This window comes from Dipteris shenzhenensis, chromosome 10 (assembly GCF_047967505.1).
Source record: "Dipteris shenzhenensis isolate YYH24624 ecotype China chromosome 10, Dip_SZ_1.0, whole genome shotgun sequence".
Lineage (NCBI taxonomy): Eukaryota > Viridiplantae > Streptophyta > Polypodiopsida > Gleicheniales > Dipteridaceae > Dipteris > Dipteris shenzhenensis.
Genome location: NC_141605.1, coordinates 49741444 through 49813532, shown reverse-complemented (window position 1 = coordinate 49813532; position 72089 = coordinate 49741444). Strand labels below are relative to the sequence as shown.

Sequence of the window (72089 nt, the reverse complement as noted above, 5' to 3'; positions counted from 1 at the left end):
AATTAAAGTAATTAGTCAACTACGAAACTAAACTAGCTACTTTCTTCCTTACATATATGGTCGACTAAGTAAAATTCCTAAAAGACTAGAATATCCTATTATATCACATCATAACATATTGTATCATATCACATAATAACATATCATATCATATTATAGAGTCATAGCACATGAACATAACATAACATTTCCATAGCATAACATTTTTAGTTTTAGTGAAGGGAACTAAACAAAGGGCGGTTTTTGAAGCCGAGTACGCGGAATAGCTCAATATGCCACCCTTGACAATGGAACAACTCCCTTCCTATTTGCATAGTTGCTACAACTAGTTGAACAATTTCTTGGCAATTCCATTGGCACTACTCTCACAAAGGCCTCTACTATGCATAGGCATATTGAAACCATGTGTCATCCTTCTTATAAGAAATGGATGGTGCCCCCCCCCATTGTGGTCTATGGGTACATTGCTTATTTTGAGAAATAGGAGTTGGGCTTGCCCAAAAGTTGGCCAAGATATAAGATATTGGATTGATACATAGCATAGATATCCTTTGGCCAAGCCAATGGACATCCGTGGCCTCTACCCCTAGCCACCTGAGTGCCCAACCATACAGTGGGAGGAAGAATGGCAAATCCCAGGACTCTCACCATGGGCAACTAGAGCAACCACTAGTTGATGATAGATAGTCGCCTCCACGCTAGGCGCCCACAACATTTGCTGCTCAGAGAGCTTGAGCCACAAGGAAAAGCCATGCTGGTTAGCACCTTGAAAGCCTTGTGTAGGTCACGTACACCAACCCTCAATAGACAAGCTCCTATGCCTGTGCAGCAATAACAGAGCTGCCTTGCAAGTGTTGAAAGTATAGCTTTGGCCAACGCAGACGGCGTTCCACCAGTGGTCCTCATTTGATCAAAGGCTGGAATGACTTCAAAGAGAGTTGTGAAGGCACAACATAAACAAAGCTGAGATGAGTGTTAACGTCTGTTTAACGGGTGACTTGAGTCTGGTCACCACGACTTCGGTTATGATAGCTTAAATCGAGACTACGTAGGCGAGTGGTGAAGGAATTTGGCCATCACCAATGGTGGAGTGGTGCACTTCCAACTTCAAGGGAAGACGAAAGGTTTAGTTGCCTTAGTCTGAGTCCAGCATCATTAGGTATATAGAGATTGAATATAAGTTGTAACGGGCTCTTTTTGTGGTAGATCTAGTCTTGTTGTGATAGGCTAGTTGGATTGAGTTATAGTTGTTGTTGCTCATAGAGTCTTGCATCTTGAGCCAAGATGAGCAAGATAGGTGTAGGAGTTTGAGTACTAGTTCTGCAGCCATGAGCCATTGTAATATAGACAAATAGACATTTCAATTAATATAAGGGTGTAACAGCTTGTTATATTTGAGTTGTCTCCTCCTGCATTCTGTGCACTACTCGTGTTCCACTCGAGTGAGTATTCCAAGACAAGGGCGTCTCCTCCAATAGCATTCAAGAGCTGGTCGAAAGGGACCTCACACATGTCCACGGATGAGTGGGATTCAATGCCGCCTAAAGTTACCGCCTTAGGGCGGCCAATGAACATGCGAGCTTGCCGCAAAAAGCCGCAAGCGTTGAGATTCGAAGTCCATACCTTTTAATTCAAGAATAGAGTAAATACCACCATGTAGCTTTGATTGGTGACATAATATGCTAGCATTAGTGCTATAATATAAAAGCATCGACCACTTAGGCTCCCACTTTGACTTCAAAAAGGGGGTTAAGGGCTTCACCTTCTTGTGGACAGTTGTGAATGCCTCCTTAGGTCAGATTCGAATATGTCCGGACAAGGGTGCATTAAATGTCCTTGGCAAAAATTGTTGGATGAAATTGATGTTCGTGTATTTGTTTTCGTGGGGCTTTGCCCAAGGTGTGCACAACCCAAAAAAGTGAAAGCTTGAGGGCTGCTGATCCATTTAAATGGGTCATGTCAGAACACCATTTCTAAGCTGAGACGGCCAAGACATGTGTGAATCGTGCCTGAAGCCTTAGATACACCCTGTTTATGCACGTATGTGTATATGTGGTGGCATATATACACATAATACACTGCCAACCCAAACATCTCAATTCGGACAACAAGTTCGAAAGATTCAGCAAGCGGTCTTGCACATGCTGTTGCTTAGCTTACACAGGCAGCCACTTAGTCGAAGGATATATCTAATTTCACCAAGTGCCGTAAGCTCTCCAAGCGTGGACATTAACAGTTCCAGTGGCAATACCTTGAGTAGAGTGCGACCCTCTGGACCAAGCGGCTCTGTAAACCTTCATGCTCAAGAGGCATGGCAAGAGCTTCTGGAACGACCAGATCGACCTCGTATGCAAATGAATTCCGCTACCTTTGCCGATCTCTTGTGGCGCTGTGGCAATGCTAAAGCCTTATCGGATGGCAACTGTATACATTATCAGATTGTTCAACGTGGGCTTGAGCGAGATGTGTTTGTGGGGGGCCTCCTTGTTCAGATGTATGGCAAATGTGGAGCTTTGGAAGATGCACTGGCGTTGTTTGTGAATATACCTCATCGCCATCTGTTTTTATGGAGCTTTATGATAAGAGCGTTTGCCAAGCATGGGGACAGCCAGGTGGCTCTCGGACTCTTTGATCATATGCAGCAGGAAGGAGTGCTGCCTGACAAGGTCACTTTTGCTTGTATTATTTCTGCATTTGCTACTGAGGCAGCATTGGCAAAGGGTAAATGGATACACGGTTGCATTGTTTATAGTAGATTTGAGTCAGAAATTGCTGTAGGCAATGCCCTTGTGAATATGTATAGCAAGTGTGGCAGTCTTGATGATGCCCGCAGGGCGTTTGACAAGATGCTAGAGCGGGACGTAGTTTCATGGACTGCCATGATCGCAGGCTATGTTCAGCAGGGGCAGGGTAAGGATGCCCTGAAGCTGTTTGATCAAATGTTGTTGGAAGGAGTGATCCCAAACAAGGTCACCTTTATCAGCATCCTTTCTGCTTGCGTTGGGCAGGAGGCCGTAGCTAAAGGCAGTCACATGCACGCACAAACGGTGAACTCTGGATTTGAGTCAGATATCAACTTGGGAAACGCTCTTATCAATATGTATGGCAAGTGTGGTAAAGTGGAGGAGGCACGAATGACTTTTGACCTAATGACTGAGCAAGATGTGGTTTCATGGAATGCTTTGATCGCAGTATATACCGTGCATGGAAAGCACATTGACGCCTTCCAACTCTTTGACCAAATGAACCAGAAAGGATTGAGGCCAAATAAAATAACCTTTGTCAGCATTCTTTCTGCATGTACCAGCCTAAATCAGGGGATGCATGTGCATACTTGCATCATTGATAATGGCCTTGATTCCAATGTCGTCGTGGCTACAGCCATTGTGAGCATGTATGGCAAACACAGCAGCGTGGAGAATGCAAAATCAAGTTTCTACAGAATGCCCGAACGGAGTGTGATATCATGGAATGCCATGATTGCAGTATATGCCCAGCATCGGCAAGGCAAGGAGGCAATGCAAGTCTTCGATCAGATGCACCAGCAAGGAATAATGCCAAACAAGGTCACCTTTGTCAGCATCCTTGATGTATGTGCAAGCCAAGCTGGGCGAGCAGAGGTTGAACGGGTTCATGCTCGCATCTTGGACAGTGGGTTCAAGTCAGATGTTGCCATTGGGAATGCTCTTATAAATGTGTATGGCAAGTGCGGTAATATAGAGGGTGCTAGGAGAGAGTTTGATGAACTTCTCATCCGGGATGTCGTTTCATGGACTGCCATGATTACAGTCCATGCACAGCATGGGCAAGGCAATGAGGCCCTGCAACTCTTTGAGGAGATGCAGCAAGAACGAATACAACCAGACAAAGTCACCTATGTCAGTGTAGTTGATGCATGTGCCAGCCAGGCAGCGCTGACTGAAGGTAAACACATTCATTCCCGCCTGACAAAGCGAGGATTTGAGAAAGACATTGCTATTGGGACTGCTCTTATTAACATGTATGGAAAGTGTGGCAAACTGGATGTTGCACAGAGAGTCTTTGATAAAATGCCGGATCGGAATGTTGTTTCATGGACTGCTCTGATTGCTGCATATGCACATCATGGGCAGGGTAAAGGGGCTCTCCAGCTCTTTGACCGCATGAAGCGGGAAGGAGTTGTACCAGACAAGATCACCTTTCTCAGTATTCTCGCTGCTTGTAGTCATGCTGGTCTCATTGAGGAAGGCCATCAGTTTTTGACTTCCATGAATGAAATATGTGAGGTGTCGCCTATTGCTGATCATTATGGCTGCATAATTGATCTACTTGGGAGGGCTGGCCGGTTAGATGAGGCAGAGGACTTGATTAATGACATGCCATTTGAACCTAGTCCTGTGCCATATATGGCACTACTTGGCGCCTGCAGATACCAGGCTGACATAGAGCGAGCAGAGCGTACTGCAACGCATGTATTTGAAATGGATCCAGAAAACCCCTCACCATATGTGATGTTATCAAACATCTACATTGCTGCTGACAGGTTGGATGATGCAGCAGAGTTGCTAAGAAGGATGAAGGAGAAGGGCATACAAGGGTCTGAGGGAGCCCAAATGCAGTTGTGATGTGAATCATTAATCGCTCTCAAAGAGGAGTATATTCTGCACATGCCTTACTGGAACATTGATTTGCCACCCTTTAAAAGACTCCCCAAAGTGAGCCTAACAATCAAAACTGACATTTTGATAAGTGGTGGAAGTCCTCTTCTTGTCTTGAAGACTTTGATTATAGCTCCGCCATCAAGGTCGAATTTCAGGCAATCCATTGGATGATTGCATAGTGCTTCTGTTCAAGGAGGATGGAGTGTGCGTGGGCATGCTCACGTTATGTTGAGTAGAGCATTCTCAAGTTCTCCTGGTGGGGTTGACTCCATAATTAGGTAAAAATTGCCGAGGAACCTGTCAGGTTTTGTCATGGTTCACGAATGCTCAAAAGTTTCGATGGTGCACCTGATGAAGTACCTTACTTTTGGCATGACTACTTCAATAATCTAGCAGAGTATCATTCTTGGTCATTTCATAAAATGTTGACCATCTTTGCTGAGAGTTGGCTGCTCCTTGTTTTCACCTATGAGTTCGACTGGAAGCAGCAGCTAATGTGCTTTGCAATACTGATCCATTGAAAGATATTGTAACCGGTGTGCAAGATGTTGACTGGAACAGGCCTACAGCTGGAGTGAGGGTCACACATCTTTTAAATGGCATCGATCCAAATGTGCTTATGCACTTAAAACTCTGTAATCACATGAGAATTAGGGGTGCTTCTTATAGTATAAGAGTCGCATTACTGAGAAGCAATGGAGAGAGACCAACTCAGATGATCGAGGTTGACAACAATTGAACTATATAATCAAAGACATAATGTTGGGGTTGAGGCCCCGAATCAAAAGGCAGCATCTCTCTATTACTATTTTCCCACAAGGCAGATAGTACCTTTGTTTGAATGGAGGATGGATGTTTGATTTTGGAAAGAAAATTCTAAATCAACTTGGATTGCACAAAATTCTAGTTACAAACTATTTTAAAGTTGGAGGGAGTAGCATTTTGGAGTTCATCCGTACGTTGGTGGCTTTCAAGTGGTAGCTCTGCTAAGCGCAGTATTAGCATCTTCCAGGTAGGCAGGAAAGGGGCTGCTGCATATTGTATGCCTCAGAGAATTAAGTTCGGTCAATAAGTTCTGAGCTTTTGGTAGTTTAAGATTATGTATTGGGTAGGTAATATGTGCACGAAGCCCTTGAGTCGGAGGAAGAATCCACTACAAATGACGAACCTCTCATTAGAATAATAATCCGAACATAATCAAAGATCAGAATACTGTTCCCGCTCCCATTGTCCGTATGGAAAACGGATCTTTCCGTCTATCGTCTCAATTTTTAGTAGCATGATCTGGAAAATGGATCATTTGGTCAATTTGTTGTTTCACATGACTCCTATCGATCTTCTTGCACATGATCTGTTTTCTTTTCAGCAAACAAAACGAGTCTTTGCTCCCAAAATAAAAAAACATTCGCCTAACGTGGCAAGGTATGGTACGAGTCCATTTAAATACTCCGTATTATAACGAGTGAGTACAAGTACTCGTGAGCACTGCCTTCAATTGGTTCTGTCAAAGGAAAACAGTTGTTAAGATGAATGAATGATTAATTTGCAACACCTGTGATGGAAGCCCGTGTATAGGAAAGTTTGAATGATTTGCAAACCGAGAGAGAGAGAGACAGAGAGTGTTCTCAAAAAAAGAAGTGTGTGTGAGTGAGTGTGTGAGTGAGAGAGAAAGAACCAAAATAGAAGGGGGCCACGAGGTGAAAAATGGTGTGGGACACTTTTTTAAGAAAAGTGTAACGATAGTGTTGCTTGGAAGGCAATGCTAAAAATGGCCACTATGTGAGAATCCTCTAAATCACTAAGTAGGACCTTTTTCCACCGAGAGTTATGTTATGTTCAGGTCATCAGGGCACACTGCTTGTTGCCTACGTTGCGAAGTAGCCCAAATGACTTACCCTATAGATGGTAACATACATCACAAAGGCTTTGACTCTTCATTGGCTCCTTGCTCTGAACAATCTTAGTAGCATCCAACAAGTTTCTCTTCAAAGAAGCAAATACTAAACTACCAGTCCTCGAAACGGACATCCTCATTAAAAGCCAGTCTTTTGCTTATGCTCTGGATTGCCAGGCACCCACCATTTCTTAGATATGGCTAGATTGGCAACAACAATAGAGGTGAACCCCTGTGGATCCCCACTAAGAATTGATCTCCAATTAAACTTACGTGGGAATGATAAAAGTCTTCCAATCGCCTCCAAATAGCTCTTGCAAACAAACACTCCCAGGAAAGATAGCTTAAACCCTCAATAGAACACCTACATAAAGGAAGAGCACAGAAACATTTAGAAAGCCACTACAACAATGTTACTACTTCAGTTACATTGAAGTTAAGTTCAACCACATGATTCCATTTCTATTGGTAGCCATTATGCATAAAGGTTCATTCTCTAACCTTCCAATTGCAATGGCTGCTTCACTTAAGAACTTTCAAACAAGTACCCTTGTTGTATAGTTTTGATTTAGTGTTGACCCTCAAAATCCTTAACAAAAGTCTTAACTATAGTTGGCATTTTCCACAGTTCAGTAAAACTCTTATTTTCTTATGTTTCTACATGTATCTCTTCACAAAAAGTCCTTAAAGTACCTTTCTTGGGGGTAAAATTTCAAGCATGTTTAACATGCCGTCAAGAGATTTAACATAGTTGGACCCACTTGAATCCCAATAGAAAATGCAACCTTGCATAAAGATCTTAACTAGTCCTAAATTGGTAGTGGGAATAGGCCTTTATCTCAACAATACCCCTAATCTAGAATGCTCTTAAAATTCAACATTGACTCAAAAGCTAGTCTAATCATATGCAATGATTGGTATCAAGATGATCTATAGAATGGAAATTCTAAATTACAAACGAAGATCTTATATAGTAGTGAGAGGGTTTTAATATTTCATATTTTCTCACAGAAGATGGTAGTGGTTGTGTAAGTAAAAGCTTAACTACTATAACAAAGTTAGTGAATGACTTCACCCGATAAAGCCCTTCGTTGTCCTCTTGCTATAGGGGAGCCTATGCAACTTCATGTATGCTTTTGTGCTAATTTCCTCCTTAAGGCTTCCTTAGTTGGCCTCCCTACCTAAATTAAAATGTAAGCCGGTGAGGTGAAGGACGTTGTTCCCACTACCCTTTTATACACACAAATATAAGTTTTCAATGACATTTTAAGCCAATCCAAACAATTTTCAAGCATTCTTCATCAAATGGAAGACTCAAAAGCACTATTTCCCATAATGTTTTTTCGAGCTCTATTCACCATGTTCATTCAACATTGTGATTCATACTCTTTTAAATTCATAAATCTCTTCAACATCAATTCAAATTGCCAATTAATTTTCCTAATTGAAACAATCAACTAGATTGCAAATTCACTACAACTTCAAGCTCACAACATAAGACTTGTCTCACTCTCCAATATAATTCTCTATTCCTTACAAAAGGAAGGATTGAGGATCAACATTGACTCTGGTCAATCTTGATGCCATTCAACTCCACTAGCCACAAAGAATGAGTCATTTTTTAATAAAAATCATGCAAATCACAAATAGGCTATAGTAATGCCATCAGCTTGAATCAACATTGACAAAACGAAACTGAAGTTCAATCATGTCACTTACTCATGATGCAAATGATGCAATTCTAGACATTGTGTCTTCAATGTTCCCATTTATAAGGAATATAGAGAATAAAGGGCAACAATGGATGGAGAATATAGAGCAATTATGGATGATCAAACAAGGTGTGGACACTAGGTTAATGCAAATAATCAATGTAAAGCAATTTTTTTCAAACAATAATGTTTGAAGTTTGGAGACAATTTTGAGATATCCGAAATTGGAAAATGTGAGCAAAGTGAAACCTTGTATGGGTGTGTAACACAAGGCTAGTGTTGGCTTTTCAATGCAGCTATAATAGTGTACATACTAGGTCAATGCAAATAATCAAAGTATAACAATGTTTCTCAAAAAATGTTGTTTGAAATTTGGAAACTATCTAATGATTTTGAGACTATCTAAATTCAAAAATTAGATCTTCTAATAGAATTGTGTAACATAGGTGTAGAGTTGCTTTTTTATGTTGTTGGAATGATATAGAGGAAGGAAAGCCATAATGCTTCCTTTATTGCACTGTTTTATTGCCCTCAACTCCCTTCTTGTGCTTGGATGTGCATTGTATTTTGGTGCTTGAATATGTCCTAAATTGATGCCTTTCTTAGTCTCTTCTAGTGTTCACTCCTAAAGGGATGAGATGTTGCTCTTTGTGACTCCACATGGCATAGGGATCTTGGAGGAATGCCGATAGAGACTCCACTTCTATGTCCCTCCTTGTGAGAGCTTTGCAAGGATGAGCCCAACACTTTTGTCACTCAAGTATCTATCAGATTATGTCAATGTGATTCCACGAGAGTGAAGAAGGAAGGAGAAGAGAAGGTAGGAGAGGGGAGGGGGTGTGGAAGAGAAGGGAAGAGTAAAGGGAGGGGAATGGCAATCACAAGACAACACACAATTGGAAAGCAATAAGTCTCACTCAATAAGAGAATAGAGAGAATGAGAGAGCTTATATTCCAAACATTGCAAGTACACAATGAAGACCAAAGTCAAAGTTTTGGTCATTTATACATTCTACCTTTTGAAGTGAGGGCTAACTTTGTACTCTCTTTCACCTCTCTCCTCTCTTTTTACAAGCACTGGGGCCCATACGGCTCCAAGGTGGATATCATATAGCCTTCCTTACATCCTCTCCTAATTCTTCGCTCAATCTTTGAAATCAATTGCCACTTGCATGAATTGTTAACTGTGGTGGTTAACATGTCCCCTCTATGCTCTCAATCCATCCCTAGATTGTGTCCGATGCGTGATCTAATTTGAGGTTGATGAAATGCCCATCAAATAATCTGTGGGAGATTTTGCAGAATGGATGGAGAGACTTCCAAAAGTGTGTCTCGAAGAACATGTCTTCGAAGGTCTAGATGTGGTGACCATGAATATCGGACATGGATGTAGAGCCTCGTTACTTGGGAAAATTAGGGCTTGGTGTTGAGGCCGAAGACAATTTTGGAATGGAGCCTTTGATAATTTTCTTCTGCCGTGGGCTCGTGAGTGGGAATGTCCCTTAATAAAATGATAAGCAGTTGGAAAAAATGCATCGTGGCCACAATTGCTAGATTCGAGATTGAGGCAAGAGTAATAGAGGGAATATTGTATTCCTTTTGCGCCGTTAGGGCATAAGAGGATCCCACTTTCAAAAAGTCGAGCTTAGGAAACTTGTATGTGATATTCAGATATGAGGCTCGCATCTTTTCAAAATCGGGCCAAGACCATCTTTGGTGCAGCGGCATGTACGTAGGATCGACACCACAGTCGATGTGCTAATCGAGCAATATGTTCTCCAAAAAGCTGCATGCTTCAAAAAATGGAATTCTCCATTGAAGTGTTGCTATATCTATAGTGGGCAACTGAGTAGGGTCTTGCCTCTTGTAGTTGCCTCTTGTAGATCTAAGATTATCCCTCAACCACTCCTCTTTATCATCTCTATCAATGGCTACACTTCCATAATGTCCTTAAGTAAGGTGGAATCTTTGGAGCTTACCCTTCCATTGATTTACATCTGCAACATCATCAACGACGCACAATGTGAGATGGCCTCGTACCAAGTCTCATGGTCAGGTGTGAGCTCTTGAGGTTGCTCCTCCTCTTCATGTGGGTGTTCACTGACTTGATCCTGTTCCTAATCCTCATAGGGACCTTTGACATATGAGAAGAGCATGGGTTTTAGAATTTTATACCAAGTGTTGGTACCCATGTCTTATAGACCCTCCAGTCCGAGTGACTACTGTTGCATGTCGGTGGTAGGTGGTGCTATGGTGTGCTATGAGGTGGATGGTTATGAGGGGTTAGTAGCGCCAGTGATGGTAGAAGTGGGGTCTAGATTAGGTGTGGTGTCAAGATTAGAAGGTGGGGGTTGTGGGTGAGCGGAGTTAAATAGAGCCCATGTTGTATCGGCATCTACTTTACGTAGATCCGTTGGGTATGCTATGTGTGAATCATCAAACTGGTTAATGCTAGTTTGAATCGCGTTCTGAATAGCTTCAAGGATATTATTGTACACATGAATATTATGCTAGTAGGGGGATAATGCAGCCAAATTGAAGATAAATTCGGCATCCCCTCGGCCATACACTTGCAGCCACTTGAGGCTTCTGGGTTGCAAGGTAGGTCCTATAGGTCATTAGGCTTGATCAATTCTAGCATAGGGATCTCTTGAAGAAAATGGAGGAGTCTTGGATAACTCACACCCATGCCATAAAATTATATACAATGGGGTGGTATGCGAGTGTTAGAAAATTGTAGAAGACGATATCCTCATGAAAATATGCCGTAGCTATGATAGGAGGGGCCATTATGTTATTTGTGTCTTGGTCATTGGCGGAGAGTGGGTGCTCAAAATGATATCATGCTATATCGAAGTAGCGGAGATGGTGTGGAGGAAATAGTCTTCAACTATGCATATAGTGAAGCGGCTAGTGAAGAGGCATGTGTAGGTTGTTAGGGTCTTGCTAGTAGATGCTCGAACAGTTTGGAGATCTTCTTGGAGGTGTTGTCGGCTGTCTTGGATAAGTGCTTGGAGCCGCTCTCTCTATTGGGCCTCCTGAGCCACTCTAGCTTCCAGAGCAAGATATCCTTCCCGCGCCCTTGCGTATTGTTGCTGATCCATAGTGGCTTGCCTTTGGAGAGCATCATAATCGGCCTACAACATATCAGTTTGGGAGAGTTCAGTGGCAAAGTCCTCCTCCGTCAGTTGAAGCGTTATCTCAATCTATTGTCCAATCTCAAGTGCTTTTTCACTACTGGCCTCTACATCCTGTCAGTCGTTTCCTTCTGAAGTGATGCCTCTATCATCTAGGGTCGTCGCCTAGCATTGTTCACAGCAATAGTCTGCTGGGTTGAAAATCCATGTTTCCTTATGAACAAGTTATGTGTGATCATCGCTGCCAAATACGTCAGAGACCCCATGAAGAGTGCCTCCTTTTGTGGCACCAGTTTGCCTTCGTAGATGTGTCTGGCATAGTTCTCTGTAGAGTTATACGTGTCGGATGTACAATGCTCAATTACTTGAAAAGAGGTTGAGCAGCAAGGCTGTTGTGGTGGCTGTTGTTGGCCCATGGTTGAATTCTTGCGTAGCACCTGTAGGACTTTGCAGAGGGGTTTTCCCACCTGGCTCTTGAGTAACATCAATAAATGTTTTTCCCTACGGCATCAACTTCTTGAGGGCGCGTTCTTGTTTAAGCTTTTCAGCAGCTTCGGCCTGTTTCTTGCTGTTCTCTTCATCTTGCTGCCACTTGAGTTCTGCCTGCTTCTGTTGGACTGCCTGCTTCTCTTGTTTCCTTTTGGCCTCAGCCCCTGCTTCTGCTTTCTTTCTGCTCTATTCTTCCTTTCTCTTTTTGGGGGAGGGCTTTTTTGGGCGTGGTCCGTGGAGTAGAAGATGACTGTAGTCTGCTATCTTTTGCGGTGTCATTATAATCTTCAGGGACCGGATTGTCTGACAAAAAATGTATAATCGGTGACACAACAGGTCAGCGTTAGACTTAATGCAATGACTGGTGTAATTAGCGCAACGACTAGCATTATCAGCATTATTATCACAACAGGACGCGTTATTAGTGAAGTGAGTCAGTGTCAATCTTAAAGTAGAGTCCTCACGTTAGGAATTCATCATGTTAGCATTAAAGCAGTGGTGGCTAGCGTTATATAGCAATGGGTCAGTGTCATTAGTGTAGCGCGTCTAGAGTCTCTACGCTAGGATTATCGTAGCGACGGGTGAGTGTCATTAGCGTAGCAGGTCTAGATTCACTACGTTAGGCTTATCGTAGTGACCACAACATTAGCAATCGTAGCTGCATTAGCCTTAAAGCAGCAGTTTGACTTTTGTGACCTGTCTTGGAAGTCGACTGACATTCATATCTTTCTAGACTTCACCTAGGTGCCTGGGAGTCAATGGGGTATTGTGCTAACTCTTCGATTGTAGTGTGTTGGAAGAACAATTGTGTTGACTTTAGTGCCCTTGGGACCTAGGGACCCTATAGATAGGACTTGTGCAAACTAGATGACCCAGACTTGTGCTAAATTAACCTCATTAGTGCCGGTTACAACTTAAAGGAAGGTTGCTATTTTCACCTAATCACATGCTGGACATGGAGACTCCCTATTTTCACCTAGGTTGCAAACTGCATATTCTAACCTAGACTCAATGTATGAACACTAAAATCAACATTACTCGACATGGCTTCTTTCTAAGCCATGTACCTAATGAGTGCACTTGTGAAGAGGTTGGAGGGTTGCACCTTGAAATTGTAGATGAACTATGTTATCAGATCATTAGTGTTGAATTGCGTAGGTTGGGCACCCGCATCATCAATTGGGAGTAGTATAGCTTGAAGGTATGCATAAGCTTGTGGAACTACTTGGATCTCTTTGGCACTTGTGGGAATGTTGGTGCCTGAAGTTGGTACCTACAACGTACACTACTACACACACGGATCCTATTGCGATGTTTACGTACCGACGTTTAGCGCTCGCTTAGCGCTAATAGTTGGTATAAAAAGCGGGTTTCATAAATAGTCGCTATATAGCGACTTTTTCTATAAAAGTCGCTATATAGCGACACTGAGACAAAATATTATAGCGACGTTTTTACAGAGGTTTTTTTTTTTTTTATAGGCCTTAAAAGTTAGTTTTTTCTAATGACAAATTTTTTTAAATTTTCATACATGTTTGAACTCATAGAGAATAAAAAAATAAGAGCATGTACATCAAGCCTTTGAAGCTCATATATTCATGTCCAAATTTGAGATGAGAAAAATCAAATAAGAGCATTTACATCAACTGTTTCATCTTGAGCTAAGTCTAAGGCGCCAAGCAAGTCTATCTCCAACTCTATACCGAGTTGATCTCCTATATCATCATCGTACTCTAGCATCGTACGTTCACCTAAAGGTATTTGATCATCTTCTTCAATAAAGCTTAAGTGTGGTGATTGATCTTGATTATTGTTGTCTTCTTCGTCAATATCGTGATCTCCATCCTCCTCCCGTGCGATGTCATTATGCGCATCTTCCTCTTGGCTCATATGGTGATCTACATCTTCTTCGCTAGATTCATCAATTGGATCCGGCATTGGTAGTGGCATCTCCATATCCACATCTCGATCTTCAAAAATTTGCTTACTTCGTGGTGCAACTTGGATCATGTACCACCATCTTGGATCAGAACGATCCGGATGAAAAACCACCTATATTGAAGATGGGTGCCAAATGTCGTCAATTATATATATATCAATGGACTTTAAAAACGAAAGCTTCGACTAATTAAATCATTAGTATGCACCTGCTCACAGTGCTCGGGAAGAACAAAAGTATTACTTTCATTGGTCCAATGTTTGGTGGAGTCTATTGCAAAGAGACCGCTACTATCTTTTCTCACTGTCGCATGGGGACCGTTGTAAGTAGTTCTAAACCATTTTACATCAAGAATGAAAATAGTAAATCGTCTGAAATCAATTTCATAGATGTCGCGTATGGTTCCACAATAATCCAATTGTGAGGAGAGAAGATTGGTATCCAAAGCACTTGCTCGGCTATCTTGTGTGAAGTTAGCCATGACTCCACAATCATACGTGACTCTCTTTGAATCGATGCGTTCCACGCGAAAATGTCGTCCATATGACCATAATGCACTGTACTTTTTGTACTGTAAAAGAGCATCATTAAAACAATGAAGATGCACCTATTTTATAGCATATATTGCCACAAATAATTACTTAATTACGTCAAGAGATAAGAAACTTACATGCACCATACATCCAGATGATAACTCTCGCTCGCGCTCGCTTATTGTCTCTCCATCACGTTCGGCTTTACGTAGAGCCAGTTGTAGCCAATCAAGTGACATGTGAGTAGGGAGAAGAGCCAGATCTCGTGGATATGGTTGTGATCACCTGTACATTACTCTGAATCTCGTCCTTGCATTTATTCTTTCTGCTTTGGCCACTTCATATCTCTCAATCCACTTCTGCATCTCAGGGCTATTGAGCCATACCCACCGTTGTTAGCATCTTTTTTGCTTCATCTCTTGATGCGGGCATGGTATTTGGTGCAGGCAACATCTTCTGGAGCAACCTATGACAAAGACAGTATCCAAATGATGATTCTCAAAACAAACAATATACAAATAATGAGTCAAATTAATGCAAGGGCTAACCTCATTAAGGCCGAGACACTTGTATCCGACCACCCATACTGTACTTGTAGATTCAAGATTGAGAGACAAGCACGTAGTTTAGACATCCTAGCACCCTCGTACAATTGTGTTGATTGCAACTCTCGCATTTTGACCTCAGACTCTGACATCACGTGTACGTGGGATGTAGTGCCCCTAAAAATGGAATCCATCATGTCGACCATACCCTCGTCGTCATCCGAGAGACTATAGTCTTGCTGAAAGTGAGAAGGTATATGTGTACCCTCGTCACCCTCCTCATCCTGTTTTAAGATTTCGTGTAAATATAAGATCTTCTATTTCCTGGTATACAATAAGATTGCGAACTTAAATAGCTTTGACTTACCGATGATCCATCAACATGTGCAATACCAACGGGGGGTACTGGTTCCGGTTCCTCCCCATACATCCGCAAGTGGCGCATGATAATACGACGTTGATGTCGTACTTCTCGCTTGCAATGAGTGCAATGACAGTATAACCTTTCCGTAAGTCACTTCGTGCTCCCGGGCGTTGGCGCATCATCGGACGAGCTTCCACTCGTCCCTTCCATCTACACTTATAAAATCACAACATAAGCATGAGGAGGACATATTGACAATTATAAAAAAGCATGTTTGAGCTTCTCTTGATGCCACATCAAAAAAATGACAGTAAGCGTCGCTATATAGCGACGCTTTACTCTGTTTCGTCACTATATAGCGTCGCTATATAGCGACGGATTAGCGTCGCTATATAGCGACGTTGTGGGTTAAAACCCGAAACACGCTAAACGCGCGGCGTTTTGCTCATACCATTCCCTAATCTCTCAAGTAAGCAACCCAAAATCTCCTCCCACCTATTTTCGACGACCTCCCACTCTATTTTCCAATGCCTATGCATGAGCTTATGCAGAAATAGAGAATGAGAGAAGCTTATGCGGAAACTCATTCTCTATTTTCGCATAAGCTCCTTCTCTATTTCCCACTCTATTTCCCCCTTCTCTCATTTCCCCCTCATCTCTTTCCCCCTTCTCTCATTCGCATAAGCTTTCCCCCTTCTTTATTTCTCTATTTCCGCACAAGCTTTCTCTTATGCATGAGCTTATGCGGAGATAGAGAATGAGAGAAGCTTATGCGGAAACTCATTCTCTATTTTCGCATAAGCTCCTTCTCTATTTCCGCATGAGCATAAGCATGAGCTTATGCTTATGCTTATGCTTATGCAAGCATAAGCATAAGCTCATGCTTATGCTCATGCATGAGCATGAGCTTATGCTTAAGTTATTTCCGCATGAGCATAAGCTCATGCTTATGCTCATGCATGAGCATGAGCTTATGCTTAAGTTTCCACATAAGCTCATGCTTATGCATGAGCTTATGCGGAAATAGAGAATGAGAAGCATGAGCTTATGCGGAAATAGAGAATGAGAAGCATGAGCTTATGCGGAAATAGAGAATGAGGGAAGCTTATGCGGAAACTCATTCTCTATTTCTGCATAAGCTCCTTCTCTACTTCTGCATGAGCATAAGCATGAGCTTATGCTCATGCATGCGCATGAGCTTATGCTTAAGTTTCCGCATAAGCTCATGCTTATGCATGAGCTTATGCGGAAATAGAGAATGAGAGAAGCTTATGCGGAAACTCATTCTCTATTTCCGCGTAAGCTCCTTCTCTACTTCCGCATGAGCATAAGCTCATGCTTATGCTCATGCATGCGCATGAGCTTATGCTTAAGTTTCCGCATAAGCTCATGCTTATGCATGAGCTTATGCGGAAATAGAGAATGAGAGAAGCTTATGCGAAAACTCATTCTCTATTTCCGCATAAGCTCCTTCTCTATTTCCGCATGAGCATAAGCATGAGCTTATGCTTATGCTTATGCGTATGCAAGCATAAGCATAAGCTCATGCTTATGCTCATGCATGAGCATGAGCTTATGCTTAAGTTATTTCCACATGAGCATAAGCATGAGCTTATGCTTATGCATCAGGAAAAAGTTCACGGAACTGGAAGCAGCTCGACTAACCACAATTCGCAGTGTTTTGGCTTTAGCTACCCAGGGAAGTTGGCCCGTGTTTCAGATGGATGTGCGCCAAGTATCTATGCAAGGAGGGGTTGTTTGCATCGAGCGATGTTCAAGCATCTACATGGAAATGGTGGATGATGAATCGTGGCATGTGTGAGCTTCTATGCCTGATTGCAATGAGGGTTCTTTCTCAGACATGCTCAAACTCGGGCTCGAAAAGAAACTGGAGTCATTACAAGTACATTCATAGTACTTTATGAAATAGACTTCTAGAGGATCGGGCTAAGAACTTAGTGTACATCTATGACAATCATAAAATCCTAGAAACATTAGGAGATGTGGGATATGAGGAGAAAGTTCCAAAATGGACCTACGATACCCCGCCAAATGCTATACAACCTGAAACAGTCCCATCATTGCAGATTACACCAGGGTTTGTCTTATAGGGTCGTTCCAATGGTGATAGTTTTTATAGAGCATAAGGTCTTTTCGTTTCTCTTCCCCAAAGGTTTCAAGGATTGCAAGAATTGCAAGAAGCTCACCTCCATGTTAACCTCTATAAGTCTATCAGAAAAAAGCTATTCCAACATACTTTTAAAAACTGCAAGAGATTCCTAGCAACAATAGTCCTTGTTATTTATGTCAAAATAAAAAGTTTGGAGTTGAGTAATAAAATCACAACATTTTTCCATGATTAGTAGTCCTTCTTCATCAATATTCCTCCTCGATAGCCCACGATAGGAACATAAGCTAGGAATATGTATTTCAGTTGTGAGTAAGAGTCCCTATTCCTTCTTAGTGCCCCAAGAGGTAGTTTAGGATCACGTTCTGATAGTAGTCTTGCAGGATTTATGCAGCAGGCTAGAGGAGCCTTTCACAGATGAGAAGCTCTGGGAAGTCCTCAAGGCTCTCCCGACCCAGAAGTGTCCTGGAGAGGATGGCTTGACTCCGTCCTTCTTTCGGAACTTCTAGGAGATTATCTCCACCCCTTTTTGACTAGCATGCCAGGAGATCTTCGACACAGGCTCCCTCCCTCAATCCTTGAGCAAGGGGTGGATTTGTTTGTGTGGGGGTTAAAGGCCACTGTACTTTAATCCCAGTTATGTACAATACTCAAACCCATATATATATGGATGAAATAGAAGATTAGGGTGTTCTGCACCCACCAAAACTTGTGTCTCTCAAGCTCCCTCTCACCCTCTCAGCTTACGTTGTGTCCTCACAACTGGTATCAGAGCTTGGCAGTAGAGCCCGGCGATAGTGTGAGCAGCCCAGTGCAGCCTCTAGCCCGAAGAGAGAGTGGTGCATCCCAAAGATCCTTGTTCAGTAGAAGGAGCTGCGGATTTTGGAGCTGCTATAGCAGTTGGAGAGAAAGGGGCAAAATCCTCTTGGGCATTTGTTTTACTGGGTTGCAAAGTTGAAGGCACAAGATAGAAGCAAATCTTCTCAGACACACATATGTAGTAGCACAAATATCCATAGTTAGAGACAAAATTTCGACTTGAAGTCTTCAAGGAAGTTGTAGATCAGATTGAGAGCTACATTTTCACCTCAAACATCTCTGTCATCCGAGTTTTCAGTGAAAAGTTACAGCTCTTGCAAAAAAAGTGACGAAATTCACTTCCTACGAGGATTTCGTGTGTTGGATCTCCATATCCAAGCCACCATTTGTAGTTCTAACACTCCCAGTGGATCCAGAGTGGTCCAAAACTTCAACTTCAGAAGCTGCTTCCGGTTTCGTGAACGAAAAAAACAAAATTGGAAACAATTCATCCAATGCACGACAACGAAATGGTTAAGAAAGGAAATCTATCTAAAAACCATAGAATTACGAGTGAGACAGATCCTATGAATAACAACTACGTGAAGAACATTCCAGATAAAGATTTGACAATCCATTATCTTCCCCCAATCACTTGATAGTGTGTTCTTCCATCTATTTTCGGTAGACAAATGCCCACAACCCAACATTGAAGAAATACAAAGGTGCTGCAAAGACCTCTATCACGAAGGATTTCATCCAAGGGGGCATTGAACCTACTACCTAGTTTTATGTTGTGTGTTTGAGTCAATATGGATAGTCCATCCTAAATGAAATGTTATTTCCATTTTAGTTAGTCATGTTTGCCTACTTTGAGTCATATGTCCTATGGTGATACCCAAAGACACATATTCCAGGTGGACTCTCTTATTGTAAACTGAGGTAGCCTGATTTAGAGTGAGATCATGGTGGAGATAGGGTGTCCACATGAGTCTACTGTAGATGCAACTGGAGTGAAAACAAGGTCAGGAGCATGAAAACCATGAGGTATCCCATTGTCTACTACCAGGGTAGAAGGTCATCAATTTAAGGGGGGGTATGTTGGATAAATTGATGTTTAGGGGACATACTTATGGACATGGTCATGTGGTGTGTGTGTGCCAGTGTGCTAGTGCTTGTGTAGGACATGGTGTGAGTGCTAGTGAGCACCATGGCAGGTGTGTTAGGTGACTCATTAGTTAGGTGTCCCCATCTATGTGTGCTTGAGATAAGTTAGGGACTTGGTGGCCATTTTGATGGAGGACTTGGGAGTGCTACTGATGGAGACAATCAGGGAGATAATCAAGGATCTGGAGCCACCTACTCAGGGGCATTCCACTATATGTAACTCTACTCATGAATCAAATTATACTTGCTATTGCCCTCATTTTCTTACTTGCTCTTGCTCATGCTCCATTTCTAACCATAAAGTCTCTATTTGTATTAAGTAGTTGTTGGGGGGAGGGAGGAGTGGTATATGATGGGGAATATTTAGGGATAATGAGGGGTGGGGGAGGGCTTCAAGTAGATATAAGTTTAGGAATAAAGAGGGAAGGAGGGCTTCAATTAAATAGGAAGGGGGGGGGAGTGGTATATGATGGAAAGATATTTATTAGGGATAAATGGAGGGGGGGAGAGAGCTTCAATTAAATAAATGGGGGAGGGGGGAGTGGTATAAATATATAGGGATAAAGGGGGGAGGGAGGGGTTCAATTAAATAAAGGAGGGGGGGTAGGGGCGGGGGGGGGGGAAGTAGTATATGATTGTAAAATATTTAGGGATAAATGAGGGAGGGGAGAGGGGAGTGGTATAAATATTTAGGGATAAAGGGCGAAGGGAGGGCTTCAATCAAATAATGGAGGGGGGGAGTGGTATATATGGAAAAATATTTAGGGATAAAGGAGGAAGGAGAGAGGGCTTCAATTAAATAAAGGAGGGAGGGGAGAGTGGTATAAATAGTTAGGGTTAAAAGGGGGAAGGGTACACACCTCTTGCCTCCCCCCCCTCGCCTCTCGCCTCCCCTCCCCTCTCCCGCTCGCCTCCCCCTGGCGGCCACACCCACCAGGATGCCCCCCCTCCTGTCCCCCCCTCTCCCGCTCCCCTCCCCCTGGCAGTCGCGGCCGCCAGGATGCCCCCCTCGCCTCCCCCCCTCCCGCCTCTCGCCTCCCCCCCCTCTCTTACTTGCCTCCCCCTGGCGACCGCGGCCGCCAGGATGCCCCCCCTCCTGCCTCTTGCCTCCCCCCCCTCCCGCTCGTCTGCCTCCTCTCCCGCTCCCCTCCCCCTGGCGACTGCGGCCGCCAAGATGCCCCCCCTCGCCTCCCCCTCCCGCTTGTCCCCCCCTCTCTCGCTCCCCTCCCCTTGGCGGCCGTGGTCGCCAGGATGCCCCCCCCTCACCTCCCCCCCTCCTGCTCGCCTCCCCCTGCCCTCTCACCTCTCCCCCCCCTCCCGCCTCTCGCCTCCCCCCCTCCCACTCGCCTCCCCCTCCTCCCCCCTCCTGCTCGCCTTCCCCTGCCCTCTCGCCTCCCCCTCCCCCCCTCCCGCCTATCGCCCCCCCCTCTCCCACTCGACTCCCCCTGGTGGTCGCGGCCACTAGGATGCCCTCCCTCCCGTCTCCCCCTCTCCTGCTCGCCTCCCCCCCTCCCGTCTCTCGCCTCCCCCCTCTCCCGCTTGCCTCCCCTGGTGGCCGCGGCCACCAGGATGCCCCCCCTCCCGCCTCTCACCTCCTCCCCTTTGTCTCACCTCTCCCCCCCTCTTGCCTCTCGCCTCCCGCCCGCCTCTCGCCTCCCCCTCCCCTCCCGCCTCTGGCCTCCCCCCCTCCCGCTTGCCTCCCCCTAGCGGCCGCGGCCGCTAGGACCACCCCCCCTCCTGCCTCTCACCTCCCCCCCTCCCGCGTCTCGCCTCCCCCTACCCCGCCGCCCTCGCTCCCCCTACCCCGCCGCCCCTCGCTCCCTCCCCTTCCTCCTCTCTCTCTCCCTCCCGTCCCTCCCCTCCATCTCGCCTCCCCCTGGCGGCCGCCGCGGTCGCCAGGATCCCCCCTCTTGCCTGTCGCCTCCCCTATGCCCCCGCTCCTCCCTCCCTCTTCCTCCCTTCTCCTACCTCCCTCCCTCTCTCCCCCTACCTTCGCTCCTCCGTCCCTCCCTCCCCTCTTCCGTCGCTCCTCCCTCCCTCCTTGGCTCCTTTCTCCCTCCTTTCCTCCCTGTCATCCCCCTCCACTTCCCTCTTCCTCCTGGAGGCCGCAGCCTCCAAGGCTTCTCTCCTTCTCTCTAAACTTTCTCTCTCTCTCTAGTTCCTCTCTCTCTTTCTTTCTTTCTCTCTCTTCAAATTTAAAAAAAAAATCTAGATAAAGAATTAATCAAAAAAATTTACAAGTACCTGGAAAAAGTTTGTAAGTTTGCTCTTTCTTGCTTCCTTGCTCTTCCTTCCTTGCTTTCTTGCTCATCCTTGCTTTCTTGCTTCAATGAATGAAATGAGGGGAGAATGAATGAAGAAGGAAGACTATATATAAGAAAAATTAGGTTTTCCTCCTCCTCTCCTATTGGCTTTCCATTCCTCCCCTCTCTCCTATTGGCTTTTCATTTCTCCCCTCTCCCATTGGCTCCCATTACTCTCCCTCTCCCATTGGACCCCCATCCCTCATCCCAATCTTCTATTGACCCTCCCCCCATCCATTTCTTCTTCCTCCCCCATTGCCACCACTCCCATCCCACATTTCCACCACATCCCATACTCCTCCCATTTCCCAAAATCCCATATTTCCCCATCTCACCCTCCTCTTTTTCATCCCCTATTAACTCCCCTCACTCATTTCACTCCCTTATTATCCTACTCCCCTATTACCTCCCCCTCTCCCACTCCATTCTTCCCTCCCCACTCTCACTTCCACTTCCCATTACTCACTTGCCATTTGAAAACTATTAATATATTATTATACTATTCTTTATACTTATTATCATACACCCCTATTACTTCCCCTCTCCCATTCCACTCCTCCCTCCTCACTCCCACTTCCACTTCCCATTACTCACTTGCTATACACATTTGCAAACTATTAATATATTATTATATGATTTTTTATACTATTTGCAAACTTACATGTGGGAAAAATCACAGGTGTCAAAGCGATCCTATTGTGGTCATACAACAACTGTGCTTTTATTCAAGGGCATATTTATTCTCATCAACAAGCTTATTTACTCAAGGTATGAAGTGCATAATTTGTGCACTAGGTGTTTACTTTGTTGTATCAAAATTGTTTGCCACACACACACACATATACACATACCGAGAATTTTCTAATATTATCGCATCTACATTTCTCCGATGGGCACAAAACTTTGTACATGCCTCAACCTAGGTCGTATTGACTTGCATACAAAGTGGTGCACCCATCCCATAAGTACTTGTTCAGATAACACACCTACAAACGTATTTTATGATGATTGTGCATAACACTAGGAACAAAATGGTGTATAATGTGCGATCGACTATGCAAAGCATATCCAATGGACACAAGACTTTGCACATTCCTCAACCTAGGCACTATTGACTTGTGTGCAAAGTGGCATCCCCATCCGATAAGTACTTGTTTGAAAAATACACCTAGGATCGTGTTTTTTGACAGTTCTACATGACACCAAGGCAAAAAAGGTATTTAATACTCAATCTACCATGTAAAGCATATCCAATGGGCACAATACTTTGCACGTGCCTCAAAAGTAGTGGTATGGTGTTCCATGCAAAGTGGAATGCCCATTCAATAAGTACTTGGTATGATAATACACCTAAGAGTGTGTTCTTTGATGGATGTGCATAACACTAGGAGGAAAACGGTGTATAATGTGTGATCCCCCATGAAAAGCATAACCGATAGACACAATACTGTGCACGCACATCAACCTAGTTGAAATTGACTTTCTTGCAAAGTGGCTCCCCCATCTAACAACTACTTTTTAGAATATCACACCTAGGACCATGTTTTTTATTGGTTGTTGTCCATGACACTAAGGCAAAAACGATGTTTTATGCTTAATCGACAATGCAACGCATATCCGATCGTCACAATACTTTTCACACATCTCAACCTAGGTATTATTGACTTACATGCAAAGTGCGTGCCCATCCCATAAGTACTTAGTCGAATAACACATCAAGGACCGCATTTTTTGACGGTTGTGCATGACACTAAGGCCAAAACAATGTTTAATGCTTGTTTGACAATGCAAAGCATATCTGATGGGCACAATACTTTGCATGAGTCTCAAAATATTGTGGTATTGCATTGCATGCAAAGTGGTACACCCATCTGATAAGCAGTTGGTTGGATAAGACACCTAAAAGCGTGTTTTTTTATGGTTGTGCATGACATTGAGGCACAAGCGGAGTTTAATACGTGATATACCATGCAAAGTACATACGATGGGCACAATACTTTGCACCCACCTCAACCTAGGTGTTATTGAGTTTCATGAAAAGTGGTGTGTCAGTTAGATAAGCACTTGATCCGATAACACACCTAGGACCGTGTTTTTTTACAAATGTGCTTGCAAAAAAGGTGTTTTATGCTTGATCGACAATGCAAAGCATATCAGATGGGCACAATACTTTGCACACACCTTCAACTAGGTGTAATTTACTTACATACAAAGTGGCATGCCCATCCCATAAGTTCTTGATCGGATAACATACCTAGCAGCGTGTTTTTTTACGAATGTGCATGACACTAGAGCAAAAATAGTATTTAATGCTCGATCGACCATGCAAAGGATATCCGATGGGCACAACACTTTTCCTACACCTCAACCTAGGTGGTATTGAAATGTTCTCAAAGAGGCACACCCATCCGATAAGTACTTGGTCAGATAACACACCTAAGGCCGTGTTTTTTTATGAATGTGCATATCACTAGGGGAAAAACGGTGTATAATTCATGATCGGCCATGCAAAGCATATCCGATGGTGACAATACTTAGCACGCACCTCAACCTAGTTGAAACGGACTTGTGTGAAAAGTGGAGCCCCCATCCAATAAGTACTTCTTTGAATAACACACCCAGGACCGTGTTTTTATATGGTTGGCATGACACAAAGGCAAAAACGGTGTTTTATGCTTGATCGACAATGCAAAGCATATTCGATGGGCACAATACTTTGCACACACCTTCAACTAGGTAGAATTGACTTACTTACAAAGTGGCATTCCCATCGCATAAGTACTTGATCAGATAACACACCTAGCAGCGTGTTTTTTTACGGATGTGCATGACACTAAGGCAAAAATGGTATTTAATGCTCGATCAACCATGCAAAGCATACCCAAAGGGCACAATACTTTTCCTATGCATTAACCTAGGTGGTATTGAAATGTTCTCAAAGAGGCACACCCATCCAATAAGTACTTGGTCAGATAACATACCTAAGGGCATGTTTTTTTGCGGATGTGCATATCACTACCAGAAAAACATTGTATAATGTGTAATCGACCATGCACAGCATATCCGATGGTTACAATACTTTGCACGCATCTCAACCTAGTTGAAATGGACTTGCGTGCAAACTAGAGCCCCCATCCGATAAGTACTTGTTTGATTAACACACCTAGGACCGTGTTTTTTTATGGTTGTGCATGACACTAAGGTAAAAACGGTGTTTTATGCTTGATTGACAATGCAAAGCATATCTGATGGGCACAATACTTTGCACACACCTTCAACTAGGTGGAATTGACTTACATGCAAAGTCGCACACCCATCCTATAAGTGCTTGATCGGATAACATACCTAGCATCGTGTTTTTTTACGGATGTGCATGACACTAAGGCAAAAATGGTATTTAATGCTCGATCGAGCATGCAAAGGTATCCGATGGGCACAACACTTTTCCTATGCCTCAACCTAGGTGGTATTCAAATGTTCTAAAAGAGGCACACCCATGTGATAAGTACTTGGTCAGATAACACACCTAAGGGTGTGTTTTTTTGCGGATGTGCATATCAATAGGGAAAAACGGTGTATGATGCGTGATCGACCATGCAAAGCATATCCGATGGTCACAATACTTTGCACGCACCTCAACCTAGTCGAAAGATACTTGCATGCAAAGTGGAGCCCCCATCTGATAAGTACTTGTTTGAATAACACATGTAGGACCGTGTTTTTTTTATGGTTGTGCATTACACTAAGGCAAAAACGGGGTTTTATGCTTGATCCATAATGCAAAGCATATCCGATGGGCACAATACTTTGCACACACCCATCTTATAAGTACTTGATCGGATAACACACCTAGCAGCGTGTTTTTTTACGGATGTGCATGACACTAGAGCAAAAATAGTATTTAATGCTCGATCGACCATGTAAAGGATATCCGATGGGCACAACACTTTTCCTACGCCTCAACCTAGGAGGTATTGAAATGTTCTCAAAGAGGCACACCCATCCGATAAGTACTTGGTCAAATAACACACCTAAGGGCGTGTTTTTTTGCGGATGTGCATATCACTAGGGGAAAAACGGTGTATAATGTGTGATCGGCCATGCAAAGCATATCTGATGGTGACAATACTTTGCACTCACCTCAAACTAGTTGAAACGGACTTGCGTGCGAAGTGGAGCCACCATCCAATCAGTACTTGTTTGAATAACACACCTAGGACCGTGTTTTTTTGTGGTTGTGCATGACACTAAGGCAAAAACCGTGTTTTATGCTTGATCGACAATGAAAAGCATATCTGCTGGGCACAAGACTTTGCACACACCTTCAACTAGGTGGATTTGACTTACATGCAAAGTGGCATTCCCATCGCATAAGTACTTGATCGGATAACACACCTAGCAGCGTGTTTTTTTACGGATGTGCATGACACTAAGGCAAAAATGGTATTTAATGCTCGATCGACCATGCAAAGCATATCCGATGGGCACAATACTTTTCCTATGCCTTAACCTAGCTGGTATTGAAATGTTCTCAAAGAGGCACACCCATCGGATAAGTACTTGGTCAGATAACATACTAAGAGCATGTTTTTTTGCGGATGTGCATATTACTATCGGAAAAACGTTGTATAATGCATAATTGACCATGTAGAGCATATCAGATGGTGACAGTACTTTGCACGCATCTCAAAGTAGTTGAAACAGACTTGCGTGCAAAGTGGAGCCCCCATCCGATAAGTACTTGTTTGATTAACACACCTAGGACCGTGTTTTTTTATGGTTGTGCATGACACTAAGGCAAAAACGGTGTTTTATGCTTGATCGACAATGCAAAGCATATCCGATGGGCACAATACTTTGCACACACCTTCAACTAGGTGGAATGGACCTACATGCAAAGTGGCATTCCCATCGCATAAGTACTTGATCGGATAACACACCTAGCAGCGTGTTTTTTTACGGATGTGCATGACACTAAGGCAAAAATGGTATTTAATCCTTGATCGACCATGCAAAGGATATCTGATGGGCACAATACTTTTCCTATGCCTTAACCTAGGTGGTATTGAAATGTTCTCAAAGGGGCACACCCATCGGATAAGTACTTGGTCAGTATAGGAAAAACGTTGTATAATGCATGATCGACCATGGCAAGCATATTCGTTGGTGACAATACTTTGCACGCACCTCAACCTAGTTGAAAAGGACTTGCATACAAAGCGGAGCCCCCATCTGATAAGTACTTGTTTGAATAACACACCTAGGACCGTATTTTTTTATCATTGTGCATGACACAAAGGCAAAAACAGTGTTTTATGCTTGATCGGCAATGCAAGCATATCCGATGGTCACAATACTTTGCATAAACCTTCAACTAGGTGGAATTGAATTACATGCAAAGTGGCATTCCCATCACATAAGTACTTGATCAAATAACACACCTAGCTGCGTGTTTTTTTACGGATGTGTATGACACTAAGGCAAAAATGGTATTTAATGCTCGATCGACCATGCAAAGCATATCCGATGGGCACAATAAATTTCCTACACCTTTACCTAGGTGGTATTAAAATGTTCTCAAAGAGGCACACCCATCCGATAAGTACTTGGTCAGATAACATACCTAAGGGCATGTTTTTTTGCGGATGTGCATATCACTACCAGAAAAACGTTGTATAATGTGTGATCAACCATGCAAAGCATATCCGATGGTGACAATACTTTGCATGCATCTCAACCTAGTTGAAACGGACTTGCGTGCAAAGTGGAGCCCCCATCCGATAAGTACTTGTTTGAATAACACACCTAGGACCGTGTTTTTTTATGATTGTGCATGACACTAAGGCAGAAACGGTGTTTTATGCTTGATCGACAATGCAAAGCATATCCAATGGGCACAATACTTTGCACACACCTTCAACTATGTGGAATTGACTTACATGAAAAGTGGCACACCCATCCCATAAGTGCTTGATCGGATAACATACCTAGCAGCATGTTTTTTTACGGATGTGCATGACACTAAGGAAAAAATGGTATTTAATGCTCGATCGACCACGCAAAGGATATCCGATGGGCACAAAAATTCTCCTACGCCTCAACATAGTGGTATTGAAATGTTCTCAAAGAGGCACACCCATCCGATAAGTACTTGGTCAGATAACACACCTAAGGGCGTGCAAGTGAGTGCTTGTGATACAATCTAATCCTAACTAAGGAAGACTTGGTTTCCCAAATCTTCGTTTTTGTCGAGAATGGCGTGCGTGTTGAAGTAGTAGCGCTTTAGTCAGCTCCTGTTTATTGTTGTGTTGAATTGGACTCCATCCAATGTTTCTAGCAACACAGCTCCGATGGGATTCATGTTTCTTACTCGGTAGGGTCCTTGACCTAGATACTTCAGTTTCCCCTGTGTACTTTGGCATTGTATAACATGACCAAGTCACCTTCCTTGATATCTTTAGCTTTAAGATTTCTATCAAACCATGCATTTCTTCTGTGTTTTTCTCTTGTCATGGCATGGCAGGCGACTAGTCTTGTCTCTATATGCTTCTCCAACTAATAGAGTCTTTCTTTCAAGGATTCATGATCTTCCATGCGTTCTTATATTGCTATGCGTAGGCTTGGTATTACAAATTCTAGTGGGACCACATATTTAAGGCCGTACACCAATTGAAAGGTGTGTTCCCTGTACTAACCTTGAGTGTGGTTCTGTATGCCCATAAGGCTACATTCAGTTTCTCTGCCCAATCAGAATTTTGTGGTTCTACTACCTTGGTGAGGATAATGCATATGATTTTATTGGTGGATTCGGCCTATCCATTCCCTTGGGGGTAATAGGGTGTGCTTTTTCTATGGATTACCATAAAGCCAGACAAGAGCTCTTGGATTACCTCATTGACAAAACGTGTGCCTCTATCCGACACAATTTCAATGGGGCATCCGAATCGAGTGATCACATTTTCATATAGGAATCTTGTTGTGCTTCTGGCATGTGCTTCTGGCATCTGCCTTTCTGACTGCTTTAGCTTCATCCCATTTTGTAAAGTAATTAGTGGCCACAATGATGTAGCATGCGTGTGTTCCTTTTGCTGCTGGATGGATGGGACCCACATAGTCAATCCCCATTTTTCAAATGGTTTTTGTGCAACAACTGTTGTTAGGGGATTGAAGTCTTCGTGTTGTGGTTTAGTAGTCCATTGGCATACATCACAGCCTTTTACATATTCATAGGCATCTGCCCATAGTGTTGGCCCCCAGTAGCCTATGAGGAGAACTTTTCTTGCTGTGTTTTCCACTTGGAAGTGTCCTCCTGCAATGCCTTCATGGACTTCACTCAGGATTGGCATGATCTCATGAGGCATTACACATCTTCTTAATACCTGGTCCTTGCCCATCTTGTACAGTTGTCCTGCAATGAGTTGATAGGGTGCAGCCTTTAGAATTAGTTTTCTGGCATCTACTGCTTTCTTTTCAGGGGGTGGTCTTCCTGTCATTAAGTACCCAATTATATCTCCACACCACTCTAGAACAGCATCTATTTGAAATAGTGTGGCAACTGGTAAGTCGTCTTCTAATCCAGTGGCTTCTTCTCTCGACTTGACACGAGACATGTGATCAGCAATCTAGTGTTGGGCACCTTTGCGGACCACTATTTTGAAGTTGAATTCTTGAAGCAAGAGGAGCCATCTGGTTATTCTTCCTATTGTACATGGATGATTCACAAGATAAAGCAATGCTTGATGGTCGGTGTAGAAGAAAAAATCATTTGCCAGGAGATAGTGTCGAAATTTCTTTACACTATACACCATTGCTAGGGCTTCTCTTTCTATGGGGGTATAGTTGACCTCTACATCATTGAGTTGTCAACTGGCAAAGTAGAATGGGTAGTCTTTCTTATGTTCACCAGGTTGACAAAGCACACTCCCAATTGCATACTTGGATCCATCAGTATGAACATGAAAATCAATATTCCAATTGGGAGATATAAGGATGGGTGCTATGATTAGGTGCCACTTTAAAAGCTCAAAGGCTTGGTCGCACTCTTCTATCCATAAGAATTCCACTAATAATTTCTAAAGTGGTCTAGCTATCATGGCATACCACAATATAAATCTTCTATAATAGTTGGCATGTTCCATAAAGACCTATACACCTTTGGAATTTGTAGGAGGAGGCAATTCCATGATGATTTTGATTTTGTCCATGTCAGTTGCAATCCCATGTTGAGAAACAATGTGTCCCAAAACAACTTCGTGGGTGACCATGAACTGGCATTTTGTTGGATTTAGGGAGATGCCGTACTCCCTACATTTGATTAGTACTACTTCAAGACATTTGAAGTGGTCTTTTTTGTTTGAATGGATGCACAAATCATCCAAGAACACTTGTAAAAACTTATTCAAAAATGACTTGAAAGCTATGAACATGACTCGCTAGAATGTGGCTGGGGCATTACAAAGGCCAAATGGCATGACTATATATGCAAAAATACTCCATTCTGTAGCAAATACTGTTTTTGATTGGTCTTTAGGATCAATTTGCACTTGGTTATGGCCACTGAAGCCATCCAAGAAGCTATATATTTCTGAACCTGCCACCTTTTCCAACACTGTTTCTATTAAGGGTAGGGGATACTCATCCCTAATTGTGGTGGCATTCACATTTTTTAAGTTTACGCATATTATGAGCTTCTTGTTGCGTTTAGGCACAATGACGATGGGTGAAACCCAATCAATGTGCTCTATCTCATAGATGAATCCAGCATCTAGGAGTTTTTCTAGCTCTTCATAAACCATGGTGCCATACTTAGGATTTGTGCGATAAGGTCCACATACCTTAGGGTGAGCACCTTCCCTTATAGGTATCGTGTGTACTGCCACTTCTATTGAAATTCCTTTCATCTCTTTGTATGACCATGCTAGGCAGTCACAGTATTCCATTAGGAGTGCTTTGAGTTTGGTTTCATCTTCTTGTCGAAGCTGTTTCCCAATTTTCTTCCTCCCCTTCAAGGGTGAGGTTTATTGTGTGTGTTTTTGCCAGTCCCTCATAGATTGGAGTTTCTCCAATGCTATCAGTTTCTTAAACTTTAGATTCTCTTAGTGGTCTTGGCATTGCTATTGGCGCACTGCCACTTGTGTAATTCTTGAAGTATTCTGGCACTTCTCGAAGATCGGCCTCTGATGGTGTTGAACTAGCTTGACATGTGCCACGTGTACTAGGTGGCATAGTTGCATTTACCAATTTGTTAGGCTCTTTTTTACTTTCTTTTTCTGAATTCTCTTGAAAGCTTCATCCGCACGTGTGGCTTATATTTCCAAAACTTCTTACATTGGCAACTATGGGGTAGCTTTTCCCCATTGGTAAGGTGTTTCCAAGTAAGGGTTCATTTGTTGTGTGATTCCCTCCAGCTTTCTTGCGAGATCTTCTGTTGTTATTCAACTTTGGAGGTTCAATTTTTGGAAGCTCGACTACCATTAGGGCATGTAGAATGGCTAAGTCATTTTGTCATAGACTTGATCTTCAATTTCAACATTCTCAGCCTCAATTTCAAGGTCCCAAGGAAAATGTGAGTTATCAGTGGTACGGGTACCTTCTTCAGGTTCATTATCCCACTCGACTCCTTCCAGTCCCTCAGGGGACCATTCAAGAGGCGGTGGTTCTGATTTTGAGGGAGCTAGCTTTGCAAGGTATAATTTGACGATCCTTGTTTGGACTCGTTCGAATTCATTGAAGTGTTCGGCCTTGGCTTTTCTGCGATTTCCTCCAGCTTTCTTGTGGGATCTTTTGTTGCTGTTATTCAACTTTTGGGAGCTCGACTGCCATTAGGGCATGCAGAATGGCTAAGTCATTATCAAAGATTTGATCTTCAATTTCAACATTCTCATCCTCTATTTCAAGGTCCCAAGGAAAATCTGAGTCATCATTGGTTTGGGTACCTTCTTCAGGTTCATTATTCCTCTCGTCGTGGATATGTCTGAGTTGGCAGCTGAGACAAATGAAGTTTCTGTCCCATGGCCTACATCATGTCTTCTTTCAGCTTCATGGTCATGGCCTCTAGGCGATCTTCATTTGATGTTTCGGTAGTGGACTTGGATTTTCCCTTTTTCAAGTGCTTATCTCGTGCACTAGATCTGCCATCATCACTGCTAGTGTCAGAGTCGATCATGCCATCCTCGATGTCAATGGCTACCACATGAGCAGCACTGAATGTTTCATCGATGCTAATCTTTTTCAAATCCTTTCAGATTTTCTTTCTTAGGCCTGTAATGAACCAGGCCGTGAGGTACTTTGCATCGAGGCGTGGGTCACATTTGGTGATTAATCTTTTCATCTTACCCAGGTACGTGCGTACATCTTCTCGATGGCCTTGTTTGATCTTGCTTAGTTGGAGAGCGAGATCATCTTGTAGCCTCTCCATTTGAAAGCATCTTTTAAATTATGTTTGAAGTAGGTCCCATGTGGCTCACTCTTCCACTAGAAGGTCTAGGTACCATTCAAACGCTTCATCAGTTAAGGCCATGGGAAACCAAGCCACCTTGGTTTCATGGGATTGATCTCCACCTGCTCGGGATGCGGCATCAAAATGCTAGAGGAATCGAGCTGGATCTCCCCTACCATTATATTTGGGAAGTTCCAATTTTCCCAAGGCACACCTGCCTTGAGTGTTATTATTTCTTTGATTAAAGAAATTGTCAGCCTCTACATCGAGGTCGATATCCCTTGTCTCGCGACGACGTCCAACCATGTTGTGGCGTGGAGGAGTTAAAGGGATTTCTTGAATTTCAGGGGGGGATTCGAGATAGACGATTGTCAAGGGCAGTGGTTGCAATGGAGTTGTATACATATTTAGCGAGCGTTGGAGTTGGAGGTGTTGGCCGAAACATAGCTGCATGCAGATTGGGCAAGATTTGCAAAGGGTGTCTCTGCCACAAGTGTGGGTGTTGATGTTGTTTTGTTTGGAGGGTAAGAGTTGCTTTAGTGTTGTGGGTATCATCGTGGTAATAATGTGCCTAAGATTGTCCTATGTGTGTAGGGAAATGTGCCGGTGCAAACCGATCGTCAATCAGAGGTCACGGCATAAAGATACGAGCGAATTAGTGCGAAATGAGGCCCGCACGGGGGTGCGAATGAGCGAGTGCTAGGGATGCCAAAATGGTGTGCAATGGGCTAGAAAAATTCCCCGTAGCGTGGTGTTTCCGTCTGTGAAATTTTGGTTCAAACGGGGTCCAGTTTGGGTCTCAAACGGGCGCGATACGAAGTGTTGAAGTAGGGGTAAAATTGGCCTTTTGGGGGGGGGTCTTGGTCTTAAGGTTAGTGTGAATACTGAGGGGTTTGAACCAAGTTAATTCCAATTAGTCTAACTAGTATATAACCTCCTCAGTTATTATAACTGGGTAGTTAGTTTAACTAACCTAACTACTTTCACTAACTACAGTGAGTCACTAATTGAAGGTTAGTTAAGCTAACCTAGCTATTAGTAACTAACCTAGGTTAAACCTAACTAAGTTAAACTAACCTAACCTAATTTAAACTAACCTAACCATGGTAAACCTAACCAGGGTTAGATATAGGGATATAGGGTTAGGTTAGTTTTTTGTTTAAAGAAAATTTTTTTGGGGGGAGGGGGTCGCGCGGCGGCGTAGTAGTATGTGAGGGGGGGGGCATTTTCGCGAACAGGGGGGAGGGGAGTATGGAGTGGAGAGGAGGGGAGGGGGGTTGGTGAGGGGAGGGGGGAGGAGGTGTAGGGAGGAGGAGGGAGGAGGCGAAGCAGATGGGAGAAGGCGCGGGAGGGGAGGGGGAAGGAGGCGAGCGTGGCGGAGGAGGTGGAGGCAGGCGACGGCGAGGCACGCCAGGGACGCGAGGCACGGGGCGAGCACTGCTACACGAGCGCCGCCTTGGCGCTACCGGCACCGCTGCCCTAAGCAGCAATAGCAAGGGCTTAAGCCCTTGCTTATAGGTTAGCTTATTAAGGTAGTTTAGGGTGAGGAGCGACCGGCGAGGGGGGGGTAGAGAGAGAGAAGAGAGAGGGGGTAGAGAGAGAGAGGGGGGGAGGGAAAGAGAAAGAGAGAGAGAGAGAGAGAGAGAGAGAGAGAGAGAGAGAGAGAGAGAGAGAGAGAGAGAGAGAAGAGGGAGGGGGAGGGAAAGAGAGAGAGAGAGAGAGAGAGAGAGAGAGAGAGAGAGAGAGAGAGAGAGAGGGGGGGGGGAAGAGAGAAAGAGAGAGAAGAGGGAGGGGGAGGGAAAGAGAGAGAGGGGAGAGAGAGAGAGAGAGAGAGAGAGAGAGAGAGAGAGAGAGAGAGAGAGAGAAGAGGGAGGGGGAGGGAAAGAGAGAGAGAGGGGGGGAAAGAGAGAGAGAGAGAGAGGGAGAGAGGGAGAGAGAGGGAGAGAGAGAGAGAGAGAGAAGAGGGAGGGGGAGGGAAAGAGAGAGAGAGAGGGGGTGAAACAGAGAGAAAGAGAGCGAGAGAGAGAGAGAGAGAGAGGAGGGGGGAAAGAGAGAGAGAGAGAGAGAGAGAGAGAGAGAGAGAGAGAGAGAGACATGACCCTTGTCTTTGTGCTTTAATGGAAAAAGAACAAGAAACTAGAGCCCAAAAGGAGCCCAAAATAAGACGACCTTGAGCATCAGTGGATGGAAATATGGTTGCCTTTGTGACGATGAGGAGAAACATATTGATGACATAATATTATGTCTTAAGAAGGAAGTTTGAGAAGTTGAATGGGACAAAAATGATACATGCAATATCAGTCAAAATGGCACACAAGCACATGTCTACTTTAGAGTTAAGAAGGAAGTACCCAGACTATTTTAGTAATTTTTGGGCAATTCCTTGATTTTAGGATGAATTTGATCATCTCTCTCCCTCTCTCTTTGTCCTCTTTATTGAACATTATACGCCAATGCTCAAGCTTAAGTTTGAGCATGGAACACGTGAAAATTATAGGCCATGCACGAACTCGAGCTCGAGCATGGCATGAAAGTAATAGTGAATTTTCTATAACATTGGAACTTGGAATCGTCTCAAAATTACTAAAATAGTCTTTCGAGAGTTTTTACCACAAGTCAAATCGGATGAAAACGATAAATGCAATATCAACGAAAATGGAAGACAAGCATAGGTCTAATTGAGAGGAAAGATAGCAAGAGTTAAGATCCTCTTACAAACACATAAGATAAAGGGTACGAGGATTTGGATATCTGAGGAGCTCACTCCCTCAACTCGAACAAACAAACTATGAACTCACCAAAGTAAAGGAATCATGCAAGGCAGGTAAATGGGCAATTTATCGAGATGGGCAAGCATTGATTAGAGAGTACAAATCCACGCCCAAAGACACTCACTCTTAAACTAATGTTACAAATGCCACAGGTTATGATCTAGTATTAGAATGTAGCTATGACCTATAGCAATTTAGGAGCAGCTAGCCTTGTGCACTCTCTCGACTCTCTAGCTATCCAGAGGTACTCACTTTTGGTGTTTGTACTTTGTCTCATAGACCTTTAAGGTCTTCTGCAATCATTAACGGATATTTCTTTCTTTCTTCTTTACACCTAAAAGCTCCTCTTACCTTTAGCATGATGCTGACCCTCATATTTCCCATGCTGCTACTAATCTCCCTTCCAATGGCCTAGCTAGCCTTGTCCATACTAAACTTAGCCACACTAGAATCTACGTTGTTTCTCAAATAGACCTCCACCATGACCTCTCTATGAGTTGCAGCCTCTAGATACCTCTCCCCTTACCTACAATGCATGCATGTTCTTGTCGAATGTGGGATGAGGAACTACGCCCAAGTCTCATCTCCTCACTAATAAGAAGAGCGATGAGATCCTTGCATGAGGGGAAGGTATCATGTACTAGAAGGTCTTGTACTTCTTACCCAGTCCTTGCACGCTGCAAGGAAATAAAGACGAGGTCGTCATCCTCAACCTGACTCTGATCTTTCCTGTTAGTCAAGATTTGAATCATGAAGACGTAGTTGTTGATGCAAAGAGAGCCTTTCTTCATTTAATTGCTTCTTCAAGTAGAACTCCTTTGGTCAAAGGTTCACCAAAAATTCCCAAGCATCCTTGGGAGTCTCAGCATCATAAATGTGACCAATCATAATGTTGTTGATAGTGAATGAGAGCTAATGGATTGGTTTGCCTGGTCCTTTTATTCCATGCTTTCATTACATCACTAGTGGGGAGCTTGGTTGTCTTCTTTTCCAATGCCAAAATTCCAAATCTCCTTGTGCATCAAGAAATTCTGAATGCAAAACTTCTTGAGAGTTATGAGAATGTTGAAACTCTTCAAAGGATATCACTCATTGGCACACCTTGTCTAGTTTTCACAAAACCAAAACTTCTTTACTAAGTTTCTTAATGTCAATGGACTTATCCTGAGTCCACACTTGATAAGGCATCATTAATACCTTTTGCTTTCTTAATATGCAGTAGGCAATGGGCTTGCACTTTACTCTAATGCCAGGCCCATTCTCAACTTTCTCTAGACAATCCAAGCCAATGATGGCCATGAATAGAGGAAAAGCATACCAACCTACTGGGGAAACCATTATTGCAAAATAAATTAAACACATCAAATATAGAACAAGGATTAGAGGAAACACTTTAGGTTTGGGACCAATTGCAACCTCCTTATAGGAGCTTGGAGCTTTGAAAGGTGGGCAAGAGGCATGGGAGGTTGTGGAAGAGCATTTGGAAGAGATGGGATCGAGGGCTTATAAAGATAATCTTGTGTATCGATATGTATACTTGAAAAAGTTTCCACATTTAGCATATTAAACAATAGAATGCAATCTAAACCATTAAATTACTTGAGTTCTCTTTGGCATCCTGATTAACATTATTCTATTTTATGATGGTTTTTTAATTGTTTCGAAAGATTCATCAATGAAAACTTCACCAATAAAATTCACTAAATATTTTTGGTGTACATTCATGGTTCGATTTAACATCATGATCTAATTTTAATGGTGTAAATAAAAGGGGGGAAGGGAGATAATCAATTTAGGATCAATTCAAAAGAATTAAACAATAGAGCACGTCATAAGAATACATGATAGGTTGGGAAACCAACTTGAAGTTGATTTATCCATTGTAAGGAGAGGGATGGGGGAGGGATATGACTTTTTCTTCTATGAGTGCTTTTTGTCATATTGAGATGGCAATCAAGAGGGGGGTAGGAGCATGACTTTTTCTTCTATGGGTGCTTTTTGTTATGTTGAGATGGGAATAAGGACGGAGGGAGGAGCTTCAAGCCTAAGAAGTTCGTTGTTTCTCTCTTTCAATGAGTGTTGGTAGGGGAAGTCCTATGACACGTGATAGTACGTTGCCTTGGTGGCTACTAGCTAGGAAAGCATCTCTAATGTTGTAATCTGAGGACTTGCTCTTGCTCAAGGTTAGGCACACATTGCATCACATATATAAATTACATGAAATATTTATCATTATCATATATTTAATGAGAGTTAATAGAGCCCACTCCAATGTTAGTATTTATGGATGGCATGAGTTTAAGAGACAAGAAAGGATCTCCCATAGTGCTTTGAAAATTTCACTAAACATGCGAAAGGAGATGTGACAACCTCACCCTTAGATTATGATAAGAAGCGATCTCCCATAGTGCTTTGAAAATTTCACTGAACTTGCCAAAAGAGATGTGACAACCTCACCCTTAGATTATGACAACCTTTAAAGCACCTCTAGGGTTGTGCTTCTATCATAGCATTCATTTAAGGCCCTTGTGCTTCTATCATAGCATTCATTTAAGGCCCTTGTGCTTCTATCATAACATTCATTTAAGGCCCTTGTACAATTCCCATAATAGGAGATCTAAAAAAAATGCAATGGGTTTGCCTTATTAGCATGCCAAAAAACAAATTTACGATTCTAGGTAGAAGATGCTAGAGAAGAATCATATAACTGAAGCTGAGCACTGTTTTGAAGTTAGAGGGTGGATGCAGAGGTTGGATGCAGTGCGACGGAATTGTTGAAGTTATCTCTACAGCAGCTCACAGCTCAGATGGTCGCCCACTTGAGCGGCTGAGGGCGTTGAATCCTCACAGGGAAGATGACCAAGCGAAGCTTATCTTGGGCTACGATCTCGCTTTCCTTATCTGTGTGACTGTGGTGAGAAGAACAAGAAGAAGAGGAAGAGGAAGTTAAGCTTCCTTCCATCTTTTTGGGAAATACAAAGCTCACCGGTATCTTAGATGGATAAATACTTCCATAATTTCTCACGCGTCAATGAAGTTAGTTATTTGGCCTACGTACATTTTGCGACACTCTGGAATCGTTGCCTGCACGAACGGAATGATCAGTCCTTCGACCATATGAGAGACACCCACATCCCTGAAGGCACGGAGTCGTCCAGAAGCAGGGCGCCGCACATGTTCCTGCAGGTCATTTTGCCAGTTGTTCTTCCCAGCCTAAGAAAGTACCTTACGGAACATATCAGTCCTCTAATTTGATATATACAGAGACCCTGATCACAAGCTCCACATACAAGGAAGGCTTTCGAGAAGCTATGTACAAAATACACAGAACAAGCAGTGCATCACTTCGGTTGTATCAAAGCAGGCTTCCATCCTCCATCCGACTCCGCGGAATGCATTTCATGGAAAAGGACCGAACACGAATAGACTTGAGCTTCCACGCCTTTTTCTTGGAGGCAGTTGTCAAGATGGTCATTCTGATGGGGCGTCGCTGCCCGCGAGTGATTCTACTGTACCCGATGGTCCGAATAAATCTGAGGAGCCAGCGGTAGACGAAGACGCTACAGCCGGTCCATTGCAAATCTTTCTCCATGCTAGGAAGAGCGAAGGGAGAAGGAGGCAGGCAAGAAAGTTGGGATAATGGAGAGGGATGCATGATTCAACCAAGAGGTTGTTAAGTATGTATCAAAAAAAGAGCCAAAGTGATGAGTTGGGTGATGCATTGGGAGTAGGTGAGTGATAGTGAACTAGAGACGGTTAGTGATGGGTGTGAGCTTTGGGTTGTGGTTGTTGAGGTGTAGGAAGACGCCCATGGTATTCACAGCTTCTCATGGCGGCTTCGTCCTTGTATTTTGATTTCACCTCTTCTAGATTCATGGACTTTCAATGGCATGGAGGCCTCCTCACTAGAGAAAAATGGTTGATGGGAATATTATTCACTCACCTTGAGTAAGTGTGGAAGTGTGGAATGGAGTCACACTAAACATGCATAGTATGATTTATCACCTGATTTATAGCTCTAGTTCATCGATTGAGTTGCTATAAAAGCACCCTTATGGGTAAGACGACGTGGGAAAGTTGGACAGAGGGCATCAGTACACAAGTAAGTGTGTGTGTGTGTGTGTGGAGAGAGAGAGAGAGAGAGAGAGAGAGGAGATTTTCCTATCATATATCATTCTCACAACAAAATGCATAACCCTTTCTAGCTCCGTACAACAATTGGATTGGGAGATGACAACCCATTGCATTAGGGCTTTAGCTTGGTGGATGCAATTGGGTATCCCCATTGTACCTACAATATAAACGTTGGCATAGTAAAGACAATCATCTAACATTATTGCCAATCCATCATTTATGTTACTATTTGTCTCCTACTTGTGGATGTAGCACTCCACAAGGCCAACGCCTAGGTTCCAAAGTCCATTGGTGGCTTCTTGCTTATGAAGAAGGTCCTAGATGCAAAGATGTGCATTTTAGGTACGATAATCCCCGATGGTTGGCTTTGCTCTCTTGTAAAGGGAGTTAAAGTTAGTGCATGGGCAATGGGGCCTATTGGAAGATTATGGAATGTGAGCGAGTTTGTGGCCCTGAATGCTTGAGTGCACTAGCTTTGGGCAAGACATGAAAATCATTTCTAGATAAGCCAAGAAATGCCATGTAATAGCATATAAGTCTACTTACCCACCCTTTCCCTACTACCATGCATACAAGGGTGACTTGTAATTCCATGTCTTTGGATTGAAATTTAAATAGAGATATCATGTACGCCAATATAATCTGAAATAATAACAAAATGTATTGGCCCATATAAGTCTCTCATAGGTCTACACATCTAACCACTACCAACTCATGCTACACACAAAAAGGGTGGCTTACCAGTAAAATCTACAAGAAGATATGGCCCATTTGATTCTCAAGTTCTTAAACCATAACTAGCCTAGAAAAACTACTTGAAAAACTATATGTAATGGTAAATTCTACTTCATACGTTAACAAATGAACAATGTGCCAAAAGTAAGACTTTGTGCATGTCCTTGTCATTCTACACCCACATAATTTACCATGCAAATCAAGGCTTGAAAGGATGAACCTTTCCTTATCGAACTTTGAAAATATGGCACATATGATTCTCAAGTTCTTAAACCATAACTAGCCTAGAAGAAAGTGCTTGAAAAACTATCTACTTTAGTAAAGGAACAACATGCTAGCAACAAGATTTTGTGCATGTCCTTGTCATTCTACACCCACATAATCTACCATGCAAATCAAGGCTTGGTAGGATGAACTTTTCCTTATCCAACTTTTTTGTTTTAAAGAGAAAGCTGAATCCTTGGGCCCACTCTTTGGTAGGCTTTTCTTTTCAATGATTCACTTTACAAATTTTACTCATTCCCATGTCCCCTTCTAAAGCTTCCTTCATTGAAATTTTGCCACTATACAAAAGTGCATCTCTTCCTTCAAGCTAATGCATGAGAGACAACACCCTAGCTATCCATAGTGCCTTGTCTCTACATACTTATTCATGATCGTCATATATATTATTATTGAACTACAGGTATCTAGGTATTAATTTATTATCAAATCTATACACTCAATAAAAGATCTTTCCACTTAGCTTTAATTTAAGCAAATTTTTTATTCATCGTGTGCCTTTTTAACTATCTAGCTTGCAAGTTCTTTGCAAATGATTTATTTACCCATATTATGATCATTAACAAGGTTTTGTGACATCAAGATCCAATATTTCAACAACACATTGATTTCTATTAGTCACATCCTGGGTGGAAATTTTTGGCTTTTTTTGACATTCATATTGGACCAATGTCCCAACCAATGTCCATTCTACTTAGGTTAGTTTAAAAAGGTTTCAAATTCAATATATGCATTTTTCAAATATTGACTCTCTCGTAGCCCAGTCGCATGGCTTCTATTGACTACTCTCTAGTTTGAAAAATCTTTGCAAAATATTTTATTCATCCATATCATGATCATTGACAAATCTTATCTTGTTTGTAAATGTGCATTTTAGAAACAAGATTCTATGCCATAAAGATCTAATGTTTTGACCACATGTACTAATTCTATTGGTGATCATATCTTGGTTGAAAATGTTTGGTATTTTTTGAATATTCATATTGGACCAAATCCTTTCCACTCAGGATAATTTAAACAAATTTTCAGTTCAATATGTGCATTTTTTGAATATTGATTAAGGTCTAGTTTAATATTTCTTTACCAAATCATTTGTCCATCCATAGCATGATCATTGACAAATTTGGCTTTTGCCTTTGTAAATGTGCAGTTTAGGAATAATTTTTTGTGTCATAGAGATCCAGCAGGACACATATTGTTGTGTCCATTAGTCATATGTTGGGTGGAAAAGTTTGCATTCATTGCACATTCATATTGGAACCTTTCTTTTCATAAAGGAGATACAAGGTAAAGTCTTATTGATGACATTAAGGATCCTTCCTAGGGAAAATATATTGTTACTAGAGAAGCCTCTTGAGTTCAAGGCCAATAAGGTCTCTAACAAAGCCTATCCAATAAAAATGTAAATTTTTTATTTAATTTATTCTTAGGTATTGGGTCATTGTTTGCTTGGGTGTAGCCTTTTTTGGTGAGGTTCAAGGAATTTTCTGTATATAGGTATCTTGCATGACCCATAACTAATGCATTGCTCAACGAAATTCAGAAAACTTTGTCTTCAAGTTGTCATATGACACATTCCAAACTTGAACATGAGACCAAAAAAGTATGGAGTAAGGATTTGGAACCAGACCATTAAAGCATTACAAGTACTATGTTCCATGTGAAGCATACATCCTGAAGACTATAGGATATAGCAATTTATTCAAAAACATCAAAATTTTGTTATGTACATACGTGCAACCAAGTAATCATTCAAAAGTACACTATGTGAGCTTCTCCTCAACCCAAGGACACACCTAAATGAGAACATTAGGCATGGATTAACGGGCCTCCAATGTTGTGCTAAAGTGATCCACACCCATTTGAGGGCACACTCCATAACTTTTTTTTTTATTTGTTGAAAACCAAAACAGATTGAAAATTTGGAATCCAAACTAGTGGGACTACTGCATGATGGTCGTAAAACATTGATAGTTGCTGGTATTGGTATCTAGATTCCACCTAAAAACAAAGAAGTTGAAAATGTGCAATTTGTGCATGTGCAAAGATCTTTCAATAAATCCAACACTATTTACAATTTTGAATTGTTTCTTTTTCCATGCACTTGCTTGCTATATGGCTCATAAGCATGCCAAAGGTAATTGCATTTCATAATATACAGCATCAAACCCGATGGTGTTTCCTTTGGCCTATTTGTGTTTTGAAGCATTTTAGGCCACATTTCACTTGTTTGGGATATCCAATTCTGCTGATGTGTATTGTCGAAGGGGGGAAAACCAACAATTAAAAATTTTGCTACTCGTGCGAATTTTAAATTTTCACACCTCCCGCCTATTAAATCTTGGAAGATTAAGTACTTGCAACCTACCCCCACCCTGCAAACGCCCTGTAACCCGCACGGACTTCGACATGACCTTGCGTAGACTTTGGTTTGGCATTGTCTTCTTTTGAATAAGTTTTCTTCTATTCTTTGCTTGCCTCACCAGCTAGCTTCTCTGGGTCTATTCTAGACTGATCATGGCCATGGCGTCAATGGCAACATGTAGCTTGCCATGGCTTGCAAGAGAAGAAGATAGAGGCTACGAGATAGGAAAGCTGAAAAGCTTGGTCAAGGCACAAGGAATAGATTGTGGGTCGAGAAAAGCGATGGCACGATTTCGAAACGACAACGAAAGACACTTTTGCAACATCTGCAAAGGGAGAAACAACAAGAAGAAGAAGACTCCTTGCAGAGCAGCAGGTAGGAAGATTGCAGATGCATGCATTTGATCATTGCCATCAAAGTGAAGAACACGACTTGTGGTGTCACGATTGGTGGGAGCATTTGAGGCAGCAACATCAGGCCATTCAGGTGATTACTAGTCTCGATTCTTCACAAGCTTTAGCTTGCACCCTAAAGTTCGTAGAGTAACAACCCTACCAACACCTCAAGAGATACATGTCCAAGAGGCAATGCTCTCTAACCTAAGAAATGGTCTACAGAAAGTGAAAGGGGTGTACAGCTTAGGCCAACTAGCTACAAAGACGGTGACATTAGCTATGTTGGTGTCCCCTGAAACAAAGGAGAAACAACTTGGACGCATAATGTCAAAGATGTTGTCAATCAAAAGGACAAACGTGGCTCAACAGTTGAACGTAGAGCATAAGAAATGCACAATCATCCCGATCCGAGAAGTTTGTGGGCTTCAACAGAATACAAGAAAAGGAGAGACAGCCTAAGTCCCCAAAAGTCATTGCTACAATGACAATGTTTTGGCACAAAAATACGAGAGTTTCTCCAAATAAAAGGACATCTGTCCCCTGAAACAAAGGAGAAACAACTTGGACGCATAATGTCAAAGATGTTGTCAATCAAAAGGACAAACGTGGCTCCAACAGTTGAACGTAGAGCATAAGAAATGCACAATCATCCCGATCCAAGAAGTTTGTGGGCTTCAACAGAATACAAGAAAAGGAGAGACAGCCTAAGTCCCCAAAAGTCATTGCTACAGTGACAATGTTTTGGCACAAAAATACGAGAGTTTCTCCAAATAAAAGGACGTCTGTAAAAAGCAGACGAAATGTGAGATGTTTGAGGAGCACATCATACACATGCTTGATACAACGCAGGTCAATGGTGCCTAAACCAACCCAGTGGTTGTTTGTGATTAAGCTTTGGGATAGTTTACTTGTTTCATTTCTTAAACCAAGCTTGGACTAAATGTGATTATCCTAAACTAGCTCCGTGGTTGGAACATCATGCAACTGTAGGCTGGTTCAATCGCTAGTTATGTAATTGTCCTGAACCAAAGTTGTTGAACATACATTAGTTGTTGTCCAGCATGATTGCATGGTTGAGCAAAAATTAACAGCAATATATTTTGCAATAGAATAGCAATATATTGTTATTTTGCTAAACCAGCCCGATGGTTGTTGGAACATCATGCAACAGTGGCTACTTCAGCTCAATCACCAAGAATATGTGATTATCCTGAACCAACGTGGTTGAACAGACATTAGTTGTCGACCAGCCCGGTGGTTGAAATTATTGCATTTCTTAGTACTTAAATTCGTTAAATTTAATTTCTTGCTATTCGGGTCATATACCACTATTTCTAGACTGGGATGGCTTGGACTTAATGTGATTGTCCTAAACTAGCCCGGTGTTGGTCCAAGACAAATAGTAGTTATTGTTATTTTCTAATTGTGAAATGTTATTTTTTAATTGTGAAATTCAGAAATGGAAAGCAATATACTTGTTATTGCCTAATATGTGAAGTTGAGACCATCAGGCTAAACCAACCCAGTGATTGAAATTGTGACAGTGTCCTAAACCATTCTAGTGGTTGAAATTATGACTGTCCTAAATGTGTCCTAAACCAGCTTGGTGGTTGACTATCCTAAACCAGCCTGGTGATTGAAATTGTGACTATCCCAAACCAACCTGATAGTTAAAATTGTGACTTCCCTAAACCAGGATGGTGGTTGAGAATTGTTTTGCTTCATTATATACTTTAATTAGATTGTGTTTTGTCTTGTTTTAATAGTGCAAAAGGGGGGCTCACTGTACTATTGTTCCATTTAAAAGAGGGCTCATTGTTCTGTTGTTCCCGCATGTTGGGTCACTAGACGAAGTTGTATCTCAAGTTTATGGATCAGAATCCGAACATTTCAATTGGATAGAGGAGCTTTGAGCATTGTAATCCCTAGTACATCAGGAAACTCAAAGACATGAATGTTTGTTGTTGCAAAACACACATAGAATTTGACCTGGCCTGACAAGCTATGAATGACTTAAGATCTGGTCGTGTTGGAGTATTGCTCCATGGGGATCGATGCCTATGTCTCCCCGATGAATGCGCAGTCTATAGGCCACCTGGATCCTCATCATGTGTTGCAAGGAAGAGAAGGTTTTGTAGCCTGAGGTCTCTATGGGAGCCAGTGGTTTGTCCAAAGGGAGATCGTGAGTGGAACTGCATTGAATGCATTCGTGGCATATGCAAGTATCAAATTGCAATCTGAAGCTGAAGAAGAATACATTTCATGTCTATCCATATGAAATGAGGGAAGACAACCATGTTGCTGTAAAGATTTGAAAAGTTAATAGAATCAAAATGGCTTCATAAAAGTGTGAATTATCCAAGGCGGTAAATACAAGTCTAGTGCAGATGATTTTAAGCAATATAATAAAATAAAGGCAAGAGATTGGATGCCAGTTACCATATGTTTAGATCGTAAAACATAATGATCAAAGCCATGACTTTGCACACTTGGGACGTTTCATTAGCCTTGGACTATGATTGTGCCTTGAACCAAATTTTAGTTTCTTTGGATTTGATGTGGGTACGTTTTATTATCAAAATTATATTGGATTTTATCCTTAGGTTTGTGGATCATTTGGGTTTTGGTAAGGGATTCTTCATGATGGTTTAGGGCCTCACTCTCTAGTACTTTGGATATGTTGCACTTAATAATGGTGGTATGGTATGGAAGTATGTTTTAAGGAGGTCAAAGATACAATGTAGCCTTTTTTCCTTTTTGTTTTACCCTAGTGACTATTCCCCTAAAAGCAAGGATTGTTAGTTAAACACTATATATGGGAGTACGTTCTAACGAGGTTCATGAAACAAGGCTACTCCTTGGCTCCTTTCTTGTTTACTCTAGTGACTATTCCCTTAAAAGGATTCTTTAAGAGGAAGGTGGAGGAAGAAATCATAGAAGGGGTGACACTCCCCTTAGGGAAGCAATTAGTGTTATGACTCTTTGGCATTTGTAGATGATCTTGAACCATGTTGGTAGTTGATGAGGGGAAGGTCAAGGATCTGGAGCAAGCTATCAATTTATTTTGTGATGATTTTGGGTCACTATGCAATTTGTAGAAGACATATTACATACATACATATAGTGGAGGAAAGGTTTTGTGGGCTAGAAAATGTCTCGAAAATGAATCGATTAAGTGGATCCTACATGGAGTGGTGGTAAGGTATTTGGGAGCTTCATTTGGGGTGGGTCTTACCTTGAGGTAGATGAGAGAGAGAAATGGGGATTCTAGCAAGACTTAAGGTTGGGTTGGAATGCAAGGCTTATGATCATCAACATGTACTATGTTCAATCACTATCTCTATGATTGAGATTTTAGCAATACTTAAGGTTGGATTGGAGTGCAAGGCTTCTAACCATCAACATGTACTAGTTGCAATCACTATTTATGTGGCTACTATTTGGCATTTAACAATTTTCCAATAGAAAGAGGCATAATAGATGCTTCAAAGGTTTTTATGGGCTGAAGAGGAGGAAAAGAAGAGGATGCAGTTAATCCCATGGGATGTGTTATTGGTCCCCAAAGCAAAAGGCACTTAGGCTTCTTGCCTAAGGGTCAAGGGCATATGCTTGCTATGTAAATGGCTTCCAAGATTCTTTGAATGTAGGACTTCATGTGCTAAGCTTATAAGGTGGTATATTAAGTAGGGCATTGGTAGAAACAGAACTTGGAAGAGCATGAGTTGGTATGACACATTAATGGCATGGCTCCCATTAAAGGTGAGAGGATCAAATCTAGCTTTAGGACTAGTGGCTACGTGGAAAGAGTTTGGTAACTTTTTGATGTAGAAGTGTGTATAAGGGGGGATGCCAATCTAAAGGAGAGTGTTTAGTGGGAAAAGAGCTATTGTTAGGAGGGTAACCCTTTGTCATGATCAATTTACCAAGGACCATGAATATGTAGAGAAATGGGATAACTATTTGGGAATATCTCTAGGGTGATCATAAAGACTAGAAATCAAAAGAGAAGAGATTATTTAAATTCGAGACCACACATTTGGATATTGTGCAAGAGATGATCAAGTTGGCTAATGGTATATGGCCTATGTACTATGTACCTAGTGTTACCTAGATTGTTAGTCAGCGGGGGACTATCCAAGCAGCTATCATGAGCAAGATTACAGGAAAGCAAGCTTACAAGCAAAGGCAAGGTCACTAGTGGGGTGACTGAATACAGAATGGAGCCTTAGAATAGGGAGAGTTTGGTGGGAGAAGAAATTTCATAGACTTTGTTGAGATTGTAGGTTTAGAAGTTTTAGCTTTATAGTATGGAAAGTGATGCATTAGTGGTTGGAAGCGAGGGAAGGCTAGCTAGATGGATGGATATGATCCTATTGCCATAGACAAAGGATGCACTCAAGAAATTAGGCTTGATGAGGCACGCACAATCCTTAGTAGGGATGAGGGTGAGTTTTATTTAACTTGCAATCTAGCCCTATCTAAGGGTAGGGGTGTTTGAAGAAGTCTATAGTTTTAGAAACAAGTTGGCCTTTGAGAAGGTGTTGAGTCTAACAATTGCGAGTGCCATTGTTGAAGAAGACAATTGGGATGTCTACAATGTTGAAAGGAAAAGTGAAGGGGGTCCGGGGTCTTAGTGAGGCCCTCAAAGACATCAATTTTCCTTTAGGGTGTTCCTTCTTATTGCTTGGCAACATAGGCCATGGGTAGTGTGCCCTCTCACTGGGTCAAATTTTTGTGTTTTTATTTTTTTCTTAAGGGGCCTGTAATAAAGTTTGCATCTTATTGCTTGGCAAAGTAGGCCATGGGTTCCGTCTTATTGCTTGGAAAAGTGGGGTTCCGTCTTATTGCATGGAAAAGCAAGCCTGTGCCCTCTTGAGGAGTGGAGATTTTTGTGTTTTGATTGTTTTCATGAGGGACATATAGCTGAAGCATTCTTGCCTTTATCGAGTTTGGGTACTGTGAGCTCAGAGAAGTTGATGTGGCCCTTGATTTTCTTCCTATCGTAGTAGGTACAAATTTTGCTGAGGGGCTCATTCGAATTCTTCCTCTACGTATACTTTTTTGCAACCACTAGTAGGACGAAGGCTGCGTGCACTACATCCACATCTCGTATGATCCTTCCATTCCCACCCAGGTATTCACGCTCGTCTCTATTTTTGGTTATTGACTATCACAAAAAGTATAAGATGTGATAATATCCCTTAATCCAGTTCTTCTATAAGAACCTTGATGTGTATCTATCTTGAAGAAAGAAAATATAGCAAGGTAGAGGCTTGTGGCTACCTTTTCAAAGTGCTCACTGGGGGTGACACGCCCTCGTGCTTTCTACCCAGACTAGCTTGGTGAGCTTTGATTTTTTGACGTGGTAGTGTGACGCAAAAAATTGATATTTTAAACTTGGCATTGATATTGTTTTTCTCTATGTTTGATAAGAGTTTGAGTATCAAGTGATAGCCTAGCGGCTCTCACTTATTTTCATTTTCTATGATATTGTATGGGATTGAGAGGATGAGTGGAATGGCTCATTGTAAATACCATAGGTATGAATTATAAATACCTTGGTATGGGGTGAGAGTTATTTGTGTATGGGATATTATGAGTTTTTTAGAAAATAGGAAGAGTGAGTCATATAAAGAGGTGGGCTCATGTCCATGTGTTCCAATAATATAAGAGAGGCCACATGCCAAGCGTGTGGAAGGCATGTGGAGGAGTGTGAAGTCAAGAGGAATCCTTCTAGAACTCCTATGTGGAATAAGGAGGATGTGGACATGTGGAAAAGAGAGGGTCCCTATGGGCTCCATGTGAGGAGACTCTTGACTTTCTCAATATTTCAAGAGTCTTGAGCATCTTTTGATGGGACACATGGCAAGAGTAGCCAAAAAGGACATGGATGGTGACATACGTACTTATGTGATTGATGGGGAAAGGAATCTACAGGCAGCAATTGTAAATGGGTGAAGGAGGGTAACAAAATCTCTATAAAAGGAGCCCTCCTCTCCCTTGTTCATCAGAATCTCTTCCACCATTAGGCCTTATGTTGCTGTAGTTCTAGTCTCCCCAAGCCTCTTCCATGAGCCTTCTCTCCCTCTTGTAGATATTCTCTTATGTAGACTCTTGAGTCCATCTCTCTCTAGTTTATTCTCTCTCTATGAGTAGTCTTGGAGCTTCCGCTCCCTCTTGTATGTATGAAACCTCTTTTTCTCCCTTGTGTTTGTAGTGTTGGAGTGGATTCTCACTCTATTTATAATGAAGGTCACTTCAGGTTCTCTCTCTTGAGTGTCCCTTCCCTTTTCTTTCTTTCAAAGCCTTAAAAGTTCTTTCTATTCGGCTGCTCACTGTGCACACATGGTCCCTCTGTTTCCCGAGCCACCATGCAAACTTCTTCCCCTCTTCTAGGCGAAATCTATGAGGGGTGGATCGTTGATGAAGGTGGAGTCTTGAGGGAACATCCTGCTCAGGTGAAATTAGCTTGGGTGGAGGGTAGTTTTCATGACAGTTTGACCCCCTGTTAGTGTTTTGCTTATAACTTTTTGCTCGGTAGTCCGATTGCAATGAAATTTATATCAGCGCGAAGCTCTCTTCAAGGTGCATGTATGTATGTGATCAGATCTTGAATCAAATACTGCTACAAAAAGTTATGAGTCTCTGTGTCTGACAGTGTCTGTTTTCATGACAGTTTTTATCCCCGTCTAGTAAACTGTCCATAACTTTTTGGCCGCTTCTCTGTTTCTTACGAAACATATATCAGCGCGAAGCTCTCTTTAAGGCGCATGTCTCTATGTGCTTAGATCTTGAATCAGATACTGTTGCAAAATGTTATGGGTCTCTGTGTTTGACAGTCTGTTTTTATGACAGTTTTTACCCCCTTCCAGTAAACTGTCCATATCTCTTCAACCGTCTGTCTGTTTTCAATGAAACTTATATCAGCGCGAAGCCCATCTCAAGGAGCATCTCTTTCTTTGCTTGAATCTCTGATATCATGTCTCTACTGAAAGTTATAGGCCTCTGTGTCTAATGACAGTTTGTAGAGTGTTTTGAGCTAAGTGCAAAGGTGTCTATGAAGGAGGTGCAATGTTTCCTCGGAATCTACCCATCCGACCCAATCAGCCCCTTCAAACTCCTCGATGTATATCAGTTCATGTCATGTTGAGTCGCAAGATCTTCTTTCAACAACGTATCGCTCTTCTCTTTGGTGCAGACCGGCTCGCTGAGATTATGGCCTCTGCTGATCCTTTCCTTCTCCCTATGCTTGATTACAACATCACTTGGGATGTTACCATCTTCATTCTCATCTGAGGGAGGAAATTATGGTGTGGTATCTTGGCATAAAAGCTTCTTTCTAATGTCCCATTCTCAGTGATAAATATCTTTGGCTGTCAGTTCGAAAGCAGCAGGAAGTGAAGAGGTGCGTGAAGTTTATTACCCCCAACTTCATGTCACAGTAGTCAATTTTGGTAATTATATTGTCACGTATGTTTACTCTTGATAGTGGCCATCATGTTGGACGAGGATATGTGTGTGCTTAGCTATCAACCATGGTGCACACTTGCTCCTGAGTGGAGTTTGTAAGTTGCAATCGCCACTAGTCTTCAACTGTCCATAGTTTAGTTATTGCTTCCTAGCTCTCTTTTTGGCAGCTGCAGAGTTAGTCACGTTAAAAGATCATTACATGTCTTCTATTTAAAATAATCTGATGGTTATGAGAAAAGCGATGTGAGCTTGTAAATAATCTCTAGAATATATAGCTTTTACAAATCATGCCCGACTAGGTCAATTATTATGGAGTCGGTTATTGCCCGACCTTACAGATTCCCATGCATGTTTGACACTATTAGGATATTATGTAAGTACCATTTGTTAAGCTACCCATGCTCCTTTTAACCATGATAATATGCATTGATCATGAATTGCTTTTACACGAGCCTACTCAATGTCAATGGTTAAGTATGTTTGACAACAAAAAATGGCCGAGCATGAATATCTATACCTCATATAACCATGTATTTTGTATATCACAATAATGGTCTTCATGATTGTCAAGTGCTAGTTTAACTTAGGGATTTTTAAATGTCTTCCCCTTTACCGAAAGAAACCACCAGTTTACAATACTGGCACTCTGGTGGAACTATGAGGGTTTAGGAAAATAATATTGTCATGAAAAACATATAATCTCATGGCAATCCAATAATATCATTGGAGTTACCTCATGAGTCATGCTGGCTTTTTCAAGGTATTGGCCTTTGATTCAACTTATTTTACATGCAAGGATGCTATGATTGTACCCATTTCCATTACTTAAGCAAACCAAGTTTCTTACCATGTCATCTCATGGGCCATGATACTTGTTTCATCCTTTTTTACTTCTCGCCTTAGCACGTTGGTGGTACAAATTTCACTAAGTAGCACACATACCTCCTTAATAAGGGGTCAACGTACTTATTAGTACTATGGAAATGCAACTTATTACACCATGACTAGAAAGGTTATCTATTTTTGGATAAGTATATCCTTTGAATGTTAGGGGTGACATTTTGTTGTGGTAGAGCTAGGCACTAGCTTATTTGAACCGATTGTGTCTAGATTTGCCCACATCTCAAGCCATAAGATCATGGAATCTTTATGTGTCATCACAAACTTGTGTGTGTGTGTGTGTGCATGCATGCGTGCATGCATGCATGCATGGGTGCATGTGTGCGTGCATGTGTGTGTGTGTGTATGTATATATATTTTTATTTATTTACTTATATATTTATATATTTATGTGTGTGTGTATTTATCTATTCTATATATTTATTTATTTATATATTTATGTGTGTGTTTAGATTTAATAATCCCATCAATAAATGAACCATACAATTAATTCAGTCATTTGGATAATAATAAAAAGGTGCAAACAACAAATGGATTGAAATTGTTAAGAAAACCAAATTGACATAACTTTGACCTAAGTAACAAGATCGGCAATAGAACTTTTCTTTATATTGAGGTTGCAAATTTAAGCAAAGAAAAAGTACAAAAGTGCCGAATTTATCAGGTAGTCCAAGCTCCGAGGTCAGGGTCCACTTACCTGCCACCATCCAAACCAACCAATTGTTAGAACAATGAAGTTGAATTTGGGTAAACAGTTAATGCATGTATCCCCTGGCTTGTTATCGATTTACCAAAGAACAAGAACAAACCTTTAGGAATTCTAAGATAAAAAGGAGCCCTAAAGGAATTTAAGTACATAATGGGGGTTTTAATTTTAAAGAAATACAATAAAGTGAACCAATCCTAAGGGGGGTAATCCACACCCTTAAAATGATCATTACCAAAAAAGTGGACCATCAAGATTCACAAGGCATAATGACAAGAAAAATGAAAGAATGGGGTATTCCACACCCATAAGTGTAAACATTAACTTCTTTGTAAATGCCATGGGGGGTAGATTAGTAAAGGACACGATTAGTAAAGGTTGGATAAATTTATTTGAATTTAAAAAACTAAAAACTAAAAAAAGCCAACTACCCAATATATTTTTAGGGAAGCAAAGGAATGTTTAAATTGCAAGCCAGTAATCCAATACCTAACATTAATAAACTAGATTAATAAAATTGTAGACTAAGTATAGCAGAGGAAAAATGTTACATATAGCATATTAAGAATATACCAATAAATTTCATCATTAGAGAACCATAAATGAAATTCTAAACATAAGTTAATTAAGAAAAAAATAAAAGATAGAGCCAAAAAATTTCCAAAAAGAGAGTGTTGGAAATTAAAATAAGAATGAAAGAGGAGACTAAAAGGTAAGCAATCCATACATAAGACAAAGATATAATTGCAAATAAATAAATAGACACATAAATGACAATAGAAGTGTATAAAGTTAGGTTTAAGTATTCTAAGATGTTGAATAAAAGCTTAGTCTTATTTAAGGGAGTATATACACAAAGGTTCAAAGAAGGCGACCATGACGGAAGCGCGGTGAACTTGAGAGTTGGGATTTGGCATAATGCAAATGGGAAGGTAAGGGTAGGGAGACAAAAACTCTAAGACATCAGTTATATCAATACATCACAAAAACCGAATGCAAACTACCAAACCAAGTGGATGAGAAGCAATGCAATAGTTTGCATGTTGACATGGTGGACGACCAACTAGCCGATGCACAAAGGAAGAACAACGAGGGAAAGTTGGGAGCTGAGTGGGATGTGAAAATGGTGGGCATGGACACCACACAAAACATTCCAATGACCTGATATGAATCAATAGTAGAAAGTAGAGCACCAAGAAAAGAGAGGCGGCACAAGCTCGAACCACCAAAAGGTTACTGAGATGGGCTGGCAATGAAAGGAGCAACAAAGGTGAAAAGAACCAACCAAAAAAAACCCGATGAGCAAGAGAGTGCCAAGGGGGGTCATCAAATGAACGTACTATCGATAATCGGTTTGCATGGCGACTCAACACAGAGTCCATTAAAGAGGCTTTGAAGCCATCTTAGCAACCAAAGATGACAATGTCAAACTAAGGTTCTCTAATGCTAAAGTAGAATATGCGCTCGACAAGCTCGCTCTATGAAACAACAAAGGAGGCCATGAAGATGAGCTGAAGAAGAGCGAACAAGGGACGCAATAGTGAGGAGTCGTATAGAGGAGCCACATAGTTCGTAAGAGCCAATTAAGCCATCAAGGGAGAAGTGAACCAACAGTGGAAAATGTAACATAGAGCGACGGAGGAAAGCAAATCAAGGTGGAGGGAAGTCAATGGAAGGGAGTTAAGGTGGTCATGAGTAACCTCAGCTAGAAGAGATGCCTTAATGCAAGCTCGTGCAACAGAGAAGGAAGTATGTAAGGTAGGGTAGCAAGTATACCAGAGAGGTAGACTTAGAGAGGGTGAGCCATGAAAGGGGTCGACTTAGAGAAGGTGAGCCATGATAGCCATCATTATGAAAAGGAGTTTTTGAGGTGGTATATGTGAACTACGCCATGTACAAAGAGAAGGGTGCACATTAAGTATATAATGGGAGGAACATTTTAAAAGAGCATTTAAGGCAAGGTGCACTACTACACATGGGCCTTATTCCGATGGTTAAGCACCGACATTTAGCGCATACGGGGCACTAATCATCGGTAAGCAAAGCAAGTTTAAAAATGCATCGCTATATACCAACGTTTTATAAAGGTCGCTATATAGCGACGTTTATAAAATGTTGATATATAGAAACATTTGCCAAACTTGTAAAAGGTCATTATATAGCGACTCTGAGACACTTTCCTATAGCGACATTTTACAAAGAGTGTTTTTTCCCATACCAACCTTTAAAGATAGTTCTTTCCAATGACAAAAAAAAAATATTTTTATACATGTTTGATCCTTTGAAATAATAAAGTACAAGAGCATGTACATTAAGTTTGAAGCTCATATATTCATGTCCAAGTTTGAGATGAAAAAAATCAATGAAGAGCATTTACATCAACGGCTTCATTCTAAGCCAAGTCTAGCACGCCAAAAAAGTCTATCTCCAACCCTATACAGAGTTGATCTCCTATATCATCATCGTACTCTGGCATCATACGTTCACCTAAGACTTGATCATCTTCTTCAATAAAGTCAGGTGATTCTTGATGATCGTCATCTTCTTCCTCAGTATCGTGATCTCCATCTTCCTCCTGTACAATGTCATTATGCGCATCTTCCTCTTGGCTCATATTGTGATCTTCACCTTCTTCGCTAGATCCATCTGGATCAATTGGATCTAGCATTGGTAGTGGCATCTCCATATCCACATCTCTATCTTCAAAAATTTGCTTACTTCGTGGTGCAACTTGGATCACGTACCACCATCTTGGATCAGAATGATCCGGATGAAAAACCACCTATATTGAAGATGAGTGCCAAATGCCATCAATTATATGAAATTATGCTTAAGTACATGTACCAATTGATCTTTAAAAATGAAAGCTTCAATTAATTAAATCATTAGTATGCACCTACTCACAATGCTCGATAAGAACAAAAGTCACTTTCATTGGTCCAAAGTTTGGTGGAGTCTATTGCAAAGAAACCAATACTGTCTTTCCTCATTGTCACATGGGGACTATTGTAAATACTTCTAAACCATTTTACATCAAGAATGAAAATACTAAATCGTATGAAATCAATTTCATAGATTTCACGTATGGTCCCACAATAATCCAATTGCGAGGAGAGAGCATATGCTCATATGCTTATGCTTATATGCCTATGCTCTTTCATCCTCTTTTTTCTTATCTATTCCCCTCTTCCTTCTCTTCTTTTTCCCTCTCTTACATCCTCTTTTCTCACTTTTTTCATGAGCATATGCTAAAGTATATGCTTATGCTTATGCATGAGCATATGCTTTCTCTCTTCTTTTCTTTTTTCCCTCTCTTTCAATCTCTTCCTTCTCTTTTCTCCTATCTTTTCATTCTACTCTTTCATCCTCTCTTCTCTGGGTCTTAGCATGGGAAGGTGACATGCTTTTTGTGCTGTTCATACTATGGGAAAAAGCACATAAGGAGCAATGGAATTTTGAAACAATTTTTAAATAAAAAATTTGGATAATCATGCTGCATGAAGTGACCACTCTCACAACTGCAAGCGAATCATTACAGATAATGATACCACGTGTGTTGCTTCTTCCTGTTTCGAGTTTCTCTCCATTATTGCTTCGTTTTCTCTGTTCCAAAAGGGTAGAATACAATCAAAGAGCCTTGACAGATAGTTGGAGGGAGGGTGGAAGGCTTCTCTACTTCCTGAGGATTGTATTTCTAAACGCACACCACGTGGCATAGTAAGAACGAAGTTGCAGATTGCTTCTTAGTCAGCAAACATGCCAAAGGCAACGAAGTCTAGAAAGACACTCTCTCTTTCTGATTACCAACCACCTTTGCAGCCTACTTTCTGTAGGACAGCAGACGAGTTCAGTTGTCACAATGGATTGTGTTCTAAGGGCTTGGACCCTCGAACCATTCAATCAGGTATGAACTCTGATGTCAATGAGGAGGTGTGGCAGAACTTTTTTAAATGCCCACGGCCAACACCTTCAAAGAAGGTGAAGTGCAACGAAGTCAAGCCGTAGTTTTTATAGGAATTCATGCAATTGCACTGGCATGTCTTTTGCAAAGGCATTTGCATTGCATCGAAATGATCATAGCTCTGTGTTAGTCGATTGGGCCCACTTTGTTGAGTAGGCTGTGCAACTCGTAGAGAAGCACAATGATTTGGGGGTGAAGATTGCTTAATGGGAGGAAAAGGAAAGACGACTAGGGAGGGGTCTAGCATGGGAGGACCATGAGACAAGGTCGACAACATCCAACCTTGAACCTTCATCATCACTGAATCAAATCTCCAGCATGGCCACCACTGGTAGGCCTAGATTCCCGCATGCTGGTATTGGTAGGGAAGAGCTGGCTGACTTGATTGCCAATGTTGAAGTGGCTTGGGTAAAAATGGAAAGTAGGAGGGAATTGCTCTATGAGACACATGCCTCTTTTGAGCTATCATCTTTAGAACTCCACAGAGCTGAGGGTCTGTCCTCCAAGGCCTCCAACATATCAGAGATCCAGGCAGGCCTACTTGAACTAAAGCGCTCAGGAAGTGCTGCCTGCAATGAGTTGCTGTCGAAAGTAGAAGCGTTGTACTCCCAACCAGATGTAGAAGGTATCCGGAAGATAGTTGCAAACAAAAAGGTATTTCTCCTATGCTGATTTTTCTCTTCAGTGTGTTTTTCTGTGCTTTTGTTTGCTTGCATATGCTTTCATGTATTGCTATGTTGTGCTTTGAGTCTTGTATGACCTCTATTGAAATATGTTTAGGTGGCCCTTGAGGGGTCCCCTTTAAGGGCAAGGACCACCTAAACTTGTTTGTCAATATGTCCCTTGTCCCTAAAGGGGATCCCTCAAGGGACATATTGACGAAGGCAACATTGATTTTGTCGACAGATTCTTTTATGTGCTTTTTGGTGCTTTTATGTGCTTTCAGGTGTGCTTTTATGTACTTGCATGTGTTTTTTGGTGCTTTTATGTGCTTTGAGGTGTTCTTTTATGTGCTTTTTGGTGCTGTTATGTACTTTTAGGGGTGCTTTTATGTGCTTGCATGTGTTTTTATGTGCTTTAGGCAGTTTCATGTGCTTTATTGTGCTTTTTTATGCTTTTGTGTGCTTTTATGTGCTTTGAGGTGTGCTTTTATGTTTTTTTAGGTGTGCTTTTATGTGCTTGCATGTGTTTTCTTGTGCTTTGTACATGCTTTATGTAGTGTCATGTGCTTTATTGTGCTTCTTTTGAGTTTTTTTGTGCTTTTGTGTGCTTTGAGGTGTGCTTTTGTGTGCTTTTATGTGCTTTCAAGTATGCTTTTATGTGCCTGCATGTGTTTTTTTGTGCTTTTATGTGTGCTTTTTTGTGCTTTTATGTGCTTTGAGGTGTGCTTTTATGTGCTTTTTTGTGCTTTTATGTACTTTTAGGTGTGCTTTTACGTGCTTGCATGTGTCTTTTTGTGCTTTGTATGTGCTTTATGCAGTTTCATGTGCTTTATTGTGCTTTTTTTGTGTTTTTTTGTGCTTTTATGTGCTTTCAAGTATGCTTTTATGTGCCAACATGTGTTTATTTGTGCTTTTATGTATGCTTTTTTGTGCTTCGAGGAGAGCTTTTCTGTGCTTTTTTGTGCTTTTATGTACTTTTAGGTTTGCTTTTATGTGCTTGCATGTGTTTTTTTGTGCTTTGTATGTGCTTTATGCAGTTTCATGTGCTTTATTGTGCTTTTTTTGCGTTTTTTTGTGCTTTTGTGTGCTTTGAGGTATGCTTTTTGGTGCTTGCATGTGTTTTTTTGTGCTTTTATGTGTGCTTTTTTGTGTTTTTATGTGCTTTTTTGTGCTTTTATGTACTTTTAGGTGTGCTTTTATGTGCTTGCATGTGTTTTTTTGTGCATTGTATGTGCTTTATGCAGTTTCATGTGCTTTATTGTTCCTTTGGTTGCTTTTATGTGCAATGAGGTGTGCTTTTATGTGCTTTCATGTGTTTTTTTGTGTGTTTTTTTTGTGCTTTTATGTGCTTGCATGTGTTTTTTTGTGCTTGCATGTGTTTTTATGGATAATTTAAGGGTCATAGGTGTGCTTGCATGTGTTTTGTTGTGCTCTTTTGTGCTTTGTATGTGCTTTTATGTGCTTTGAGGTGTGTTTTTATGTACTTTTAGGTGTGCTTTTATGTGCTTGCATGTGTTTTGTTGGGCTTTGCATGTGCTTTATGCAGTTTCATGTGCTTTATTGTGCTTTTATATGCTTTGAGGTGTGCTTTTAAGTGCTTTTTGGTGCTTCTATGTGCTTTCAAGTTCTCTTTCATGTGTTTGCGTGTGTTTTGTTGTGCTTTTATGTGTGTTTTTTTGTGCTTTTATGTGCTTTGAGGTGTGCTTTTATGTGCTTTTCTATGCTTTTATGTACTTTCAGGTGTGCTTTTATGTGCTTGCATGTGTGCTTTATGCACTTTCATGTGCTTTATTGTGGTTTTTTGTGCTTTTTTGTGCTTTTATGTGCTTCCTTGAAAACAACTAAGCGGTTGGCTTTGTGAGGTAAACCAACCGCATGTGCAAGCCTCAATAGAACACAATTGACGTGTGTGTGTGTGTGTGTGTGTGTGTGTGTTTGTCCTATCGAGCAATCTATCCTACTATACTACTGGACTAGTTTCCAATGTCAAAGTAAACCAAATGCATACATACGCCATTGCCGTTCTCAAACACCTAGTGAGAGTAGTCCATTAATATCCAACCTCTTAATACTGCATAAGTAAGAATAATACATATCATACAGTTCCTTCTGACAACTTGTGTCAAAATGGGAGTCAATTTTCATAGTCACATTCATGTCAGTACATTGCAAAAGTACACAACTGATGGAGAGAAGGTCTTATCGGAGAGCAACAAAGAAAAGAAGAACACCGAAATTGTGGGTGCTAACTTACCCAGATCAAGGTAAGCTCTTATTATGTCTGTATGGTACAAAGGGGTATATACTAGGCCATTGGCCTTTACCCCAACAACCTCTCACTTAAAGGCCAATGCGCCTTTAAGGGAGAAGATGGGCATCCTAATGTCATCTAACACTCATCAATACTCTGCAATGTGCAAACCGCTCTGAGGAAAGACCTTGCTGTGTTTTTCCTTAGGGATATGAACATAAGCTTCACAGCCAAATACACGAAGATGCCCATAAGATGGTGGCTTGCCTGACCAAACCTCTTTTGGCATTTTCCCATCTAGTGCCTTGCTAGGCGATCTATTGATAAGATGTACTGCTGTCTTGATAGACTCAGCCCAAAAGCCATGAGGTAGACCGGCATTAGAAAGCGTGCTTATATTCCTTTCTTAAATAGTTCTATTCATCTTCTCAGCAACCCCATTTTGAGAAGGATTCTCAGGAGTAGTCAACTCCCGCTTGATGCCACATAGCTCACAAAAATTCTTAAATGCATGAGAGGTATACTCTCCTCCATTATCAGTGCGTAAGCATTTGAGCTTCTTGCCTGACTGCTTTTTAGCAAATGCTAAGAACTTTTGAAATGAATCAAAGACATCACTCTTCTTCCGAAGAGGATAGACCCACACTTTCAGTGTAGCATCATCAATGAAAGTAGCAAAGTAAGAAGCACCACCCAATGGGACAGCAGGCATAGATCCACACACATCACTGTGAACCAACTCCAATGGTTCAAGCCTCTTCTTGCCCAAAGATTTTTTATGTGAAGACTATGTTTGCTTTCCATACATGCAATGCTCACACATGCTAAAATTTGCAAAATTAAACACGAGAACATACCGCAAACCGAAAAGTATCTTCATTCCTGTCATGCTCATGTGTCCCAATTGACAATGCCACAAAGAGATGGATAGTTGCTCAGTCACATTGATTACATTATCTCTTATGCCTGACACATGCATTGAGTACAACGTTCCATGCTTGGAACCTCTAGCAATCATAAGTGACCCTTTGCTAATTTTCCATGTGTTGTTGCCAAAAAACACATGATAGCCATCATCATCAAGCTGTCCCGTACTTATCAAGCTCTATTTCAGATTTGGAACATGCTTAACATTCTTGAGTACAAATGTAGAACCATTAGGAAGAGACAAGTGGATATCTCCCACTCCAACAATGTCACATGGATGATCATTTTCAAGTCTCACATTTCCTTTCCTTCCTGCATCATAAATGGTAAACCAGTCCCTATGTGGAGTGACATGGAAAGATGCTCCTGAGTCTAGTATCCAATTCTGTGACAATGCATCATCACTAGTCACAAGAAAAGCATGCTCAAACATAGAGGCATAAAGAATGTCACCCTCATCACTATTGTTACTTATGGCATTCATTCCTCTATATTGACCGTGGATTTCTCTTCCTTCTTGGGCTACACATTAGCTTTGCCTTTGCCTTTATCGTTCTTCCATTTGTAGCAATCCTTTTTGAAATGGCCTTTCTTCCCATAATAGAAGCATTCCAAATCCTTTTTGGCATGGGATTTTCCTCTAGATTTGCTTCTAGACTTGCTTGTATTTCTATCGTGGTATTTCCCCCTGGAATATGACCTCCCTCTCACATTGAGAGCACTTGAACTTTTAGTTCCAACATTGTTCTTTCTATTTACCTCCTCAATGAGAAGGCTACTCTCAACATCACTGCTTGTCAAGCCTCCTGCATGGGCTAAATTGCTTATAGCAGTCCTAAAAGTGTCCCAACTTTCAAGAAGGGTGACCAATAAGAACATTGCCTTGACTGAGTCATCAAAGGCAATTTTATGAGCTGAAAGTTGACTGAAAAATATGTTAAACTCATTTAAATGGCTAGTAATTGAAGTCCCTTCTTCCATGCAAAGATCTATGAGTTTCTTTAGCCAATACACTTGACAAGCGGCACTCTACTTCTCATAATGATCATGCAACTTTGTCCACACACCATAGGCACCACCTGTAGTATCTTTCACATTGAAATACTGATTTTGAAAGTGTGAGCATGATCATGGAGCATGCAAGCTCATCCAATTCCTTCCACTCTTCATCATCTTCCCAATCCTATGGCTTTATGCCTTTGCGTTTTATAGGCTTTACATGCTTCTTCTGCACCAAAACATTGTAGATTTGCTCCTTCCAATAAGAGAAGTTTGTGCCATCCAACTTCTCAATGTTAAACAATGCATTCTCTGATGCCGAAGCCATCACAATGAATGACAGAACAACAAGGATACACTACACCAATGTACCAAACTCAAGCCCAAAAATATCAACTGCAATGACAACAGCCACAGTGTCACTGTCACAAATACATGTTCTGCTGTAAGTGACCTTAGGGCATCCCAAAACTAGCCAATAGCTTTTGCACGATAGCTCTGATGCAAAAGGTGTAAATAGAAGAAATGTAGCTTGTAAAAAACTCTACAACTTCTCAGTTTATAGCAAGTCCAAAATCCCTCCAAAATCCTTACAGATTTCCCTATATCTGCTATTGGAAGCCACCACCTGTAAACTTTTACTACTACAATAACAGTCTGCAATAGTTTTGGCCTGTCTTAAACTGTCAATATCTTCCCAACCGTAACTTGATTGCCTTTGCTGTAAACACCAAAGTTGTAGACAACTAATAGATCTACAAACTTCTAGTTTACTGCAGGTCCAAATTCATTATGGATTTTTTGATATTCATTGCTGAAAGCAGCCCCTGCTCACTTTTTCTAGCTGCTGTCATAAACTGTCAAAACTGTAAATCATGGGCATACTGGGCATCATAACTTTTTCTCTAAATCTCGAATTGAAACGCTCTCACAAACAAGATTGTAGATTGTCCAAAAAACTAAAACTTCTTAGTTCAACTCAGAAGACAATTCCTCATGGATTCTCTGATATTCACTTCTAAAAATAGCCACCTGCTCACTTTTTACTGCTGTCACAAGACTACAAACTGCCAATCACCAACTTTTCCTGAAGCATTTGAGGCATAAACTCCAATGAAATAGCCCAACAATTCTGAAAATTGTTGTCCAAAAAATTCCCTTAGTGGGAAGAGTATTGCACTCACAAAAATAATCCCTTCCTGGGATACAAGACAGCTTCAGAAAAACACTGCTCACCTATGCTCACTTTCTCATCTAAACAACGGCTCAAAATGCATCAATTGTAAGCAATCACTTTCAGCCAACCTTTGGCAACCTTTGGCTTGATATGCATCAACTTGAAGGCATAAACCCAACTGAAATTTGAATGTACCAGCCGCCTTTGATGAACTGGAGTCCGCCACAAGCAAAAGACGTTTTTGGCTTTCGGGCCCCAAAAAAGCAACTTCCAGTGGCTGGAATTGCAAAGCAGCTGGTCGTTTTTGACCGTAGATGGATAATATTCCTTCTCCCTCGCTCAAACAAGGCAATAGATTACTGGAACAGTCAAAGCAACCTGATATATATGGCTGAAACAGTAAAAACGAGCAAGTATATGTCAAAATACAGCTCCCAGGGGCAGCCCATGGGCAATAGGAGACTCCATGCAACAAGTTTGGGCTCTTGGCACAGCAACATCGCAATGCTACAGTCTTCTTGTTGGCTTCGCTCAACCAAGCTCTAATACCAGTTGATGGAGAGGAGGTCTTATCGGAGAGCAACAAAGAGAAGAAGAACACCAAAATTGTGGGTGCTAACTCACCCAGTTCAAGGTAAGCTCTTATTATGTATGTATGGTACAAAGGGATTATACTAGGCCATTGGCCTTTACCCCAACAACAACAACACTTATGACTAGTCCCCAATAGAAAGTCCAATCTTATTTATCAGTACTTGGAGATAATCCGTTGTAGAGTATGTTGGAATATGAAGCCAAAGTGAGTCTAAAATGAGTGTTCTAGGTGGTCTAGGTGTGGTTTTATAGTCTAACGAGTCCTAGACATGCCACATGTCATATTGGGAGATATCCCATAGACATTGTGACTTTCTAGAGTCTAGTGGCACACTCTATAGTCTTGTACTTGTCTATTAACTATTAGATCAGTCAACATCAAGCTTTATATCATGTGAGTATTTCGGTTATCATTGCCTAACACTTGTTCTTTTCTTTACTTTCCATTTTGCCTTTCCATTATGCTTTCCATGTATTTCCATTCCATTCCTAGTTAGCTTGGCATTCTCCCACCACCATAAGTAGCTGCCACTTCTAGAGGAGCCATCGCCATCCTTGGTGGAGTATGACCTCCACAATTTCTACAACAACTTGATTCATCCTCGCTATCTTGTGCCTACAATCTACATCACAGTTTGCTTGGAGGAGGATTATTTTCGAGGTTGTCATCCGTATTTGCTACACACTATCTCCAGGATACTTTGTGATCGATTACTTCAGCACAGAAATTTGATGACTTAGCTCCCTAAAATTTTGGGGTTTTTTTGTTTCTTGTCTTCCCTTGGCATAATTGAAGCCTTTGCTATGTAAATCTCTTTTTGGGGAGTCCAAAATCCATGTAAAATCATCATTTATTTGTATTTTTTATTTGGGGATTTTGCTACCTTAAGCAAAATTAACCCAAATTGAGGCTTCTTTCCAACATCTGGTGATACTCCGATCGGCATTTTAAGAGTCACCATGTGAGTGCTCCATGTAGCTGCCCCATGGACTTCACCGACATCTTTATTGGGGCATTCCTGCATAGTGCTTCATCGACATCTTCATCAACACACAGGAATGGGCACTCATATGGGCCGCCAGCTACTTGGAGGAGAGATCTATTTTTAATATTCCTATAGCTTGATGTATTTTGGGGTCCTCTGCCTTGGGTAGTCCCCCTAAAATGATAGGTATTGAGTGTTTGGTTTTCATTGAGTCTAAAGGTCCTCTTCCTTGGATAGTCCTCCCAAAAAGATGTATTGGTTTTCCTATTTTGGTGTGTGGCTTTCTAACGTGTCCTGTTATGAAGCCAAGGGGGGATGTACTATGGGAGCCATATGTATTGGCTTTGATAGGTCTCATTATCGGGCCTGGCCGAGTTCCAAGATGTTGGTGTATTCCTAGACCTACGAGCTGGTCATGTATCCATGCTATAACGTGAGCCTCTGAGCATGTTGAGTCTCAAGCCATGAGAGTGCTTGGATCAACCTCTGAACACGCTCAGACTTTAGCCTCTGAGTTACATACGGTGCATAGTTTGATTACTGTCATTGTCATGTTCTATTCTTGGTTCCATTCCAGTAGTCTCTCACCTTGCCTTCATGGGGGGGTGTTGGAATATGAAGCCAAAGTGAGTCTAAAATGAGTGTTTTAGGTGGTCTAGGTGTGGTTTTATAGTTTGTGAGTCCTAGACATGCTATGTGTCATATCGGGAGATATCCCATAGACATTGTGACTTTCTAGAGTCTAGTGGCACACAATATAGTGTTGTACTTGTCTATTGTCTATTGTTTATTAGATCAGTCAACATCAAGCTTTATATCATGTGAGTATTTTCGTTATCATTGCCTAGCACTTGTTCTTTCATTTGCTTTCCATTTTGCTTTTCCATTATGCTTTCCATATTTCCATTCCATTCCTAGTTAGCGTGGCATTCTCCAACCTCCATGTCTCTTCAAAGTACTCCTCAAAGTTGCCAACACCATATCTTCATGCCTTAGATTTTTCAATGCAAACCTTGGAGAGGTATGCAGAGTTACTTGGCACCTGCATCACAACCAAATGAAAGTTAGAACAATTCATTATGGTAACCAAGCTTCAATGCTAGCGCAGATAGAACCTGTATATAGATCAAAGGGTAAAATATGTCTTGACTCAGCATATATCCAAGAGGATCCCATTTTTCACTTGAATAATCTAGATCATAGGGCAAAAAAAATATTTCCAAAAGCCAATGGCATCATAGGCATAACACACTGTGATAAGATGCCAATGGGCAGGAGGATTTATAAAGTATAGCGGCCAGAAAAGTGGAACATAAATGCATAAATCCATTCACAATAAAGGAGATCTAAGCCCCTTTTTAAAATCTAGATTTGCAAGTACATGCTCAGGGAAAGACATGTTGAAAACTTTTCCTCTAAATAAGTGCTTTGAAACGCAAGCCAGAATAAAATACACGAAAGCAGAGCATTTACCATGCCTTCACATAGCTTGCCAGCTTTGGTGGCCTCTCAATTGAAGGGTGTACAAATTCTTGCTGGAGGACGCAAAATTTGACGGCGTGGCCTTTGTTCTTTCATAGGGACCCTTTATTTTTGACACGTTATCTACCCATTACAAAACTACTAGAGAACGTATATGTCTTTTATCTTACTCCCATTTGTGGCCCCATATGCAGAAATATGGCTTTCATAAACAACAGTTTGCTACTAAATTTCTTCAGATCCATGAGTAGATGCAATCTAGTCAAATTGTGATCAAAATTCTACGAGGCTTCATCAGACTAAGTATCTTTAGAGTGTCGATAGGTACTAGCACAATAAAGAAGACCTCGAGTCTCTACCCCTCATCTATAGAGCATGGAAAATGCTGAGAGTCATCGCACGTGAGGGACATAGGATAAAAGTTACTTTCCCATCCTAAATCCACCCTAATATTGGAGGGCATGTGCTAGCTTATTATATGATTAGGATGGAAATAACCACTTTTCCTCCCTTTATTTCATAAACCCACGATATACCATGGGGCCTAGTTCAAGAAGGGGAATGGAGTGGAATTCCAACCCTTCATATTCCCATCATAAACCATCCCGTATGCTAAGGCCTAAGTATGATGAAACTTTCGGATCCATCGATAGCAATGTGGAAGACATTTGAGTACTTACATGTGACCATGGGATCTAGGATGATTCAGAGCAAGCCCTCAGTCCTGCATGAGATAGTACAGGCAGAGTTTGCCATGACACCACTACAAATTGATGCCATCTTTCAGACAATGACTTTCATCCATAGAGTTTGGGAGACTACTGAGGCTGGATCTAGAGTCATCCAAATGACTAGTTGAGGGTAGGGCAGACACATGGTATGCACGTATATCCACATGGTTTGCTAGACACAGGATTCAGATGGATAGGCTCCCCCCCTTTAGTATAGTTTGAATGCACCCCCTAAGTCGATCCCACGAGATGAGATTAACTGTATCATACGATTAGATCTTCTCTGGCTCCACACATCTCGAGCTTAGGGGGGAGATCAGGAGCTCCCCACCAAGACACAATTCTACCATGACAATTTCTTGAATGTCTCAGAGGAGGGATTCATCGTCGTCAGACCCCTATATCTCGAGGACAGAAGAGTCTCACATGGGCTGAGGATCCGCCATTGGGCAGATGCGGGTTTCATCCCATCAGTTGAGGATTGAGATAGGGAGAGCAACACGTATACCTAGAGAGCAGCGGACTTGCACACTATGCACACTGGGAGTGGTTGAGATAGAGGAACACTTTCTTTGCACTTGCCCAGCCTACTATGAGATCCGGGGACGACGATGCCACTACCTCTATCAGGACGAGAGTGGCTTTAGCCCACTATCATGCTGGGTATTTAAAGGCTGCAATGCATGGGTCGGTTGGGAGCTTGTTTGGGTCAGTTTTGGGGTAGGCCATTTTAAGGAGGAAAGAAAGAAAGAAAGAAATTTTATTAGTCTTCAGAAGACCGATGGGTCTATGAGGCTGAAAGAAAACCTGATACAAATCACAGTAAGGGTGGAGCTACTGAAACGAGCATCATCACCTGTGCTGAATCCTAAGTCTGATCATACATAATCAAATACAAAGGGCTTCTGCCCTATAAAAGGGAGGCCCCTTGGCCTCATTTCACCATCACTAATCCAAGAGCAGGAAAGAGCAGTAGGAGGACCATACTTGGGCCTATATATAGGAGGTGATGGTGACCTACAGAGGGCTGCAGACTTAGCGCAAGAAGCTACCCACCTAGGTTGCGTTTTCAGACAAGGTGGAAGACATCCTTTGGACGGAGAGTTTGCATAAGCTTAGTAGAGCGCGCGGGCTTAGAGATCTAGAGATGCTAGGCATATAGTAGGAGAACCTTTTTGGTATGTCCAGTTTGTGGTCTGACGGAAATATATAAGAGTTGCTTCTATGTTGTCTTTGAGCACACTCTATTTGCTAGTCTGCACACGCATGAATGGATCTGGAGTACACACATAGTTCTGAAGCTTGATTCCATAGTGAAACACTTCCTGTCACGTGTGTAATCCTTGGGCCCATCTATCAGTCTTCCATTGCGGGATACCCTTTGTAGCGATTTCATTTTCTAAAAAATGGTTCCTGTCTTTGATTTCTGCATGTACTCTTTTGCCATGTATCCAATCCTAGTAAATTATAGAAACTGTAGGTAGTGTGCAAGCCCACGACCTAGACAAGGCATTTGCAACCACATTTTCTTTCCCCTTTCTATACTCAATGTCAAACTCATAGGACTGCACCGATGGCAACCATCACTTTTGCTTGACTGATAGGTTGGGATGCGTAAGGAAAATAATAGTGTTCTATGATTAGTTTTGACTTTGATTTTGCTCCCATACAGGTAGGTAGTGATGCCACTTTTTGAAGTCATGTTAGATGGCCAACATTTCCAGATCATAAACATGGTAGGTGAGCTCTTTGGCATCCAGTTTTTTGCTTTCAATATATATCACAACATCCTCCTGCCTTTGCCATTAACATTTGCCTCCACTAGCACTGGTTGTGAGAAATCAGGGCATACCAACATAGGGGCATTTGTGATTGCAAATTTTAGGTCTTCAAGACTCATTTGCGCTTCTTTTGACCACAAAAGGCATCCTTCTTCAAGAGGTCCGTAAGATGAGCTGCCCTCTTGGCAAATTTCTGTAGAAATTGTCTGTAGGAGGCAAGGACAAAGAACCTCAGCTAGCGGCCATTCCCTTGTGTCAGAGTTTAGCTTATGCGGAAGTGCAAATTTTTAGTTAAATTACTTGATAAGCTTAGAATTTTATATAACCATTGCTTAGAAATTAACAATCACACGCATATTATTCGAATTCCACACACAGGATAGGGAACAAAGAAGGGAAAAACAAGACTCTGGCACCAATGGGGTGTGAATGAGATACACCCCATACCAGGGCTAATCCCAACACAAATCCCAACACAAACCCTCGAATAGAACCCAAGGGTACCTAGAAGTCCTAGAATAGTAGTATATATTCCAAATAATACAATGATCTCCCCCTCCGCCTATGAAAGAAAATGGGAGATGTGAAACCAATATATAGAACTATAGAGAACTATAGAAAGGAACCAATGGCAGCCCCGGAGATATCCGGGTGAAGAGAGGCCCAAAGTCCCTCTGAGTAGAGCCCAATCTTAGCAAAATACCTGAGCTGCATGCCGTAATATCACTATATCGGCACCAACCTATCTCTCAAGCTTTGAAACACATAGAATTCAAATTGCTAAACATTTTGGTTAGGAAATCTCTAGGAATCAATATTTTCAACCCAAAATTCCAAAAGTGGTCACAGGTGAAATATGAAAGAAAAAAAACAGCCTGAATTTCAATCACAATTTCAGTATTGGTTGAATCTGTAAATACACTTACTGTGTGTCTTGTCTCGGGTGTGGGAAGTAACAAAACATCAAGCTGAAGAAGAATTGCAGCTAATCGTCAAGTTAGGAGGAGCTGGAACAGTTTCACATGTAGAGATGACTCCACAATGTCAGCACAGGACCCCTAGATGTAGAAAACTCAATCGTAATTAGCCAGCGATGAAGCATAGTTGCTGTGAATTGATTTCCAACACTTCTCCTTGCTGTAGAACATCCGTTGCACGGGTGGGGGCAGGTTCAGAACAGTCCAAAACAGATTCTAGATAAATTACGAGTCATGTAGGAGACTCTTCTCTCATTTTCAGCCATGGCTGAAAAATTCTTGAAGCATAGAAAAACAGAGGATAGACCCTTTGTGTGTCTGGTGTACTCATCCACAAAAGTGACGAAATAATAGAAACCCCCAAGAGAAGCTGTCTGCATCGGACCGCAGAGATCACTGTGCACTTAGCGCAACTTCTTGGATGCATCAAGGGTCCCATGTTTTGGGAATGAGAAACGATGCATTTCACCCCTCACAAATGTGCTGTTTAAGTGCATGCATCTTTGGAAGATTAAAAGTATGTCGTGAATGCATTTGGACCAAACTTTCATAATTGAGGTGCCCCAACCTTTCATGCCGCCATAACTGTGGTGTGTGTCTGAAATTACAGATTCAGCACCATAGACAAGTGAATAGTTGGCTGTTTTTCATATACATCTAAATGATACAGCCCTCTAGAAAGTTTCCCAGTAAGCACAATGCCGATTGTCATAAACGGCACAATGATAACCATGAAAGACAACCCTGAAGCCATTGGTAGAAATAGCTGAAATGGAAATCAGATTCTTCTTGATGCCTGGAACAAACAACACGTCTAGAAGAGTGATTGTGTCCCCTGACACAGACGTAACATCAACCTGTCCAATTTCTCTGATAGGATAAGAGGCATTGCTTGCACAAATGGCAATGCCCGGGTGGGAGCATCATTCTCTGAAATGAAGTTCTGCAGGATGTAATGTATTTTAAAGCACCACTATTAAAATACCAATCAGAGTCAGATTCTAGAAGCGATAAGGCTGAAGCATCCAATGATGGATTATAATGGCATGTCACAACAAATGCCCACTCATGATGAGTAAACTGTCCCTGCTGTTGCTTGTTCTTCTCGGAAGTAATGCGCATCCGACACTCAGATATGTCATGGCCTGGTTTGCTGCAGAAATTACAGTGCTTCTTCCCATCAGTAGATGAAGGCTTGGGCTTGTTGTAATTTCCCCCCCTTTGCCTTTGCCCCTGTGATCTAACATAAGGTGCAGATTCGTCTCTCGCGTGGAATGCTGTTTCGTTCGTCTTGTCTCAACTTGTAGCACGTGAGAAGATACTTGGAACTGCCCAAGCCATATCCTTAGTGCATGTGGGAGTGTAGCCCGGTGGTTTGATAAACCTCTCCTCTGAGGTATGTAAGCAATGATCTCTGCAAAGCTGAGCTTTACTAAAAGCTCCTGAGGTGCAAGCCAATCTTTGTATGAGTGGATCTGTAATAAATCCTCTTTGATGACCTGTTTCACCTCCTGATAGGTGAGCAGAATGAATGGAGTCGTAAGGTTTTACTGAAATGGTGGTAGCATGTCCATATAAATTCACAAGCTTGCAAACCATTTGCGTGTCCGAGCATGCTAGCACCTTTGATCTTGAGCAGCCTCTAGTGCAATTGATGAGGTCAAAGACAGCCATTGCAAGTTGTGTCATCTGGCTGTTGAGGTGCCAAAGTCCTGACTCATGAAGATATGTGAAGACCTAAAAGATTGCATCAAGCTGAAAGGGGTAGCCCTAAGCTCTGCTAGCACAATATGATGTGGGACCAATGGCTTGCTATGGATCATCCGAGCAAGAAGGAGAACCTGTAGCGTCTCTATGCAGGACCGCACTTTGCTAAGGCATAGGGCTTGGATGTAGGGGCTGACAGCCAACAGGCTGGAAGCCAATGACAGAGTATGTGTACCTACTTGTGGGTGCATGCAAGTGTTGCTGGATACCCTCGGTTTGTGTGTGTGTGAGACACACACACACACACACACACACACACACAAACACACACGGTGAGACACACGCGCGCGCGCGCACACACACACACGGTGGTCCAAATTCTTTGTTGAATATTGTGCAATTTTTTGTCCTATCTTTAATGAGCTACAATGGGAAAGTAGTTTGAACTTTCTATGAAATATTTGTTTAATTCTTTTTAATGCTATGTAGAACGGTCCTTTAAGATGAGCATGGGTTTTTTAAAGGGAGATTTGGTTGATTGAAAATGTTCGAAACATTTACAACCCATGTAAAACTAATTTAATGTTTTTATGCCATCGATAGTGGGTAGTTAACTCTAAGACACAATGCTATTTTCAGGTGTGGGCAGCTTCAAGAAGTGGACTTGGACAAAAAATCTAAATTTGTATGATTGGACTTATTCTAGTCTTACAAAGGTATATATATAAAAAATGTCTCATCTTTTATTCGATTAGGTAGATATCAGATACCTTCTTCACTTGGTTGTGTGTGATGGTCTACCCCCTGGTCATGCCCTTCCCTTTGTGATTATGTGATAGTGTTGAGTGAAAAATTGTTAAAAATGGCTGCTATTAGGCTTTCACATTTTCTCCAGTTGTCGTTGACTACCTATTATGGCATATCTTTTTGCAATTCTGATATGTAGATTTTTGTAGTTGCTTGGGTCCTACTCTTATGATGATGAAATGGTTGTGGATCATAGACAATTTTGGAAGCTATGCACTCTTTTTTATATTGTGGACTTGTTGGCATTGGCATTGCTCACAGATGTTGGATGTCAAAGCACACCTCGTTCAGATGTTCCTTCAAAATTCGAGGACAGGTTTATCTTTTCATGTGCAAGATATTAATTCAATTTAACCATATTATATAGTGTCATGAACATGAGTGCATTGAATGTTTTCAAGAAACTATTATGGCTTTATTATGCTAGCGAGATTTCCACCCCCTTGTTTTCTACCTTTTTGAACTATAGAACGTGTTATCATGGTTTTCCGTAAGCAATTTAACATCAAAAAATAATATGACCTATAAAGATGGCTGATTATTCCAAGGCCATTATATGGATAGTGTTTTGTCCAAGTACTGGCTTTTTTGAAGCAATTCTTCAATGCTATGCTTCTGGAACCAAAGATCATTTGGGCAACTATAATGCATTTGGTCCCCCAGACTACAAGACCAACGTAGATTCATGCCCGCATGTTCTCCTATTCATCCCTTGATCCCATTCTCTCCCAAGTCCGAGGTTCCTATAGGCTAACATCGTGACAAGAGGTGGAAGCACAAGACATGATGTATGGTAGGACACTATTTTCCTAAAAAGATTTGGCTCTTTTGGCACGAAGACAGAATGCAGCTTTTATACAGAGACATTGAGAGAATCAACCCCTCGAGTTTTGAGGACAATTTTCATGGGAGGGAGATTATTGTATGCAGAATTGTCATGCCATTCCAAAGGGGATGTTCTTGGCATGCGGAGGTACCCCGTCCAATGTGCAAAACGTTTAGGTAGCGGGGGTGCATGGGGTTTAGGTGTGTCACACCATGAGGCGCTCGAGCATACTGAATCTCCATTGCAGAAACATGAGAGTACGTCATTGAGCCTTCACCTCTGCAGCCCCCTGGTTCATCCAACGGTGACAAGCGGTGGAAGCACAAGGTGTGATGCATGGTAGGACCCTGTTCTCATAAATAGATATGGCACATCT

At 41.7% G+C, this 72089-nt stretch overlaps 1 protein-coding gene and 2 long non-coding RNA genes across 3 annotated transcripts in view; 2 read left to right on the top strand and 1 right to left on the bottom strand.

The window, feature by feature from the left end:
- Nucleotides 1-1995: 1995 nt before the first annotated feature.
- Nucleotides 1996-5819, top strand: LOC147897937 (pentatricopeptide repeat-containing protein At3g63370, chloroplastic-like). The gene has a single exon (XM_087379946.1). It carries the CDS (start codon nt 2043-2045, stop codon nt 4602-4604), a length of 2562 nt encoding a protein of 853 aa, XP_087236072.1. The 5' UTR covers nt 1996-2042; the 3' UTR covers nt 4605-5819.
- Nucleotides 5820-37425: 31606 nt separating this feature from the next.
- Nucleotides 37426-38490, bottom strand: LOC147897936 (uncharacterized). Its single transcript, XR_015541715.1, has 3 exons — nt 38374-38490; nt 37917-38071; nt 37426-37767 (listed from the first exon to the last, which is right to left on the bottom strand). It is a non-coding gene; the product is annotated as an uncharacterized LOC147897936 (long non-coding RNA).
- Nucleotides 38491-70820: 32330 nt separating this feature from the next.
- The window catches only part of LOC147897935 (uncharacterized), a 5127-nt gene continuing 3858 nt past the window's right edge, over nt 70821-72089 (top strand). Inside the window, exons 1-2 of the long non-coding RNA XR_015541633.1 lie at nt 70821-70835; nt 71149-71203. This is a non-coding gene — a long non-coding RNA (uncharacterized LOC147897935). The remainder of the gene's footprint in view (nt 70836-71148; nt 71204-72089) is intronic.

Coding starts and splice junctions, on each gene's coding strand:
- LOC147897937 (XM_087379946.1), top strand. CDS start 2,043: ATGTGTATATGTGGTGGCATATATACACATAATACACTGCCAACCCAA.